We start from the raw sequence: 69,579 nt of genomic DNA, 5'->3' as shown, positions 1-69,579 counted from the left end.
TCTTCTTCTTCTTCTTCTTCTTCTTCTTCTTCTTCTTCTTCTTCTTCCTCTTCTTCCTATTATTATTATTATTATTATTATTATGGATTTTAAATAAATGAATAATTAAATACTTAATAAATTTCCATAACTTGTGTGTAAGTTCCCATCATGCTTGGTAGACCTATAGTTTTTGCTGAATTGAGAGGAAAAATGCATATGATTGTTGTGATTTATTAGAATTCTTCTGTTTATGTCTTAAGATGTTTGGATCTACTGTGTGATTCTAGCATTAAAGAGAACTTAAAAAGCTTTTCCACCCCCCCTCCCCGCCCCCCCCAGTGTAAGTGAGGGTTACATGGGGAGTTTATCATGCTGATTTACCCTTGTACAACTAGAAATACAATCTGGTCCACAGTAGGTGAGTCATGTAAGGCATAAGATGGTAAACTGAATTGGAAGAACAAAATAATATTTTAAATTGTGTCTTCTGTAGTTGGGAAGAAGCCTGAGTCAACTTAAGCTAGACGATATGAAGACTGCTGAGAACTGTGGATCTACACTGCTTGAAAGCAGAGGTACTTCTTGTATTAATTGTGAATTTCCCATAAATACATATGGATTTTTTGTTTGTTTTGTGTTTTTGTTATTGTTGTTGTTATTTATTTTTTATTTTATTTTTTCTAAATAACAGGCCTTCATGCTTGGCACCTGAATGACTCTTTGTTTCCAGCAGAGAAACTGTGGGTTTATGGCCTGAGAATAACAATAGGAATGTGTTTATTGCTAGGGTCACAGCTGGAGATGATTACTGCTTTTTCTTTGTCAAAAGGAAATGCTACAGGGAGCTAAATGTGCTTTCAAACTGATTTAAGAGAGCATTCCTGGAAAACAAAGTCCTCTCACTCTGTTTTATTTTCCTGACTGAGATCTAGGTTTACTTTACCACAGGAAGGATGAAGGTCTGCATTATTTTTGTTGTGACAGGAAACCTTGCAAAGTTTTTCATGATTTGTTTCATTCAGAGACTGGGGAGAAATCAAGGATAAGAGTTCTCAGAATTGGGAATTCTTATCCTCTGCAAATTTACCCTTGTGCCAGCATATAGCAAAGGGTAGTCAGACAGTCTGTCTATGCCGCACATCACAGCTTCTCTCTCTATAGGCTGCTAAATCTAGAAAGTGCTGGAAAGGTCTGTTAGCATTGAGCTCCTGTGCTAGCTCAGGTAAAGTCAGGTTGGTGGTAACTGCACAGCACAGTGCAGACGTGTTGTAAATGCCAATCCAAAGCTTTCTGTAGGAAAATAAGATGAAATTTCTCTAAAGAAGACATTCCAATATTGAAGCCCAGTGGCAGAAATTACTCTCTGCAAACAAAGCCCCAAGGATAGTGTTTAACACATTTTAAAGACACCTCATCTTCCAATCTCAGTAGCTGGCTCAGTCAATGGTAATCTCAGCAGAAGGCTGGTATCAATCAGCCTTTTTATAGACATGAATGCATGCCTAAACATCATCTTTTGTAATTAATACAGTCCATTCTTCCATTCTCCCATTGACTTTGGTAGCTGAGATGTAATCTAATTTCATTTCTGTAACATAATCTTGTTTGTTCTTGTACTTCCCCCTGCTAATATTAAAATCCTATTCATTTAGTTGTATGCACTGTTGGATAGATGTGCATCTGTGGGTGGACTGTAAACATGCAAGAGCTGATATATAAAGAAATGTTTTTAGTAGGATGAAATTACTTAGGGTTGAAAAAACATCCAGAAAGCTCAATGTTTGATGAGCTTTTGATTTCATAAATATAGGCATAATATTCATAAGACAGAGGTGGCAGTGGTTCTCCAGAAGCATGTGACAATCTGTTCAAAGCCTTTGCAGAATAGAGGGTATCTTTAAGAATATCCTTTACTTAACTACAGACAGTGCAGTTTACATTTTATTCTAATTTCAGAGGATTAAGTTTAAGAATCAGGAAGTCTCATGTTCCAGACCGATTCATCTGGTGAACATTCAAATTATAAATATAGACTGGTGCCTGGCCCGTTACAGACATGTGCAGTGTAGACATCTTCAGCTAGGCTGGTCATTTCAGATTCTTCTCAGTGTCAGAAAAAAAAAAGTGGAATTTCTGAAGATCAGATCATCTTATCAGAAAATAGACTTTTAAAATGTATCAGAAGAGCCATTCATAAAGACGTCTATATCTCTCCAATTGCAAGGCAACTGGTTCATGAATATTTGCACTGTAGGTGCTGAAAGCTGGCAAGGAATTGCACCCGGAAAATCCCCCATGGATGCAAAGGTGGATTTTGATGACCAGTAGGACTTAAATTGAGAGGACAACATAGTGTGTTTCAAACATTTTTGACTTGGAGTTTTCTCACCACTAAGAGAATTATAAGCAGTTATGTCTCACTATGGATCATGTAGGGAGGTGTAGTCTGCAAGCCTTAGACATTGAAGGAGAACAAATCCACCTGAAGTGTCCTAGAAGAAACTCCAAATAGAATCTTAACTTCCTCCAATGGTTAGCCTCTTTGGTGCTTAACAGATCCTAGGTACTTACACTAGAATTTCATATCTAAATACCTGTGAGAACTGGAGAATTACCACAGCATGCAGTCACAAACTGGTATTTATATATCAGTAGCATATAAATATTTCCACTCAATTGGAAACAAACATCATTTTAAGTATTACCTAAATATCCTACTTTCAGCATTAAAATATCTGAAATGAGATGACAAGATAAAGGATGCCAGAGATGAAAAGAGCTGTAACCTTAAATTATGAAACAGGTTGAGGGTAAACCAGCACAGCCATCAGACTTCTGGAGCTTTACTATTCCATGAGGTCATGTTGCTTTCCCACTCTGTGAATTCTCTAAGTAAATAAATACCAGCTATGGATAATGAACTCCATTACTCTAATTAAAAACAGAGCCTGCTCCCACTGCCTGCCCCTTGAGGAAATGCCTGGACTTTATTCCCATGGCATTGTTTGAATACATTAGAATGGCGTGGTATATATGCTATTAAACTCCTGATTAACTGAGACAGAGGCAGAGACACAGATAACACACTGAGATTAGGGATGCTGTATTGTGTTTGAGAAAAATTATAGATTTGAGTCATAGTACATCTGTTTACAGTTTGAAAGCTTTAAACCTGGGTTTATATGCAGATTAGCTCAGGTCCTGAAATCTGCTGATTCTTTGAAGAACAGGACGAGGACAGTTCAGCCTTGGGACTATATGCAATGTAAAAACACGTATATAAATTATAAATTAACTAAAGATTATTATGCATAAAATCTCTTAGTTCTCACCTTCTCAAGGCTAGGCACCAGATAGCAAGAACTAACAGTTTATTTATTTATTTTCTATTAAAGTCTAAAAGAATTGGTAATTTTTATTCCTATAAGCATGCTCTGACTGAAGTCACTTACTTTGGCTTCATCAGTTTCCTACTGGTTATTATAAACAAACAATAATTATAAACAAGAAACAAAAAACTTATTCTTTTAGTGCATAAATCAGTGATGCTGCTTATACTGCTCAATTCCCAATGAGCATTTTGTCTTAGAAGGGATTCTTAAACTTAAAATAGCCAATGAAAGCCTTTTCCCTGAACTAAAAGTACCTTAACTGTTTTCTGTGCCAACAGACTGAACAGTAAGCATAAATGCAGCTGTTACATCAGTTACATATCAGCCTGACAGGCCTAAGTATAGCTAGTTCTGCTTGTCTTGCGATTAATCTCAAGTAAAAGTAGGTGACAGTAATTGCTGTTGTTGGGAAATGAGTTCTCCTGAGAAGAGAGCAGTTCTGTGAATGCATAAAAATATGGCATAACATGTATTGAGAGCTTACTCTGTCAAGGCAAAATTCCACATTCAGAACTAGGGAGTGAAATTATGCATCTAATGAAATATACATCTGAGGAATCCCTTTAAAATATTCAGCCAGAGTCAACCCTAGAATATGTCTGGCAGAGGAATTGTGCCTGGTATTAAGCCCATTATATATATCTAAGGGTTGTATTCTATATTTTTGATTATGTGATTTTATCTGAAATTAAGGCTAAGTGAAATAAGACCATCATTAAAAATGGTCTATATAAATAACTTCTGTTGAACTTAATGGCATTGTCTTAAATTCATTACCTCTCACCATAAAATATGCAGAGTAAGAAATCAGTATGTGGGCATCCTTGTGAAGGTCTGTAGGCAAGCCAGGCTGCTGTGTTTCTGTTATAGTCAATGGAAAACTACTCTTTGCTCTCTGTGGAGTTCATAAAGAGATTCAGCTCAGCATATGTAGGTGCATCTTTTGTTGGAGGTGAGCACAGGTCTTCCTCACAAGCAACTTGATCCAGTCATCTTTACATAGACTTCTAGTGGCATTTGAGATGCTTGAAAGTAAGCAGGTCATAGAATCATAGAACCATAAAATCATAAAATGGCTCTGGTTGGAAGGGATATTAAAGATCATCTATTTACAACCCCCTGCCATGGACAGGGATGCCACCCACTAGATCACGTTGCCCAGGGCCTCATCTAAGCTGGCCTTGAACAACTCCAGGGATGGGGCATCCCCAGCTTCTCTGGGCAACCTGTTCCAGTGCCTCACCACCCTCTTAGTGAAGAATTTCCTCCTGAACTCTATGCTAAATCTCCCCTCTTTTAGTTTAAAGCCATTCCCCCTTGTCCTGTCATTATCTGCTTGAGCAAGGAGTCGCTCTCCATCTTTTTTATAATCCCCTTTAAGTAATGAAAAGCTGCAAGATATCCATGTAGGGCTAACAGGTGACACAAGTTTTAAGAGAGAGCCATGCCACAAGATAGAAGATGGAGGCCAGACAATTCTCTGAAATGGCCACAGAGAAATACATATTTTATACTCTCTATATAGTACTAAATGTGTGATTCAGCAGCTTGTGCAGTGCCTCTTGAAGATTCTCTAGGTCTGGCTTTTAGCTGTCACTCATGAAGGGCTTGGACCTTCTTTGTACTCTGTGCCATGTCTGCGAGACCATGTCGCTATCTCTGATGCTGCAGACAGCAGTAGGTGCCAGTGGTTAGGAGGTGGATACGTATGATAGGAGAATGAGGAAAACAGGCTATGTCAAAGAGATACTGATTTGGAGATTCTGGGGTCACAGCTGGGAAATGGGAATGTGGAGAATTACAAGTGGTGAGAAGCTGCTGAAGAGATGCTGAGAGGGATTTAACTCTCAAAGAGAAAACAGAAAAATTGTTGTTGTTGTTGTTTTTAGAATGAGGGCTTCACTTCACATTTTTGAGGGGAATATATGTTCTGTACTTGTCCTCTGAGAAATAAAATAACCACACAACATAAATTAAGGTAAAATAGATGAGTTGTAACCATTTCATAGTGCTGGTCCAATTCCCTCACCTTTTCCAAAGCTGAAGATAAGACATATAGTATTAGCTGTATAGTCTGACAACACTTTAAAGAAATAAAAAAAAAATAATTAAAAATATAAAAAAATAATTAAAAAATAATAAATAGATTTAAAAAGAAAAAAGAAAAAAAGAAAAGAAAAAAAGCAACTCAGAGAATTACTTCTTGTACATGTTGCTTATAAAACCCACTCCAAGAGAGTATTTTAGATTTGTCTTGACAATATAGAAGAAATATCTAAGGTTAATGGGTCTGATAGATGAAGGTTTGTGGGGATCGCCTGCTATTAGTTGGGACACACAGTGAAATTGGGGAAGAGCTGTACAGAAGTAGTCCTACCCAGGTAATGTGTCTCACAGTGGGACCTTCAAGTTTGTTCTGCAGCTTACTACTGCATAAAAAGTGTTCAGGAGCATTAACAGAAGAAATCTGAATAGAAGTCATGAGACTTGGCTATAAATATGTAAGATGGCTGAGATTCTGGGAGGACCTCTGTTAAAATAGGCTATATTTAAAATCATTTTGTGTTTGAAAAAGTATTTTAAGGTCACTATGTTCATAACAAATTTCCAGAATGAGAGTAATGTTAAATAGAAATGAACTGACATTTAGTGGAAGAAGAAATATTCTAAAATGTATGTAAATTAATATGAAAATCAGAAGGCAAAGCTTAAAAGGGTAGTGTATAAGAATATTACTTTAGCGTTTTGTTGAGAATATATCTCTCAAATCTGTTTGTCAAATGTTCTGCCTGGCCAAGAAAGATATATGAAAAGGAAGATGAACTTCTAAAATGTTTTATCTTCTCTTTCTAAAAATACTTTGGCTTTTTAGTCATAAAGACTGTAACTGATACTTTTTGATTTCTGCCAAAGTCTGCAGTCATGTCTGTAATTTTAGTGTGACTGCTGAGGGTTGGAGGTGGAAACATTTAAAAATGCTAACTGAGGCTTCTCCAATTTTAATATAATCATAGATTGAATGGATTTGATAGGACTGAATGAAACAAGATATTATTTGAGCTTTATTAAACAACTCTATTAACAAAAAATACCACTTCTATCCAATGTACTGCTGATCAAGACAAATGTTTAAAAAGTATGCATGAAGTATTTCTAAGTGAATCAATCAGTTGCTTCAAATATATTTTGTAGACAAGAAAACACAAATTGCTAAGAATGTCTTTCCTTGTATCACCACAATTATGCACAAAAGTGCCAGATCCCCAGTACAGCTCCTGATATGCAGACGAGACTAACTCAATCAGGCAGCACTATTTCCTGTGCTACATAGGATTGCTATGAAATTCTCCATCTGGACAAAACAGAGAAAGAAATCAAACAGAGGAAAAAATAAATAAATAAATAAATAAAAAGACATTTTCTTGCTTCTCCAAGTGCTTCCCTTTTATTTTGGAGTGAAACAGAAAACTGAAAGGTAACATATCTACATATAAAGTACAGAAGAAGTGAAAATAAAGCTACACTTTAGAAATATAAAGAGAGGATGCAATTTAATAGTGTAGATCAGTAATCTGTAAATTCCACATATTTTCGTGCAAGGTACTCATTATAATTAGTTGTTACAGTAGCAATTTTATGGGTATATATGAACATAGTACTACTGATAATTTTCAATCCTCTATCTTGTATTTAAGGACAGGAAGTACATCCTGAAATAGGACTGCGCTATGCATAATCTACCTCCTGTAGGGGTTCTGCTAGAGCTACCCTGAAGAATTTGTAAGAGGGACAATGATGCAAAAACCTATGTAGGGACAATGATGTAAAAACCTATAAATACAAACACATGAGAATACAAGCAAAAGCAATGAACATAATGTTCTTACAGATACATCTCAGCTTTACCTCTGCTTCTTGCATTTTGGATAAATATTGCATCCCTGAGGATGCAGCTCATCCTTACAACACAAAAGAATTATCCTCTTTCCAGAGAGATACAAAGTGGGTATTTGTAATTTGGGAAGAGTCTCTGCTTCTGACATCTCCAACAGTACAGCTGAAGTGGATGTATCATCCTGAAGGGAATCTTCATCAGAGCAGAGTGTTCTCTGAGGAGATGAGGAGCATGAGGCTCAGAAACACCAGCCTGACCTTTACTGCATGCTCTTGTTTACTCACACTGGCTCAGCTTAGGAAATTATATGGATGAAGATCCTCAGTGTCACAACTTAAAGTGAAAGAATGGACCTGAAAAGATAGCTGTAGAAGTGAAAATATAAAATTTGAAAAGGAAACAGAATTGTTTAAATGCTGAGGCAAATATGAGATGCTAGACTTGAAAGAGACACAGGGTAGAACTAGATCATGAAATACCATGTATCGAATGTCAATATGAAAATATCAAATTTAAGAAGCCAATGTAATATAGCCATACCAGCATTACAGCTGAATTGTGAAGCAGTATGGAGTACAGATATTCACTTTCACCTGAAGCTTAGACACATTTGTTAGTGTCTGAATTCTGCTTTTGCTTGTTAGCTTGAAAACTGTTTTCTTACCCAGTGGGACAACTGCCAAGTATTTAGGTGTATGTACTTTGCTGATAGCTTATTGTAGATCTGCCCAACTTTCTGATTTTTTTTTTTTTTATTTTTTTTCCCCAAAATGAAACCCAGTATTGATTGAGAACCTTCTCTCTCTCTCCTTCTATTTTATTTTTCTTTTTTTTTTCTTCTTAAAGAGATTTAGGTCTAAGGTTTTGGTTTTATATCACTGATGTTATGTATTAACCATTTCTTTTTTCTCTGAAACACTGCTTTAGGCTTACAGAAATCTTACAGGAATCTTACAGGAGATCACTATCTATGACTCTTAAAATAATAAAAAAGCAATAGTAAGAGACAGAAGTGGAACATGATGAAAATATTATATGGAATTACATTTATAAGAAAATAAATATATGTGAACTTCACATAACAATGCCTGCTGTTTGGAAAATGTATTGATTTCTGAAGGATGGAAGTGGAGAGTCATATTTCAGCAAATACACCATGCTCTTTTATCCTGGGACTTCAATGAGTTTCTGGATTTTCTTCCAGAACTATATTCAAGCTATCTCAGCCTGGGAAGATGTTGTCATTCAAGATCGTCAACTCCACAAAGCAGTTTCCCAATTTTCTCTTTTTCTTTAGGAAATAAGTAGGATAAGTTCCTATCTTCCTGGAGACAGGACTGAGTGAAATGAGAAATTCATGAGAAATAGGTAGATCCTCTGACAGTGTACTTATTTTTAAGGCCCTGAGCACAAAAGCAGAAGGATCTTAGGCGAAGCATAAATTTTTGTGTTTGGTGCTCCACAGGAGTCTAGATGAGGGACTGGGTTGCTCACTAAGGAAGATTTTTTCCTGAAATCACATGAAATCACATGAAATGCTTTGCTTTAGCTTTTGATAAACCTAACAACTCCACAATATGAATTGAGCCACTGATATTAAGAGGTTATGGTCACAGCCATACTAATAACTACAAAGCAGCAGGTGTGGTTTTCTGGTCCTGAGATACACATTATATGTGTCCATGCTGCTAAACTCTCCAGAGTTTCTCTCCAGAGAAATCCCCGCAGGTAGCATGAATGTTTCCATTTTAGCCTGGATTTCTTTATCTGATATTTCTGAGAGGATGCTGAAAACCCCTAACAATAGCTAAGTTGTCATAACTTCACAGCTAAACGACACAGCATGAGCTGAGATACTGTTCTTGCTGCTACACAACACCTATTTATCACCTGAGTACACAAGAATCAGGGAGCTGTGCAGAGCCGTCTTTGAGTATGCTTCTTCCTCAGGGCAGCTGCACAAGATTCATTATTCCCCTGGTAGCCTGGGAAAACCACTTTTCTTGGCAGTACAAGACTGTAAGTCCCATCATGCTGCACTGCTTAATCAGGACATCAAGGCTGAGATTCATCACACCTTACTATAGGTATCCACTCTCTAAATGCTTCCAAGAGGAGTGCTCCTATTTCCAACCTGGGCTCCTATTAATGCGTTAGTAAAACAGGAACTTAGATTATGATTAACCTGACTTTATATGCTTATTATAAAATGGGATGACTGATACCATAAGTATCACTTAAATATCACATAGATCACCACTGACCACAAATTCTTGTTCATGTGAAAAGGCCACGTGGAAGGCCACATTTTCCTCGAGTGGAAAATGACTACATTTATTGAGATAAATCCCACATTTTCTCATTTGCTCCTTTCTCACTACTGAGTTAGTTTAAAATGCTATTGCCAAGAAAATGATTGTCCCCATCTTTTCCTGGAAGGTTCTGCCACTGTAGCATGCTTAGCAGAAGAAAGGATTATTATTATTTTTCACTTCATCTGTTCTAGTCCAAAAATCAGTCTTCCAAGATTAAATTGCTGATGAGGTAGGCTTGAGCTAAGACATCAAGATTTGCACTGGAGCAACAGGGGAGCTGTTCTCTCTGATGATTCTGCTATGGATAAGCAACTTCTGGCACAGATATAATAACAACTGTTTCTAGATTGGTAGCTTTTTCTGCAGCACTACCTATAGGAAAGAGCATGAGACTGTGCTCCTTGCACTGTTCAGCTAGTAGAACCACAGTGATTTAAAACATCTGAGATTTTTCTTATTTCTTGTTTCAGTTCTTCATATTTTCTTTCATATGTATTTATTTATTTATTTTCCCAGATACCCATAAGAGGAATTTTCTCCACCCATTTGTTAAAGAAAATGACTACACTGACACTCTACATGGGCATAGAATATTTGGTGTAATATATAAATTGCTAGAAAACAAGCAAAAAAAAAGCAAGACCTGTATTAATCACGAAAGAATAGCAGAATGAGCACTATGCTTCAGAGAGATTCCTAATCACAACTAGGAAACGTATTTCTCTCTGTAATGTGATTCATTCAGCAATTGTGATCCTTTCTTTTGAAAGTCCTCAGATATTTTCTTTTGTTTTGATAATCTGTTTTTAGGAATTTTCATCTGGAGTCTAATTTTTTTGATAAGTAGACTCTCACAGCAGTACATGCAGACTTTTTCCGTAAAGTATTTCCTTTTTATTACATTAATAATTTTTCAAATTTGCCATATAAGGAAAAACAGACACTCCTGAATGGATGAAAAACATTTGGGGTATTATATACTTATTTATATAGAGACATTTCAAAGCTTACCCTACTTATTTAGCCTGTCCCATTGCACAAATCATTCTATATGATTGAATTCTTTGTTAAGACATTGTTATTAACATAATTTTGATAACATTCTGTTGACCTATGCAATCGAGATCACTATTTTGCAGTCAATGAATACACATATTGTGTTTTAAAATCTACTTCAAATTAATTCTACAAAATGCATTAGTAGGCTATGTTCTATTTCTAAATCAGAGCTCACAGTCTCACGGAGTGGTTTAGGTTGGAAGGGACCCCTTGATCAGATAGCTCTGCCACTGTATTCTCACACTCAGTGCATCATATGGAGCTTTTTTCCCTTTCTGTTTTCCTGTTAATGGTTTCCTAACAATTTATTCTGCTCTCTGACAGCTCTTCATTTTTATTTTTATGAGCTGTAGGGTAGAAGAAGTTAGTTCTGTATTTCTTGCTTTAATCCAATTAATTTCTTGCAATTCTTTTTTTCCCATGCTCCACTCTGTTATGGATTTTGCTCTTCCAGATTCAGCATCTGCAGCTAGAAGAAATAACAGTTTTCAAATAGAAAGTGCTTTATTGTGTGGGGTTCTAACCCTTCAGTAAGAGTTTTAGGCATAGGGGCTTCATTTCTAGAAGACAAATAGATACATTACTGCAAAACTGTATTAGCCTTTCATCTTTGGAAGGCCTGTTGAGAATAGTAAGAATCACTGGCATTTTAACAGACAGGGAGGAAAATGAATGTACAGAAACAAAGGAGAAGACTGTATTTGCTGCATTAGACAGGGAATCAGATGGGTCTGGGCTCAAATTTAAAATACTGCAATGTATCTATGCAACACAGAGTGGTTTTTGAACTGAAGAGATCTGCAAGGAGAAGTAACCTGGACATGTCAACTTGGTGCTGACTAGAATAACTGACCCACCAATAAACCTCATAAACCTAAACCCTTTTTCTTCTTGATCTCCTTTTTAAAATATATATATATATATATATTGGTTTGTAGTTCTTGATGCAGTTCTTGCTGATCAAGATGTCTTCCTTGCTTTAAATTGTGAATTCTTTTGATGAACTGTTTATTCATGATTAACATTAATCCTCTGAAGTCCATTTCTTATAGTCCCTGATCATCTAAATATTGTAGGGCTTGATGAAGAGCAGGTCGTATTTACATTCTCTGAAAATGTAGCGAATACTGAGACTTGATTTCTCAATGGATGAGAAATTGGCTACCCCAAATACCACTCCTCTTCCAGAAACCTTGTAGCTCACAGCCCATGGCTTCATTTGTGTGACCCCAGGCCCAGTTTGGTGCAGTTCAGCTCTGTGATCTTGGCTCTGTTTTGCTGAGAAAATCACTTTCATCTGTGAGGAAAACTGTACGCTAACGTCATCAAGAAAAGTGTATGGTACCCCTGCCCCTCTCCCTGGTCCCATGGCAGTGGGGTGGAGTTAGATGATCTTTAAGGTCCCTTCCAACCCTCAGAATTTTGTGTTTCTATGAAAAGTAAAAGTACAGGCATCAGTAAAATTACTGAGATAAAGGTAATTAACCATTCAGGGACTGAAAAGTATTAACATGATAGGTTACAAAAGCCTTAGAAAGAAGAACAGAGAATTGGAAGATATCAACTCAACAAGATGGAGAAACAGCCTGCACATGTAGCAAAGAAGGTTGGACAGCTGAGATAACCTGGATATCGCATTTAGGATCATGTCCATATTAAATTTTCACTTAGTAGAGCATGGATCCCTGCTCTCCATGTTATCAGTCATTAAATATTTAGTATGTACTTTTAACTTCTTGATGTTCTACTTTCAGAGTGTATTTGTACATAGTTGAAAATGCCTAAATAAACATGACCTCCTGAGATAGGATTTGAGGGAAGCTCATATTAAACGTCAGTATCTAGTTTCATACAAGTTGATGAATTCAAAATTTCAAAGCACAGAATTAATTTTTTTTGTTCTTCATAATAATTCTACTTACCTGTTAGCCAAGGTGTCTTTAAATTAGTGGATGCAGCATCTGCTCCATTTTGTACACTTCTTGCAGGCCACGAATCAAGCCATGCATTCTTACTTTTTAAACTGCTACCAGACAACTTCTGCCATAGTCCTCATGGCGCATAGCAACCTAAGGAAATGTTTCTTCAATTTCAAATCAGCATGTTGCACATCTGTTTGAATGTGATTGGCATCTTCCCCAACCCATCATTTACAGTGATTTTTTTGTAGTTGTTGCACTGAATGCACAGTTTTTTTGGGAAACTTATACAACATTTTGAGAACATCTGTCTTGGAGCAGCAAGCATCCAGGTGAAGGGAGACATCAGCTGGCAAGGCATTGATATACTAGCATAAAAGGAAAATCTGAAAGACCCAAAGTTCAAACACCTCAATATGTTTTTCCAGATAGAAAAAGATCAGCCCCTTTCTGTCTAAAACTGGAACAAGGCCATACCTCTCTATATTCCACTTCATATGTTGGTATGGCCTTTTATTGTTTTTTTATTATTATTATTATTATTTATTTATTTATTTATTTATTTATTTATCAAAAAAATTTAGGTCTGTAGGAATGGTTGAATCAGTCAAGGGGCTTTCTCTTGCAAGGAAGTTCCTTTCAGTTAAAAGTTTAATTGATACTTTTTAATCTTCAATGGCATTCACCAATACTGCAAATCTGTGCCCTCCTTGAGAAAAATGAAGTTCATTTGGCAGAACAGACGATGTTCTTCATGCATATGATGAGTCACATGTGCTGTCCAAATAAAGAGATATTTTGCTTTGTGCTTTTGATCAAAAAGTCATGTCATGCTGCAGATTTTTAGAACATACCTTATAAAATCCATCATAAATTTTTTCTGCTTCACTGTGATAAAATGTCTTTGACAATTGACTATAGAAAGACCATCTGTTACTTTGGAAAAACTGTATTTTCAGTGGAAAAAAAAAAAAAAAAAAAAAAAAAAAAAAAAACTGCCCCTTTTACCCCAGTAGGGAAGAAAAAACCTAGAGAACTCTTCCCATATATAAAAAATAACACATAGGCCTTCAATCTGTCTTCTCCTTGGTAGATCCCAAAGCATAATAGATAATCTCTATCATGCACATTATTAGAACTGGGAAGCTGAAGTACATGGAGATAAAGTTAGTGATAAGCATCAAGTAAAAGACCTTTACCTGAGCCAGGAGAAGGGCCTGTGTCTCTTAACATCAGTCCAGTGTGCCAGGAAAAATTGTTCACAATGGCAAAAAAAAAACCACTCACAGCCAGGAGCAGACTATTATAAGTGATTACAACTTCTTTTGCTTTTCTGGAAGGAAGTTTATTACGTTTCTAGCTAGTATTTAACTTACATTAATGGAACTGAAAAATGGGATCGAGTCATGGCTGAGGCTCCAAACATTCTCAAATTGCTGCAAACTATAAAAGTGTTGATTCTTTCCATTACAGGAAAGAAAAATGGAAATGAAAAATAGGAAAAACAAAAATGAAATCAAAAAATAAGTCTTGGGGATTTCTGGGCTTTCCAACTAACTGCTCATTTTGAATTAGTCTAATCAGTATAAATTACGGTATAAAATTCTAAGATCATCAGTGTATGTAGATCCAGTCAGATAACCGAATGTAGATCCAGTCAGATAACCGATCAAGTCTGAAGAATTATTAATTTTACCCTGAAGTGTACATCCAAAACAGACCAGATAATCAAACCCCAGAAATGTTGACTGTAAAGAGAGGTCAGCATAACTAGCTTAGAAGCAGACATCCACTGAAGATGTCTAAAGCCAGATGAGAAGCATCCCCTCATTTATTAATACAAACACAATATCAGAATAGCAAAGGACCAACAAAGGCAGCCACACAAAAGCTCTTCTTAATGTTGATAGGCAGTAAAAATGCCAATGATAAATTAAGCTGCACATGAAACAAGTTGAAAATTATTAAACTGGAGTATGTTGTCTTTCATGTGAATTGACAGAGCAACATCAAATGGAATGTATACTCAGTTCTGTTGGTTTGAGGGGAAAAACAAATGTATTGCCAGAACTGAAGAAATTCCACATAGGTGCTATGAGATAAGGGGAAACCTGGACAATCTGCCACATGAAGGATTCAGGAGGCTGGGATTGTTCACCTTTGGGAGGAGACAAAAGAACAAAACAATAAAAACTGGGTTCACCATGTCTGCATTCTTGTTTTGTCACACATGTTCAGGGTGCAAGCTACCTTAACATTGTCATCAATAAGTTTGGTGTTCAGTCTGAGATAGTCACCCTGAGATTCATTTAAAGCTGATGAAGAGACACAGGAAACTCCAGAGTAATTCATTTGAAAAGAAAGCTAATAGGGATTCTGAGCACAGTGAGACCTGCAACATAGTTTGGAAAGTGAGTTACCATTACTTTCCAGAAAACTTTCTGTCTGAATGACACATTAGAGATGGTTTATAATATCTCAAAAAATCTCTAGAATGGATACAGTGTAAAAGCAAATCCATCCAAAAGCATGTGGCAATGTAACTACAGATTGCTGACTTTATGGGTTAAGAAGAACAATAAATGCCATTGCCAATATTTTTAAAAGCAACAGCTAGAGGTGCAGATTTTAGACTAGCTGGAAAACAATTTTCAGAAAATCACAGACTCACAGAATCACAAAATGGTTGATGATGGAAGGGAGTTCTGGAGATCAGCTATTCCAACCCCCTGCCAAGCAGGGTCACCTACAGCACATTGCACAGGAAAAAATTGCTTTGAGATTTCATGTAATTTCCTTGTGGCTGAACACTGTGTGGGATCAGCAAATTCATTTTACATTGTGGTGAACCTTAGAACAGAAGATTTAAAGACAACGTCTGTAAGCTTTTTCCTAAAAAGTATATTTTGATGTCCTGTTTTATTAAAAGCTCAATTCCAGGAAGTCTAAATAGTCATTGTGTTTTTATATTGTGTTGTTTTAAACACACAAACAAATCTTTCATCCATAAGCACTGCTATTCTTGTCCTTATCCTGTACCTCTTGACAAGCTTGCTCTCTTGTTATGTTTTTTTAAGTTAAATTTTTCTATGAACACTTGTTTACTTTTCTCGGCAATTAGCAAAGATCATACATCAACGAGGACCAGGTCTCAGAAAAACAAACAAACAAAACAAACAAACAAACAAACAAAAACTTTATCTCATCTTGCAGGGCTTGGAAATTCTGTGATGCATCTCAGATGCAGTTGTTAGAAGGAGTAAAGCTAGCTGGGAGATGTACCACCTCCAGAAATTACATTGATTAGGCACCCATGCTCCACAGTGCATAAATGTCCTGTTTGTTAAGCCATCCTTATATATTCATGCACAGTCTTGTAAGACCATGAGGGTGGCCACAACAGTTCAAACAGAAAGCTAACCTAGTTCGGTATCCAAACTGCTCTTTTATGGAAGAGTTTAGAAGCAGGTCAGTCATATAGTGATAGTACCCTGACATATTCTTCTAGCTTCTAGTGATCTGTAATTTACAGCCTTCTTGAAACAAAATTATGTCTTTATATTAATAACCCCCAATAGACTTTGCCCTTCTAAATTTCTTAAGAGATTTCCGTACCCAAAAAACTTTAGCCTCTGGAACACCCCTTGGCAAAGTGTTCCAGTTAAATATATGTTATATGAAGAAAGATACCCTTTGGTTTCTTCTATGTGAAACACACACACACACACACACACACACACAAAAATCACTTCTGCCTAACAGTCTTTTACAATCTCTATTATTCTCGTAGTTTAGGTCAATATCCTACCACTGTACCTGCAGAAACTCACAGAAATCTACATGAACACCATATACTATATACCAATACCATACCATGAATAATTAAATCTTTTCATCTCCAAAATAAATTCCCATAAATTTAAAAATATTAAATCAAATCAGTAAATATGTTCTTATATTATTGTTTGCTCTTAATTTTCAAATTTCCTTCTGTTCTGCTGATCTTCTCTGTCATCCCTACCCTTACCTGTACATCATCTTTCACTGTCTGTACAATGCATAAGACCATAAATAAGTGGTAGTGGGAATTTTTCACCTCTAGAGATTCATATCCAAGCAGGGAAAAGTGTTTTTTCCCTAGTGCTCAATTGGGATTCAGGAGACTTTGCTGCCCTTAGTGGAGCTGCCTCCATTTATATTAGCCAAGAAGCTCGGCTACCAAGCATAATGACTGTTGAGTGAATTGCTTCTTGATGTGAAGTATTCTTTAAACTGGGAAAGCCCATTTTGTGTTGCTCCTAACAGTTTCTCTCTCATGCAGCTGACACTGTTCTCAGCTTCCTCACAAATGACAAGAAAAGAGACTCCTCGAGTACAAAGTATGAGCAGAATAAAATAGAAATATGTCTGTGACGTTACCATAGCAATCAAAGTTCATGCCTGATGCCAAAGTAGTACAACTATAATCACTGATCAAAGAAAAGTGTCCAGTTGTCATGGAAACTTTGAAGGGCTTGTACTTCAATTTTGGTATCTGCACAATTCAAAGTAAATAAATAAATAAATGGGATTTCTAATTATCAAAATAATTAGAGCTTGTGTATTTTTAGTATTATCTTATGGTCATGACATGTTGAAGCCAAACAACTAGCTAAACCCCATCAATAAATCCCACAGCTTTGTCAGTAGCCCACAAACACTCCATAGACACATTGGTTACTGTTAATTCCTTTTTCCTGACACATTTAAATGTTTCATGGCCTGATGCCTGCTGGCACGTGTGTTAAGGCATCCTATTACGTGTCATGGGGGTTGCTTTGATGTTAGAAAACAGAGTCTGAGAATATGCTACCCAAAGACTCAGGTTTCAGTAGTGATGAAACGAACTGAGTGAAAATAAGCCTTTGTAACACAGGCAAATCTTGGTGGAGGAAATCTGAAAATTACTATGCTATTTTTCTCAAAGCAAAAGTATGATTTCTACATATATGCTGTATGTGTGGGTGTGAAATGTAGCCTGAATAATTGTTAACCAGGACCTAAAAATATCTCAAGTCCAGTGAGGAGAAGAACAAACTCTTTCAATATAAAGTACACATAATTGGCAGAATGCTATTGAAGAGCTGGATTCTTGCCTAGACATAAGTCAGTCTTTGTCACATCATATGCACCAATGACTATGTTTCTGCCACCAGCATTTCAATATTGAGAGAGCAGAAAACCAAAGTGAAAAAAGTTATAATTCTAAATATTATGGGAAAATAAATAAATAAAAAGATATATAGATTGATAGATAAATGGAAATCTCTTGATCTCTCCCCTTCTCTCTTCTGTTTCTGCACTAGGAAAAAAATAAATGCCTTGGTACATTTTTGTTTGTTTGTTTGTTTGTACAAATCCAAACTGGAATGAAGTAGCAAAAAACACAATGCATTTTCAAGCACCTTCAAAATGTTTCTAACATTTCTCCTGTACACTTTTTCCCTATAATGACAAGTTATAAAAATATGTCTAGGGAGATGAGGTTTTGATGTATCTCACTAATATTCAATTATGTAGAAACCACACATATTCTAATGAAGCAGGACACAGAAAAAAATGGTAAATTATGCTATACTCCACCCCCCTCCTTCCCCCCCCCTCCCCCTCCCCCATCCTCCCGTATGAGGGTCTGTCATTTCTTTTTCTTCCTTTTTGGAACAGGATACATTTGTGTTTTGAGTGCACAATGCTCTATGTGTGAATTTAAATGATAGCTCCAGCCTGAGGAATTAATACTATTTAAATTGCAGAACAAACTGCCAGGGAATTGCCTGTAAACCTCGTTTTCTCAGTGCCCTCCTTGCTTTAAAGAATGGTCTTTGACTTTGATTACACTAAAAATTTTGGTAGCAAAATTAGCGTGGATAATTTCAATGACCTGATAGTCTCAGTGACTCTGTATATATGATACAGTACCTTTTTCATTGTTTAAACCATTTGAAAGTTTCTAAGAAATGTCCAAACATTTAGAAAGGTACAGTGCTGGTAAAGGAATGACATTAGTTCAAAACCAAAATATTAAACTGTTTTCCCAAAATATTCAAACCATTCATCCATCACTTTTCAAAAATTATTCATTTAATAAAAATAAAGAGTTTTGGAAGACCAAAGCTTTGAACCCTGAAGTATCAACCTTTCTCAAGGTGCCTGGTATTTTGTGGAACCTTTGTAATACCACCTTTGATTTTATTCTTGTTGACTAAGGCAATTGGATATAGTGTTAATGAGAGAAAACTTGGTACACCAGTAAGTCATTTTTGGATATTATATTCAGGTGCTTCCAATCCTCTATTTCTTGCTGGGAATGGTGCCAAAAATCGCAACAGATAACATTTGGAAAAGACATTTTGTGTGTTAGGCTTTTTTCTCCTTAAGCAAGTGACAGTTTAATACAAGATGACATGTGTAATCCATTTTACAAAACTGAAAAGATAAAATTGCTTGTAAATTCTTCATTATCTATGATGAAGGAAATGACAAGTAATTTACTATTATTTTATAAACATGTATTTATTAAAACTAACTTTTTCACAAACTTATGCATTAAAGTAGATATATATAATTTTACACATTTTATTTGCTCCAAGAAAGTCATAAATCATTTCCATTCCTTACAAAGTTATTAAAGTATTTGCTTATTATTATGACAATCCATACATTTTCTTTCCTTAAACCATGAACAGCTATGAAACAAAATTACTTTTTTTTTTTTTTTTTTTTCCCCAGTATTTTTTGTTGATCTGCCATCATTGCTAATCTGTTAAAAATCTGTTTCTTCTTCATCTTGGTCAAGGCTGAAAACTATTGGGAACATAAAAGCAAATCTACTGAGTTGATGGCACCATATGTCAATCATAGAATCCTAGAATCATTATAGAATGGTTTGATTTGGAAGGGACCTCTAAAGATTCCAACTCACCCAGACATGGATAGGAACAGGTTCCACTAGATCAAGTTGATCAAAGCCTTATTCTACCTGGCCTTGAAAACTTACAGAGACTGGAACACAACCACTTCCTTCCTTCACAATCCAGACTAATACAATCTCTCCCACAGTGGCCAAAATTTCATGTCCACACAAGAGTAATAGAACAGAGCAAGCATAAGGGCACTGAATACTGGTTGCACTATTCACTCCTTCACTATTCACAGACTCATACTATTTCAAGATCATGAATGATTAGTGTGAATGATTAGAATGATCCTTTGTTTTCATTTTTTTTGTGAACTTTCCAGTTTGGCCTTGGGCACATTAAAACTTTTAGTACTTGAAATATCCTTGGTGAGGAGTTTGATAACTTATTTCTTACTGTTTTACTTGGCATGGAGAATTGTCTTTTTATTTTTTAAATTTTATTATTAAAATCTTTTCTGAAGATTCTACTCTTATCTTCAGTTAATGTCTCAATGAACCTTCACAGGCTTCTTATGATTTTGATTTTATGGACTTCTACTACATCTTTCAGTAATCACCTATTTCCTGAACTAAAGAATCCTTGCTTACCTAGTCATTATTTCCACAAATGCAGTTCAGAATCTCTGAATACCTTTTATTTACTTCTCTGTATTTTTCTCAATCTCTGTACATTTTGGAGATGGACAATTAGAACCTTACACGTTACTTTTATTGTCTTGCCCTGTAAATCCAGGGATTTACACAGCAGTATGTTGACAATTTCAGGTTTGTTCTCTATCATTTTCCTAATAAGCCTCAAGATTAGATTTTTAGGTTATTTTTCTATACTTTTATCATCTACTCTATCAAAAGTCATTCATTACCATAACATCCTTTTACAAATTCTTATAGTCCTTTGTCATTACTATTCCAAATTCCAACATCAGCAAAATGTCCATTCATCCTTTATAAAAAAAAAAAAAAAAAAAAAAAAAAAAAAGTTACAGATATTTTGAACATCTTAGCTTGGCATAGTACTCACAAGAGGAATCCCATTGCCAGCCTTGTCCATTGGGAGATATGGTTGTTTATTCCTATCTTCTGTTCTCTACTTTTATATAATTAGTTACCCACATGAAGTCCTTCTCTTTTATTCAACAACCATTAGTTTCTCTGACAGTTTATTTAATAGTTGTTTGGCCCAAGCTGTCAATATGAAAGGATCCATACTGAAAAGACAATAAAAGGTAATATTTTTCCTGAAGCAGTAATAATTATTTGATTTGTACTGTATAATGAAAATACATTAGTTTTCCTGGGAAGGATCCATAAAAAAAATGTCGTGATACCATTCACACTGCCCTCAGATGAAGACTTTATATGAATAAAAATTGTTGCTTGAGAAAGCTCTAAACTGATGATCCAGAGTTTTAGACAGATACACATCTTTCCTTAAAAAGCATTATAGAAGAAAAGTCTTCTTTTCAGGTCTTGTGTCAACATTTCTGCATCCATTGTGAAGGAAAGTCTTCTTACCTTTAAGTAGAAGTACTGATTTACCACTCCTCCTACCTTTACAGTCAGTGCCAAGTATTTGTTTATTCACAATATTTAATTTCTGTAATTTCTGTATATTATATATTTTTCTATTAATTTGATACAATTATACATTTTATTACTTAAAATTGTTAGATATTATATGCATAAGGTTTGTAACTCACATGGTTCCTGATCATTTACACATTTATGTCATGGTTCTACTTAAGAAGAATTTGATGAGAGGCAACTGAATACCGGATCAATGACCTCATAAGGCAAATACCAAATACCTCAATACCAGCCATGACATCAGAAGGCAAAAAACGCAACTCATACAGGCTCACTTCAAATTCATTCCAAAGATAAAGGAAAAGGAAAACTAGAAAGATGACAGCACAATATGTCCCGATACTCTTCATGTCAAATCAAGTATCATTTGTACCCTTCAACAGATATAAGTTCGTCTTTAAGAAAGCAGTTACTTATACTAAATCCTTTTATTATTATTATTATGAACTCAGAAGAAATGCAAGTGTACAGTCACACTTGGATCATATTAAATGTGTTTTCATGTGTGATTCAGTAGTGTATAAATCTTGCATGATGGGCAATGCAACCACTGCCTGACTTATAGAGTACTTCACTCCAAAAGAAGTCTTCTTGGTTTCAAAGTTGTTGTGATTAGATTAAGCCAATGACTGAGTACTCATTTACATTTCATTTTTGATTACAAGATTAGGTGGATTAGCTTGAAAATCTTAGGAAATGGCTTATTTTATCATAATACTTGCAGAAGCGATGATTGTCACCCAATGCATTGTACCCTGCCCTCCAAACCAGAATGGCATAGCTACTCCTTACAACATAAAATGGAGAATGGGCATGAATCTAATCCTTCATCAAAGCAATAGTTTTTTCCCTATTTTCCATTTCACTGGTCTTGATGATACCCACACTGAGTCATACACTGAAGTATCACAAGAGGTGAGTAATTAAAGCTTTGCTGAGCGTTGAAAGATTCTCTATAGTGGAAACAAGATGTCTTTGCACTTTTATAATGGCTGAAATGCATCATTCATTAAAGGGTATAGCTTTCATTCAGAAATGACAGCTTTCAACAGAGATTTCAGCTGGTGCTGCATTTTAGTAGAGCTCAGTATGTGATTCATGTAGAGAGTCAAATGTGAATACACTTATTTATGTGTATATGTGTGTGTGTGTTGCAGATGATTCAGGCTTTTTTTTTTTTTTTTTTTTTTTCCCAGGTGGATGCTGCAACTTAACTTTTCTGAAGCAATGAGAAGATCAGTTATATAATTTGTTGCATAACAAGTTTTCCTGCAACTACCTTTTTAAATAATTAGTTAAGCATTAAGAGTGAGCTAAAAATGGGTGCATCAAACCTCAGGGTGAGCACTTGTGAAAGGACAACCTTTTTTGCGGTTTTAGTGTCAAATCTATTCTATTGAATGAAATCTGATCATATAAGTCAATAAAAGACATCTGTGAGTCCTGAGCTGTAAAGGAAACAAGGAAAAACAATGGAAGCAAAATCTGAAAGAACAGCTCTACAGATTAATGAGTTTCTTGCAACTTTTTAAATGTCTGTCATCTCACTCTTGTGTCTGTCCTTTTTGCTTCGTGTACAAACTTACTAGACTAGAAACTTGAAAAAAAGTTAATTTATGAACAATTAAAATGCTTACTGGTTTAAGAAGCATTATGCCAACTTAGAAAGTAGTTGTAGAAGGTTAGAAGCATATACCTCATTCTTACCCCTGTCCTGGTGAATACTATATTTATAGAAATGAAACCCTAAATGGGCTGAATTGTCAAGACCATACAAACAATGCCCATGAATCTCCAAATTGTCAGGAAAGGAAATGATGATGAGAACAAGACCTGCTGCCACATTTTATTATCTTAAGTACAAGGAAAACTAAGAAAAGGAACAGAAGAGAAATAAGACTTTCTAAGTGGGGAACAAAACAGGCTGAAAAAGGATTTGTGGAGTCATACATGGCTGTTTTTAACAGGAAATACATCTTCATTTTGAGAAAATTCCCATTTCTTTTTTTCTATATACAGGCTAGTAAACAATTTCACAATTTATTTAAAGCAATAAAACTGCAAGTTGTCCCTGATGTAAATGTTCTTGACCTATTCTTTATGTGGTGTAAACCAGCATATATTCAGCTTATTTACTGCATTTTCATAATTATATACCTTATGCAAACACACAACAGCATTTTTAAAATCTTCACCACTGAGCAACAGCATGGGCTGCCATAAGCTGTTGAACAGGTATGTTAGTTAGGCTGTTATATATAACAATCTTTATTCCATTTGAGAGGGAAATTGTATTTCGGTCCTTGACTAAACTGTCCAAAGATTCAGAAAAGGCAAGGAGCAGAAAAAGTGAAGGTAAAAGCTGTAACCCTTAACAAACAGAATGTGCCTTCACCTCGCCTACCTTTTGCCTACAGAAAGTGCCTGACCCCAACTGCTAAACTGAACCGAATGAATACAGACAACCTGAGAAGAGAGGACCCCCATGAATTCAGGAGCAATTACTCAGCTCAGCTGAAAACATCAATAGCACATGATAGAATGGAATCCTGGAGCCGTGGATAATAGAAAATATGCACCCTTTGGCTGAGCGCTGAACTGAAGATCTGTTGGGAGATTTCCACTGTTTTATGGCTGGGGCTGTTGTCAGCTTTTCACTGGAAAAGCTGTACCTGAATAAAAGAAACTATTTTAAAGGGTTAGTCGAAGTTGATTTTAGCAAGTACTTTGACACCCTGGCAGTGATTTAACTTTTTTATTATTTATTTATTTATTTATTTATTTATTTTAATAAATTATGTTTAATCTCCACCTTGTGCCAGGTATAACTGTATAACTGGGGTGTTTGAAAAGATTATTTCTGGAAGTGGTAGCTTCCTTCAGAGATGGCATTTTCCCAGGAGAACTAAAGTGAACAGAGATTCTTCATTACATTGATTGATATGGAATGAAAATCTGCAACTGACACCCAAGGTTGAGAATTATGGCTCTGATTAATTACCAAAACAAACCTGTGACCTCCAGATCCATACTAGACCAAAGGCATATTCAAAATGAGTCTTGATCAAGTGTTCTTATTATATTTTCTAAAAATGCTAATTTACCAAATTTTAGCTCCATTTACCAAATAGCTCCATACACAGTTCCTCTGAACTCTCCTAAAAAAGTCTTGCTCTCAAAGAACATCTCAGACTGTTTAGGTTTTTACCAATAACACAGACATGGTCAGTTACTGAAAGTTAGTTATGCTACGCCTTTATATACAATGACAAAATTTTAAGGAAGTAAAATTAACATTGCTTTATTTTGGAGAGGTCATGATCAGCGATCTATTGCATTTCTGTTAGCATTTTCAATAGTAGAATACAATCCATGTAAGTACTATGTGATCTTTGCAGTGTTTGTCTGTTTCATCTTTTGCTCTATGCAGTCTCACACATAATGTTTTACACGTCTGAAATTCTGCATGTGGACATTTTTGTCCCTTCTTAAAATATGCTTCTCCCATGAAGCATGACATAAATGTCTTGCCAAAGCAGGCACTAATTTCTTTTTCCATCTGCTGTAACTTTTTCCCCATTTGGACATAAGTACCTAATTTTAGATATATCCTACCAAACTCCAGGCATTCAGCTGAAGCCTAAGTTAGAAGCCTCATCATCAAATTGTCTTTCTACTATAGAAAAAGGAGAACAGCATGTCTCTTTCTTTCTCTCTTTATTTCCCTCTTTCTCCATACACTGGTTTCTGAGGGGTCCTGCAGTGCTTGCCTGGCTACCAGCTGTTTCTTTAGGAGAGATGAAATGAATAGAAGCTCAACTGTTTTACTTTTTGATTTGCTTTCCTTAGTAGACTTACCTTTATACATTATATTAAATAGTAATATATTTTTATTAGTATATAAAGAGTACTGAAATCCATTTTTTTTTTCTTAAAAAGAAAAAAAGAATTTCTGTCAGAGATTGGATTTCAGAGAGTTATCATATGCATTTTCAGTAAAATAGTGCATGAGATAAACTGCAAATTAAATGAAAAATAATTCAGTAACTCTACTTATATGGTATTGATATCATGAAGAATTCCAGGTTATTTCAACCCCTAGTGAATTTTCATCTTATTTCATATTTTTGTGCAAAACCACATTTTTTTATTTTTTTTTTCAAACACCAACCCTCTCTACAATTCTTTGAATCTCCCATAATTCCATGCTCTTGTCACTTTCCAATGAAAGAAAAACACTGTGGGGTGTCTCTGCTTCCTACGTGAAGCTGTAGTATGTAATTTTGTTCCCTTCTCAGTTTAAAGTCTTTCCTACTTTGGCTAAAACTGCTGTCACTTAGGAAAGTATCTGTATTTAAGACCTTATTTTAGATAAATCATAGCATTAACTAGAAGCTATACATATATTAACAGGTATATGACAGAAACAAACTCCTACTATCTTATTTCCCTCCACCCCAGAAATGAGTATTTATATAGATTTCCATATGACCAATTCCAGTGTTTTTATCCCACGTTATATTAATCCTCATGCCTCCATTATTTTCAGGTGTAGACAGATTTGAGCTTGAAATAAGATGAAATCAAGATAGAGCTACTTGGGTGAAGATTTGTAGTGTAACTGAAAATCCCCCCCCCCCCCCGTTTTTTTTCTTGTTTTCTTTGTTTTCTTCATTTCCCGCTCTCCCCCCTTATTTTTTTTTTATCCCCTCTCCCCTCAGCCATCTTTTTTTTTTTTTTTTTCTTAATCACTCTGCATTTTTTTTGCTGTTGTTAAATGCTAGACAAGCCTTCTACTAATGCACCCATCACATGAAACGTGCTCTCTGCATGTGAACAATGCTTGAGCTTAAAGGAAAACCTTTTAAAACTGTCAGGAAACCATTGGTTACCAAATGGCTAATCAAATAGAAGATACAGGCACACAGGAACTGTCTCTAAAGGGATTTATTAATAATGGATGTTACTCACTTGTGGTGCAATGGGACAGATAAAAAGGAGAGGGAATAAAACTGATACTGAGTACTGCATAACCGAGACTTTTTTAAAGGTATCCATTCCTTTTTAAAAATCTTATTGTTCATTCTAAATGTGTAAAAAGCCTTAAATGATTACTTAAGGCAGAGTTGCTTAGAACAGCAAGTAACACAGTTACCAAGCTCTGAAGACATGGATTAATAAATAAATAAATAATTTTTTTTTTTTTTTAAAAAAAAAAAAAAAGAGAGAGAAAGAAGCTGAGTTTTAGTGAAGGGAGTCACTTTGTTATGAAAGAAAATTAATAAATTTAGGATTATTATCTGGTCATTCCCCTCCACATGAGCTCTGCAAAACCTTCCTCATGAAGTCCTTATTGGTAGGAGTGTGTCCTTGTATCTGCCTGGTCCAAATGCTGGGCATTTCTACAGTGCCTTGTAGAACATGATTTCAAAGCATGGCATAAAGACAAGGAGCTTCTTGCCGGATACTGGGATTATTGAGTCATAGAATGGCTTGGGCTGTAAGCGACCTTAAAGATCATCCAATCCCCCTGTCATGGGCAGGGTTGCCACACACTAGATCAGGTTAGCCAAGGCCCCAGCCATCCTGGCCTTGAACACCTCTAGGGACGGGGCATCCACAGCTTCTCTGGGCAACCTGTGCCAGTGCCTCACTACCCTTACAGTGAAGAATTTCCACCTAATGTCTAACCTAAATCTTGGACTTGTTGAACCTCATTCGGATCTCTTTCAGCTTAAGACCATTCCCTCTTTGTCCTATCATTACCTACCTGAGGAAAGAATCCTTCTCCATCTTTTTTATAAGCCCCTTTTAAGTACTGAAAGGCCACAATGAGGTCTCCACAGAGCCTTCTCTATTCCAGGCTGAACATCTCCAGCTCTCTCAGCCTTTCTCCATAGGAAAGGTGCTTCAGCCCCCTCCTCATCCTTGTGTCCCTCCTCTGGACTTGCTTTAACAGATCCATATCCTTCTTGTGCTGGGGTCCCCAAACCTGGATGCAGTACTCTATGTGGGACTTCAGAAGGGAAGAGTAGGGGGGGACATTCACCTCTCTCCACATGCTAGCCACTCCTCTGTTGATGCAACCCATTATGCAGTTGGTTTTCTGGGCTGCAGACACGCACTGCTGGCTCATGTTGAGCCTTACTTCCACCAGAATCCCCAAGTCCTTTTCTGCAGGGCCGCTCTCAATGAGTTCTTCTCCCACTCTGTACTCGTGTCTGGGATTGTCCCAACCCAGGACCAGCACCTTACACTTGGACTTGTTGAACCTTATTTGGATCTCATGGTCCCACTTCTGCACCAGAAGTCTCCATTGCCATAAAGTCCCATTGAACAATCTAGGTTCAAGCACCACATAGGCTCCTGGAAAACAGAAGAGTAATAACCCTCAAAATAGGCTTGGGTGACCTAAAACATTGGCTGAGGTGCTGTGGTAGTCTCAGCTGCAAGTGGTAATCTGAGCTTGCATCAGATGCCTAATTTTTCCCTCGCTGGATATGACCATCCGCTTAACAGATACCATATGGGAATCCATGCTTGCATTTCTGTTGCCAGTGTGTCATATTACAGCTTATACAATTAAAAATCTGCTTTAGTGCTTACCTGGCATACTCTAAGTTAGCTTTCTTTTTCCTCTCTAAGCTTGGTAAACTGGTTCATAGGCAGAGAAATCAGCCATCATATCATACAGTTTAAGAAGTGTGAAAAGTACATTAAAAAAATTGTGGCAGGAGAGGAGATAGATCTGTTTGGGCATACTGTAAAATACGTATGTGTTGCATTTTATAAGTGGAAGATGTGAAACTCTGTTTCTGATAACTTTAACTTAGGTATCTCAAATACCAACCATGACAATGTTAGAGCAAATAGAACTGTGTTTGCTCAGCGGGGAACTTGATAATTATTTGGATTTCTAACTTGCAAGCTGCATTTGCCCTGCTAATACTACTTTTTGTAGCTGTGACCTTCACACATCTCAGTCACACTTCTTGATAACCTCAGAGATGGACTCTTCACCGCAGGCTTTCTTTCCTCACTTAGAGACTGAGATTCACCATGAAGTTTGTTGCTGACTTTTAACTGGGTCTGGAGGAGTCCTGGCTTGTTTTACATTATGTTTGACACAGACATGGCTTTATCTTCAGTAAAGCTTTGGCTCAAGTGGCTCTGTTTTTGATGCCAAAAATGCTAAACAAAGTACAGGATGCAGAAATAAATATTAAGAATGAGAACAGTGGTGTTGGTGGGAGGATGACAGAAAACAGGCATGAGTAGAAGCAAGAAAAGTTCAGACTGAATAAAGAGAAACTTTTTACCCATGAGGACAGTCAAACAGCATAAAAGACTGCCCAGAGAAGCTGTGAAATCTCAGGCTCTGCTCTCTCCATCCTGGGAGGTTTTCAAGACCCAGACGCGTAAGAACCTGAGCAACTTGTTCTGACTTCAGAGCTGACCTAGCTTTAAGCAAGAGATTGGAATAGAGTCCTTCTGACATCCTTTTCAACTGGAGCTATCCTGCAATTGCATTATAATAACAGTAAACAAACTGGGAAATGTCAGAAATTATCTGGAAATGTTTGAGAAAGGGCACCTGGATATGATTTGAGTTCTGTTGTGCTTTTCAGATCTAAATACATGTTACCTTCAGATTATGAGTAAATCTAGAAGATTTTTTTTTCTCTATTTTTCTATTTTTTCTTGATTTTCTTTTCCTTTCCTGCTTTGCATTAGCCAAAAAGGGCTAAATTTTGTTTCTGTGCTAGAGATTTTACAAAACTATACATGCACAGAAAATTATTTTGTGTTGTTTTAATTTTTCTTTATTTTCACATATAATTCTGTAAGCAATAAATTCCCATCTTTGTGGGTCTGTGTTTTTTATCTCCCTGGTTTAAACACTCATTTTTAGTGACCACCATCCTCTTCCCAATAAGGAGAAGAGACTGCATCATCCCCAGGGGCAGATGATTGACATTACCTTGGCAAAGAAAAGGGAGCATGGGACACAGTTGTTTCTCTTTGGTCATCTGTGCTTTCTCTTGTGGTGCTGATCATGTTTGATTAGTCTGGTTAATGAAGAACATCTTGTTAAAATTAAAGTTCTGTAGTATTTAGCATGTCCTTGCCAACTGCTAATTAGCTTATTGACAGAAGAATGCTTAGGATTTTGCTTTTCAGATGCATCCTCTCCCTTCCCCTGTTCCCTGCTGCCAGAAAAAGATCTTTGCAGTCACAACATGTTTGAGAGCCATCTGACATGTCTGTGAGGGCTGCCTTGGAGCCCTGCTGCACAGCAAAGATACATGTGTTATTAGCCACAGCCAGTGTGGAACCTGAAAACACAGGAGGTGCAAAACTAGGGAATCTTTTGCATTACAAATTCATCATGTAGATATGATTTCATGTCCTTTACTCTCACTTTGTATGGTTGGAGCAGGTTTCAATGTTCATTCCAGTTTTTGAACACAAGCCCATTGGTACATAAGATGCATACATAATCTCTAGTTCAGGAGCAAGCATTTTGCTTGCCTTCAATGTGTTCATTGACATGCTTACAAACTGATCTTTAGCCTCCCCTAGGGCATCTTTGGGATTTTTATGGGGTTTCATGCATTCATATCTTCTGTACTGCTGATTTGCAGTGAAGAGAAAGAGGCACCATTCATAGCAGATTAGACCTAAATTGCTAACGGCTGTGCACTACACCACTGTTACTGTAATACTGGGTGCATGGATTGATGTCAAAGGGTGTTGGAGCCCTCTTAAGCCCTCTTCAACCACCAATAAATCTGTCCCAGCTGCACCAACCCTAATCCAACACTTATCTTCTACTAGCTGTGGTCCAACTCATCCTTTACAGCATTTAACCCTGACTCATCAGAAAACTAGTTCTGAGATGGAAAGATGATCTTTAAGTTTTGTGTTTCAGTGAGTTTAGTTTTAGTTTCAGCACAGCAGAGACTGTAACAAGTGATGAATATGGTATTAAGGAGGTGCTGAGATTATACATACAAGAGAAAGACAAGGAGTGAAGGACCTTTTTTTTAGCAAAGGACTGTAAGGTAGGGTTAGGTCAGAATTACTGCCATGTTATATAAATCAGACAGGGGCAAAGTTTTTCATTTGTCTTTGGAGATGGTTACCTTTGATTCATACCCTTGACTATGAAAGGTTCTTCAGTTTTTAATAAGAGAACTAAAGTGCCTGAAATTAAATAACTGAGTAGGTCTTCTATCAGCTACCTGCTGGTGGGGATTATAATGTCCAAGAGAGATCTTAAAACTGCTTGCAAATCAGTCTTCTCTTCAATCAGTTAGCAAGCCCCTTTATGAACAAACAGCTGCATCAAAAAGACAGTATCTTGTTACACTCTATAATTTTTATGTCTTTGTCCAGTACACAACTAAAATATAATGGTCACGACTTTTAATAGTTCTATTAATGTAAAATTGGACCCTGGCTCATTAAATTCTGCTCAACAGTTAGGATTTTAATAGCTCACTGATTGATATTTAAAGACATTAACTTCCATTCAGTTTGATCACCTGCAGGTGGGAGCCTGTACCGAGCTCCTCAGTTAGTTTCTGCCAGGGTAAACTGGATTAGTGTGTGTTCTCCAACATGACATATAAAAAACAAGCCTTCAGCCATTGGTTGGATGTTTGAGGGAATTTTACTAAAATACCATGTGGAAAAACAAACAAACAAACAAACAACAACAAAAAAAAACAGTGAAACTTCAAGCTAAAAAGTTTATATTCTGGAAATAGGATATTTTTAAGGACAAAACTCAATAGCATCTGAGGTCTTGAAAGACATATTGAACATTACTTTTTGTGTTTATTTGCTCATGGACTGTGTAGCAGGTAGCTAGATAAATTAGGTTTGTTATTCACAAATTATTACATTTTTTGAGTGTTTCATCAAATGATAAGGGTTCGGAACTTCTACAGAAGAGTGATATTGCATGGCAGTGTTCAGCGTGTCCTGGGATATCGAGAAATGACTGCCTTTATGGACACACTCATCTTTCACTCTCATTTCCCTTCTTTTTTAAAGTCTGCACACTGCTAAACAGGTAACACCTAGAGGTGTAAGGGTCTGGTCCTTAGTAAAGCCAGGGACTGTTCCCTCATATACCATCTGCTTGGGACCCTATGTGAAATTATGCTGTAGAGCATGCAGGAAATATAAATCCAGTGCAAAACTGCTCCTAGTACTTCTGTGTCTATGTGTCAGTGTTTCTTCTGGGTTGCCAAGAAAGTTACTAGTTGATCCCCTAGGTAATTTTGCTGTGATTCCTCATGAGTGAAGTGAGAGGCACATTATGTCCTTTGTGCTTCATTCATCTCAAAGAACGTAAGCAACAGTAACAGCAGAAACATTATCCTCACATGAAAAAAAAAATAATAATCTTGAAAAATCAGAGTGACTAAGAGAAAATAACTTGGTAGTAATCTCTATGAAAAATAAAACCAACCTCAGAAGAAAACTGGGAAATTGACCTCCTGTATACTTAAATGATTTTCTTTGCAGGCTTTTTGGTATAATTCTTCACTAAGAATGTAATTCTGCGTGAACTTTAATAAGAGGATTTAAACCAAGAAAATCGAACCAGCCAGACCAATTTTAGAAAAGCTCTTGTTTTCAGCACTGCACAGGACTCAGTAAAAAGCCAGTAAACTTGTGCATGATATGCATTCTGTTCCCTCAGAAATTAGCTTTGGAATAGGAGCTGTTAAGCATTGTGGCCTGATCTATGATTGCATCCAAAAATATCACAACATCTGGTTCTTACACTTTTTCTTTTTAGCTCTATTGATGCATGAGCCTTTCTAGCTTTTTGAACAGCAATAAAAACAAGGAGTGAGTGTTCAGCCCTTCTTCCATTCCTGATTTCATGCAAAACCAAATCTTTCACTCTTGATTTACATGTTTATTAATGAGCTTGATTGATAGGTTTAACTTGCTTCATCACCTCTCCTTCCCTCTCTGGCTCTGAACTGGCATTGTACAGGCTACATGGAGAGACAAGAAGGAGCACAGAAAGGCAGCTAAAGACAAGCTTTGGCAGGAGGAGTAAATGAGGTGATAGGAGTGAGGCAATTTCTTCTGGACACCATCCAGTGCCCCTCTATGAAAAAACTTTGCCATCAATTCTTGCTTGTATCTCAGATGTACAGCAAAATGTCTTGCAGATTCACAGGGTGCCTGGGGGAAAAGAAAGAGAGGATTGAAATCTCTGTTACAAATGCATAATATTTGCTCTGGGTTTGTCATCCTCTTTCTTTAGGTGGCTTGTTTTTATCCTCTTATGTGGAAAAAAAAATCTTTTATCTTCCATGCTGATATAATTCTGCCTTCAGAACTTGAACTCCTTTTTTTTTTTTTTTGCCAAGCTGAAGTGCTGTATTTTGGGTTTTAGTGTTATTACCTCCCTTTGTAGGTGTATTCACTGCTACAGTCAGAATCTAGACTGGCCAGAGATCAAATTGCATGTATATTTGTGTGAGTCTGTGTTCTCTTCCTCCCCATTACTTTAAAAGAGACACTTGGCATACAGATTCCTGTCTGTTAAAAAGGATATTCAAATATGAAGCTATTAATATAAGGTATAAAAGCTGGCTGTTTTTAACTATATCCCCAAACAATGCAACATTGGAAATAAAGAAGAAAAAGGAAACCACAGAAAGAAAGTAGGAAGGGTACTTGACTGCAAGTCAGGACTCCTGAAAATAATAGTTTGTCATCTCATAGTCTGCTCCGCATCTGACATGTTACAGGATCACGAATGAATCTTCTGACAATTTTGTACCTCAGTTTTCCACTCTCTAACAAATGTTTACAAATGTTTTGATGTCTGTGGAAATTTGTTGTGTTGGAAACCTAAGGGTTAAAGTGTAAAGAAGGGGAAAGAAAAAAAAAAATAATCAGGGAAGCCTTTTTTTCAGTGTTCAGAGCTTAATATTTTTAATTGTTTCTTCAAACCATTATCTATGTTGCAGAGTGTTATAGGTAATAGCACAGTAAAGTGTTTGCATAAAGTACAGAGATGGTTTATCTCAAAAGAAACAGCTGCTACCTGTGGATTTACATGCTTATTTATTATCAGTAGATTTCTCATTGGGCTCAGGCACTGTCTGCACACTTGTCTAAATACATGGGCATTACAGGACCTAGGCACATAGGCACTATTTGCTCTGAAACCTCTGCCTTTTCTACAATGTATTATCCAGGAATTCTTCTGTGTATAAGGGTTAAATCTTTTGTGCCAACTAGGCAGCCAGCTCTTTCCTTCCCCTGGATATGAAGCAAGTGGAAAATTTCTGTGTTGAAATTTGGTGAGTGTGTATAGCATCAGGTTTTTCTAGAGACATACTGAGCATGAAGAAGACATTGGCTAGGTTTTCTTATAAATTCAAAATATTTCAAGTGAGGAAATAATAGACAATTTAGTCTGTGTCCCTACACAAGCTTGCCATGAAAATTGTTTATGCTGGCTGCGTCTTACTCTTCAACTCTTGTTAACAAATTCCAGGCTGGGAGCTGAGATATAATCCTCTGAAAGGCATGTCATTTGTGAGAGGAGAATCTGAAAAACACCTGCTTGCAGTGTATGTTGCAGACTCACTCAGGTCATAGAGTTTTTCCTTTCTGTAAAATCTTTCTCCTGCATTTGTTCAAATGGACCACAGGCTAGAGTTGAAAAGCACAAGTTGCCCAAAGAAAAAGATCACACAGCTTATTTTGTGAAATCAAGTGAAGAGGTTCCTTGTATTTAAGGTCTCATCCAAATGCAGTCTAAATCATTCCCCGATCTTTACACAAACACTGTAAATGCCGCGTCTCGTTGATATTTGTGAGTGACATGCTGAGAGCTGATGGAAGGTGTTTTTTTTTTTTTTTTTTTTTTTTTTTTTTTTTTTTTCCCTTCAGCTTAGCAACATGCAGTGACTGGCAAATTCCTCTGCTTTTCAAAATCAATGCCACTTTTCTGGATCATTTCCTCATCTTCACAATCATCTGTCAGAACAGTAAATTTACAATATGTTCCCAGGGACAGTGTAGAGGCTGCTGCAGGCTTTGATAGTTAGAGAATGAACTTAGCCTTTTCAAAGTCAAATATATTAATGTTTTGGATCCTGTATAAGCACTGGTTTGCTTTTGACATGATCAATCTGAATGCCTTTTATACTCCAACCAGCTTTTTACTTTGCATGCAAAATATCACTGTGAGAACACGTACTGGTTGATTCATACACCAGTAATACGTTTATTATTTTTACTATTATTATAGTGCCTCTCAGCCTTTATCATGGATTGTGATTCTGCTGTGCAGCCCAGAACAAAAAATAGACTATCTCCCAGGGAAATGATAATAAAAAACATAGCAGATAGAGAATGGACACTGGTGGGCGGGTGAGCACAGGGCAAAGAGGGAAATAACTGGTTGTCATTACAAGCAGAAGACTTTTGACAGTAATATCATGGGATTTATTATTATTATTATTATTATTAGTGGGAATTAGATGGAAAAGAGCTATGTCTACAGGTATTTATGAAGAACTTCTGGAAAGCCAAAATGGCCACTGTTCTTGCTTGTGACCATCTCCAGCAATAGGGATTCAGGAGACAGTTGGAAGCTAGAGCTGAACTTTGAAAATCCTCTTTGCCAGCTCAAAATGCCAGTTGATACTCCACAATTTTAAAAGTTCATTAAATATAATAAGATGAAGGATTTTCAAGTAGTACCACCTCGCTCCAGAGAAATTAGTTGTAAGGTAGAGCTAGAAGGCTGTATCTCAAGAAAGGTTCCTCCTTCTGTAACAGAATTCTCAAGGGAGCTCCATGGCTGCTGCCTGAGCTTGGACTGGAGAACATCTGCTTCTACAACTCAATTCCCTGGCTTTTGTTTTGCTGCCAAGGTATGAATTCAAGTTTTTCATCTTTTTTTTTTCCCCCTTTTTTTTTTTTTTTTTATTTATTTAAGTACTTATTACTGCCAACCCCTACAAATTGCTTCCCACTTAAAGTATTCTTGTCTGCTTCCCATTTCCTTTGCTACTTTTTAGAGTGGGAGACAAGACAAATGACTGATATTTGACAGAAAAAGAAACAGCCCACAGAGAAATGACAAAATGGTGTCAGTCTGGATAACGCAGTAGATTAGGAGGAAAAGGTAGTGATGTTTCTGATCACAGTGAACAATGTAAGGCTTGGCTTAGCCAGAGAGGAATTTTTTGAAGTTAGTGGGATAAAAAAGAAGGAAGCTGAACTATGGTTTTTCCCTGTGCAAATGAAATAAATAAATAAATAAATAAATAAATAAAAAGTGGAAATATTAGAGATGTTATGTAGAAAAAGGCAACCAAACTAAAATGGTCTGGAATTGAAAAAGAAGCCATGCTTCAGATGGAAGGATGGTGATGTTCAAGTAACAGCTGGAAGTGACTGAAGAAAAGCAGTTTAGAAGAGTGGATTAAAGTAGTTTTAAGTTCACTAGGCTTCCCATCAAGACCAGGTATCCCTATTCATTACATTTCATAGACAGTGTGTCTTGAGCAAGTCTATGTGACTAATGACCCAGTCAGGTATGTCCTGGATGAAAAGGTGGGGTATAGGCAATTGCTCATTACAGATTTGTGTTAAACACATGAACTCCCTCTTTTTTTTTTTTTTTTTTTTTTTTTGGGGGGGGGGGGGGGGGTGTTCAGATCCTGGTTGTGTTGCAAAATTATAATGGCTTGTTTCTGGAATTTTGCATTATTTCAGCTTCAAATATCTACATTGTGACTGGTTAAGAGATTTTTAGCAGTACTGCTGAGTTTGATGACTATGTTATCTGCTGCTAATTGCTCTTGCAAATTATGGTTGATACCTTTCAGTCCCACTGGGTAGGTTTGTCACCAGTCGCGTCTGTTTGTTACACTTAGTGCCAATCACACCTGCTGTCTGTGTCTGCCGCTTTCCTTCTTTAAGCTGACTCTGCTTTTCTAGTCTTTGTCTTCTTTGGATGTATGGGATTCTTTTCACAGAAGCCCTTGACAAGAAGCAATATACTGCTTAACAGGAGTCCTTTCCAGAGAAGGGAGACTTCCTGAAGAAGGCTCTTCCTTTTCCTAGGTAACTCTCCCAGAACAACTTTTGTTAGAATTTACTCACTGTCTAATCTGGAGGCTGCAGTGTTTAGGTAGTGTGACTTTCTTACACTGATGAATTTAGCCAGCAACTACTATCTGAACATTTACTTAAATTACTGCAGTGAGACTCAACATGCCCTTAAATATTTCAAAAGATGTACGTAAAATTTTAGATAGATGTGCAGACAGAACTGGAAAGAAGGTGTCTTCATAGACTGTCTAGATGTTGGGCATCTGAGCTACTGCAGCATGTGACTTTGAATTTTTTTTATGCAGCTATTGTAATCAGAGAAAACACCAGTGTCATCACCAGGTCACCCAGGTATTCCAGATCTCAGGGAACCTCATACTTCTGTCAGGTTTCCTGGTCCTTGAATGGCCCAGAGTTGGAGATCACAAGACAAACTCATTGATCCATAGGAAGAAGAAGGATAGTTAAAAGTTTTGTTCAGACTGTTCTGTCACTCTGGAGAACCCTTTTTTTTTTTTTTTAAGGGGTAAAGAGTATTTCATAAATGTAAATGTAACTTTATAAATCAAATGTCACTTGTATGAATATGAGGAGGCAGAATTTGTGCTTCTTGTATTGTGGAAAAATATTTCAGGAACTATAATTATTGTGTCATTTCAATGAAGGTACAAAAAAGTCTATAGTACTTGGGTCACCCTAAAGCAGCAGTATGTGATAAAATGTTGGTCTTCATTAGAAAGGTCTACTGATTTCCTTGAGTTGGAATATAAAACAATTAACTGAGAAACTTAATCTTATACCAAGTTTCCATTCAGAGAATAAAATATTGAATATTCTGTTACTCTGCTATATTTTTCTGCTTTGTGTCCTAACTGCAAAGGAAGAAGACCAATGCCCTCTGTTTTCAGCCCAAGATTTGCCTTTTCTTGGACAGCACAAAGTTGCAGGAATGTCCTCTTTGGGTCAAAGTCATTCATGATGATTTTTATCAAATGACCGGTCCACAATCAAAAACAAAACAAAACAAACAAACAAACAACAAAAAAAAACAAGCACTTAAACCTTAAACTTAAGGAAGAAGAAAAAAAAAATAGAAGTATTTCTACAATTTATTTTATTATTTTCAGAGGGAGTATTTCAGAAGAACTGAGCTGAATTCTTGCTCTATGTGTAATAGATAAGTGATCGCATTCAGCTGTGAGTGGGGAGGGCCATAAATGGAAGCCATTTGTTACTTTTGAATACATTAAGTAAATTTGCAGCTACAACTCTTTACACTTTCTAGGCCTTATAACAACCCCCATGCCTCATGTGGCAACTGATAGCATGACTCTACTGCCCACCTTCACAAACAAACCCCAGATCTTTTAATGTGTGACCTGCCTCTTCGAAGACATTATGACACTTGTAGATAAGGGTATTTCAAATAGTTAGGTCATCTAACCCGCTTTGTATTAAAAAGTGGGAGAAAACTTGTTCAGAAAGATTCAGCTGTTAAAACACCTGTCTGAATCATATCAGTCATATGGATGATAAATGGGAGGTATGCCTTTAGCAGGCTGGAAAACATCAAGAGGAAAGAAATTGAAATACATTGCATATACAGTGTTGACTACAAAGTGTAAAATCTTTAAAGAAAATTACTCAGCTCTTAACAGCCTGAAAAACTGACATTGTGCTGTGGCTTGTCTCCAAAAGAAAGCAGGTATTGATTAGATATGGCCTTACTAACTAGTTTGATTCTTACCTGAGGTGCTTAAATAACTTAAATGATCTTATTGACCTTCATCATCACTTATAGTATTGGAAAAAAATCACAAGGTTATTTTTTTAGTATGTTTTTCACTCAAATTTATTGTCTCTCCATGAAAATCAGGCAAATTACTCTGAAAATGATAGCTGCAGGATAAGGTTTCTCTACTCCATTTTGTAAGAAAGTCACATTAATGTGGATTGTGAGTCTTCAGCAACTTCGTGTTTGCAGCATATTTCACTCTAGCCCTCTCCATGGTCCTGTCTAATCTTATGGTATTACTGATCTCTGAAAGTCAAACTGTACTTTTGAACAACCAAAAAGACAGATCTAATTGTAATTACTGCTTCAGTTTCAAGATCAGGACAAACTGAGAAGAGGAGGCTGCTTTGTGCCATGTCAAGAAGCAATGGGCACAAATTGACGTACGAAAATCATACATTCATAAAATATCCGAGTTGGAAGGGATCCATAAGGATCATGGAGTCCAACTCCTAGGTTCCAAAAGGACCACACAAAACAAAACAATAACAACAACACAAAAAAAAAAAAAAGAAAAAAAAAATCAGATCACGTGTCTGAGAGTGTTGTCCAAATGCTTCTTGATCTCTGGTAAGCTCAGTACCATGGCCACTTCTTGGGGAACCTGTTCAAGTGCCCGAACACCCTCTTGCTGAAAAACTTTTTCCTGATATCCAGCCTGAATATCTGAGAGGTTCTGATACGGGTTTTCCAGAGAGGCTGTAGAGTCTTTCTCTTTGGAGATCTTCAAAGATGCTTGGACATGGTCCTGAGAAGCCTGCTCCAGGTATCCCTTCTTGAGCAAGGGATTGGACCAGATGACCTCTAGTGGTCCCTTCCCACCTCAGCCATTCTCTTATTCACAGAAAATAAAATTCTGATTTTAGCAGAGTGATTAAAAAGAGAGAAAGAGAGAGAGAGAGAGAGAATGTTGTAAACTACTGAGATATGGCAGAATTGTGATTAGAAATAGAGTGGAAATGTTTACAGCTCAAAAGTTTTATGTTCCTTAGCTTCACACAATAGGTATTCATGGTCACGGCTTCTGTGCTATAGGATACTTGATAAGCAAGTGTCAGTGCTAAGCAGGTAACTGTGTTGTGTTTTATGCTTTGCAGAGCTTGTAATTATTCAAATTGTATGTCAATTTAATTTAAATTTTCAGTTTAACACGATGACTTAATCTGGCTTAGTAAACAATGTTTTACTAGAGGAAGGAAAGGAAGAGTGGGAAAGGAATATAATGATATTTACAGATTTAACTATTCACCAAAGAGAAACAACTGCTTTCCTTCATTCACATGGACATTTAGGCTTTGTTGTTCCTTACAAGGGGCACTTTGGGGATGAGGCAGTTTCCACACTCCCTTAGATTTCAGGCCTGCAGACTTTGGGTATATTTGCTTTCTTGACGTAAATCTATTTGTGAATGTTTACATTAGTGTTTTCAAAGATTTTTCTTTCTATTTAAGATATTTGAATTGCAAAGTATATTTGGATTTTAATGTATTTTAAACATCTAAGTCCTATCTGCCAGCTCATCCTTTTCTCCCACAGAAGTTGCAATGGATTCTACAAGGCTTTGTAACATCTGTTAGGACCAGTACAGATAATCCTATCTCTCTACACTTATATTAGTGTACTGAGTGCAAGCTGGGGCACTGATATTGTTGAACACAAGAGTGTGTTAACTTGGAAGCTAGGAGTCTGAAGGAAGCTGTTTTTCTTTTTAGAATCTGTCCATAATTAAAATCTTACTGAGTAATTGCTAACCCTCCTTATTCTCAGTTCTGGTAAGTGGGAAATATCCTGAGTACACTTGTCTGTAGTTATCTGTAAAATATTAATTCATTATTAATTCCTCTCTTTCTTTTCTTTAAATTAGTTTTTACCCTCTGTCTGCTGGAGCTTCTACGTGTGTTAAGATTTATTATTATTTTACTTTTTGTCTCCAGAATTTGTGTGTCTCCAGGCCAGGTCGCTGTGAATCTACAGTATATGTCTGGGAAGATACGCTGTGTTCAGTAAGCTGCCACTAATGGCAGTCAGGATCTTCAAAGACAGAGTGAGATCAAAGGCTAGTAAAGTCTATCTATCCCTGTCAGACATTTGTCTCTCATCCTCTTTAATGAGGACAGCTAACCAAGAGAAACAATGTCCTTCACAAGTGGTCCCTGATCTGAGAGCCTTCTCCTTTGGTCTGATGGAGGGGAAGGTAGATAATACCTCTTCTCCAGAAACTTTAGAGCAATTATCTCCAGTAACTTGGTGCTTGAGTGTCCTTCCTTCACATAAAGGCTGGTGTGATGCACAACAAACTGCATCTAGCCCAGAAGTTTCATTTATTAACTTTTGGACTGAATTCTGTAATTAAATCATGTTGAGCTGTTAATGCCTGCAGAAGTACTTGGCGCAGAGGATGTTGGAGAAAGGGAATGTGAGCTTCAGGGTGGAAGCCTATCAATGAGACATGCCTATGAATATGCTAAAAAGTAGGCGTCGGGCTTGAATGAGCCCTTGTCTTTGCTCAAATTTGGTAATATGTTCAAGATGATTTTTTATTTTTTATTTATTTATTTTTCAACTAGAGTGAAAGACTTCAAGTTTTTCCTCTTTTATCTTTCAAAGAAGCCAAATGGGAGTAACTTGGTCAGAGAAAGAGGTGTTTTACTTACCACTGTGCTTCTTGTAGGTTTTCAAATATCTGCTGAAGCAGAAGCAAATCAGGATCTTTATCTTTTCTGTTCCATTTAAACATCTGTAACATTTAAAGTTAGCTTTGGGGACTAAAATAAAAGGCAGATATACTATTTTTCAGATGTGTGCTCCAGTTATCTGAATTGTATTTATTGTCCAGTGATTATGGTGAAATTTGTGGCTTCAGTCAAAATAGTGAAATACTGAAATATTTAATGACAGATGTTTTAAGGTGAATTTTAATTACAGTATTTTCTCAGAATTCAAGATATTTTAATTTCCATGCTATCCAGCTATTTTTAACTGTCACGAAGAGCATAAGAACCAATAACAATGTTTGTTAACGTATGGGTGGCTGATGGCTGATGCATTATTCCTCTTTCTGTCAGTAAAACAGGATGTTCTCTGTTATTGCAGTGTAAGGATGTTTGTGCAAAGTAGTTTTTTTTGTTTGTTTGTTTGTTTGTTTGTTTGGTGTTTTGCACATGGTCTTAAACACTGAAGTTGACTGAGCATATGGTGCTTCTCAAAAGGGATTCATCTGGAGGCAGATACGTAGTGTAACTTGGTCTGCCCTGAGAGGCATCATGTTATCTGAAACATGCTACTGCCGGTTGCTCTTGATAGGGTAGTATCCCTATCTTGAGCATAACCCTTAATGAAAATATGTGGCCCAAGGGCTAATCTGCTGCTGCTCTGAGGCCACAATAAGACGATTCTGTATACATTTTGCAAATCCCACAGGATTCTGTTGAACATTGTGTCTTCCAGCGATTTGTGAATGAGCAGAAGAATTATCTTTCTAAATCCTGAAATGATTGCAGTAGCAGATGCAGCCTTTGAGGTGTAATAGCAAATTTGTGTGATGCAAGCTCCTCTGATTTGGTCTGACAGTATGCTGGCAGTCTGCTTGTTATCTTACACTTCCTATACTGGAGTAAAACAGCAGTAAGTATTGGAAAGAACAAAAGTTTTCAAATATATGACTTACTGTTTTCAAAGTAATTGAATGTCAGAAAGTTTGGAGGTTTTAGGTATTACATATATATATTCATACATATATTTTTTCGTATATGTATAAATAGGAAAAGGTGAAAAAGATTCAGGTGAAATTGCCTGCATTTGCTATCGTTGTTAATTTAACATTTGGAAAGCTTTGCAATCAATATTCTTAATGAATGTAGTAGCATAAAACTTTAAGCACTATTGTATAGACACAGAAACAACAAGAAGATTTTGTTTAGCATAAAGTATAAACTTAGCTCAGAGGGATATGCAAATCTCCAGATATTTTACCATATTTCTCTTGTCCTATGGTCTCTTCTGCCAACTATTTTCTGCCAGGACAAGGAGACGAGGAAAATTCTAACTATACAACATACTCTAACTATACAACATACTACTGCAGTGCTCTGTCTTTCTAGATTTTCAGAAAGTTTTGCTGAAATGTTACAGCTACTATCACTAAATTTCTGAATAAGGAAAGGTTTGTGTAGGCTGTGTTTCTTAGGAGAAGAAACATGCTTTACTTTTCAAGACATGCACATCTTCTTGCCTGCTCTAAGGCAGGGAGGTTGGACCCGATGATCTTTCGAGGTCCCTTCCAACCCCTTCAATTCTGTGATTCTGTGATTCTGTACCTTGGTACCTTCTTCTGAAACTGGGAGAAAGGCTGCCTCTGTGTGGCATAACTCAGCAAACCTTGATATAGAGAGTAGGCCAGGCTAGCTGGTGTTAGGAGAGATATTAGATATTGTCACTGCCACAAAGATAGCCTTAGCTCTAAATATATCTTGAACAAACAGTTCTGGGCAGAAAGATCATCTAAGACCCTAAGAAAGACTTTTGAAGGGTCTGGAGGAAAGACTTAATGTATTTCTGAACAGAGATACAAACCTGGCCCAAGGATCTGGTGTCACAGATGGTTTAAAACCAAAACCAAAACCAAAACCAAAACAAGCAAACAAACAAACAAAAAACTAGCTTCTCTTCTCTCCTTTGTGTGCGGTTCCCAGTGTTAAAAACTGAGTTTCTGGACAATGGTGTGAACATTCCCATCCTGGAGCTTGTGAAAGAAATGGACTACACAATGCTTTGGAGCCTCACAGCAGCTGTGGAATGAACAATGAGTGAGATAGATTTGGTGTTTGAACCAGTTCTGCATGATGGGAAGATTTTATTCAACTATCTTGCTCATCTTGTGAAAATGAACAGAACAAGGATAATTTCTCTTTCTCCCAAGCACTGGAAAAAATGTGACACAGTACAGTTTGAAAAAGTATGTTTCAATATCTGTGTTCCTAATGTTTTTTGTTTGTTTGTTTTCTCCCCCAAAAGGTAAGAAACAAAAATGACATTAATATGGTAATTAACTCATATTAGAAAGATATTCTAAGTCCTTGCTGTGGTAGCTCTGTATTTGCTTTTCTGCCTGAACATGACTTACCCTCATCTCTTAGCAATCTTTTAGGCATCTAGGAGATGTGAGAGAAACAAAAGATAGGTCCTGAATTCATTGATGGGATACCTGTACAGAAGTGCAGAGAAGCTGTGCAGCCAGTATAAGAAACACTTCATAATAGAGTTCTCCTTTTCATTGTCTCTGACTTTGTCATAGGAAATACAATGTTCTTGTCCCATTTTTTCTTCTAATGGGATGGATGAGTAGGTGAATACAATTTGGGTGTAAAAGTCTGAGACAGTTAATGCTGACTACTAATTCTTACTTTTAGTAGAAATATAAAAATTACTAGTGACTCCTGCCATAATTACCCATGTCTGTCAGAATATGAAATAAGTGACAGTTTCTCTTCGAGTACTCAGAGACCATAATGATGCTGCTTTCTGCTTTCTAATGCTAACAAATCCAAACCCATTAGCTTCTGTCTTTCTTTTATCATTGTCCTTTGCTTAAGAGATATATACCCTATATTGTTAGCAGAATTCCTCAAGATACTACATCTTAGCTGCCCTAATACTGTTCTTGTTCACTCTGTTGCACATAGTCACAGCTAAAACAGTTTTACCCTTGAGCTTACTTCACAACTTTTAATACTCAGACATTTCTTGCACCTGAAGACAGTAGTTGTGCACAGAAAAATAATCTCTGTTAGGTTTAGACATTGGCAGCTTAGAGGATTGTGCTACTCACAACGGTATTTACATCTGTTTCCCTGCCATATCTCACAAGATGCTTCTCATCTGCTTGCAGAAATAGCTTCAAAATTTGTTTCAGGCTTGATCTAAAAATTGTTCCCTTTAATTCCCATGCTTTCCCTACATATTCGTACTGGGAAATAACAAATTCCAGTTTTGGTTTTGTGATGTTATTATGGATAAATACTCAAAGCAAAATGTAAACTGACAGCAGAAAGGGTCTGTAGATTGAATCTTTTTCTTGAATAATTATAATTTCTGTGCAATACTTCATCTCTGAAAATAATCATAAAACATCTTAACTTAAAAAATAAAAAAACTCATATTTTTATAAAATGTAATTCTTGTATTCTTTTTTTTTTTTTTTTTTTTTTTTTTTTAAATATCAGAGAATCATTGTAGAATGGCTTGGGTTGGAAGGGACCTTAAAGAACATTTAGTTCAACCCCCCATGCCATGGGCAGGGATGCCACCCACTATATCAGGTTGCTCAGGGCCTCATCCAGCCTGGTCTTGAACACCTCCATCCACAACCTCTCTGGGCAACGTGTTCCAGTGCTTCACCACCCTCTGAAGAATTTCCTCCTAACTGCTAAGCTAAATCTCCCCTCTTTTAATTTAAAGTCATCCACTTGTCCTGTCGTTATCTGACTGAGCAAAAAGTTGCTCTCTATCCCTTTTACTACATCCTTTTAATTACTGAAAAACCACAATGAGGTCAACCCAGAGCCTTCTCTTTAGGCTGAGCAGCCCCAGGTCTCTCAGCTTTATCATGTCATTATTATTTAATTGAAGTAATACAAAAATAATATCAGACCCTCTAAGTTGTGAAATACATTAAAAAGTGCATGAAGTAGGTATTATTACAGCTTTCCAAAGGAAATGGTACCCAGTAGGTTGTTGTCAGCCAGTTTGTGCAAAGCAAAACCTTACACCTGTGTCTCTGAACATACTGCACAGAGGGGAAGCCCAGAGATATGATGAATTGGATGTTTAAACAAATGATTGAATAGGAGAGCCATTTATGAGAAATCTGGAGTCACTGAAGGGTCAGATGTAGGAAGACAATACATAAAACATTAAATCTTGTTGATCTTGGGAATGCCCCTTCACAAACCTATTTATTTTGATCATCACAGCTGAAAGTATTTCAGCCTTGCTGTATATCCATTCTTTATGGAAAATGAAGTCCTTGCCTTTGCTGCTTCTCTATACCATGCATGCCTTTTAACCCACTTAAACTGCATACATATATAAACCCTGCTTAACCCTCTTAGAATTGTTGACACTTCTTGGTAATTATTATTTTCTAGCTGACTTTTATCCAGAGATGGAACATTATCTGCATATTTAGAAATAGTGCCTTCAAGCATGGTATAGTACAAAAACAACAACACCATCTGAATGAACATTTTCTTATGTTCATTTCCCTGATCAGTATACCTTTGTATCTGAGGCTAATGAAAAGGGCAGGGGGTTTCATGTCTAAGACAGTATTCACCATCCATTATGGTCACTGCTGCTTGTTTTCTCTTGCCAGTCCAAGAAAGCTCTCTCAACGTGTATGAAAACTCAAGGATCCTTATGGAAAACAAATATTTATATTCTGAATTTAACACCAAAACCAACCTTCCTTAACACCTTAACACCACCTTCTCTGAACAGTGAGTTTTGTACAGGTATGGTAATTCAGAATATTCTAGATTTTGGTAACAAAGGGAAGTGTTGGTATGGCAAACTTCCATCTACCACTTCCCGAATTAGGAAAATAAGCTTCCATCAGATGTTTCCATGTCCTTTTATACCTTTCTTCTGGTCTTAATTTTTCACTTTTTCTTTTCAATTTTCCTATTCTTTTCCTTTTTTTTTTTTTTAAAATTAAAAAATTTTTTTTTTTTTTTTTTTTTTTTTTTTTTTTTTCCCTTGCCCCTTTCTAATAACAAGTTTTAATCCATGTTTGTTCTTATTAAAATTTCTTTAGAAGACTCAATATCAGTTAAGCTTTATTTATACCCAAAGAGAGGGGAGAACAGATGTGAATGGGGCATGCCACAGTTCACTGATGTTAAGAGGTTGTTAAACTTTCCTCTCCTCTGCTGTACATACTCAGTTTCCTTCAGTGTAAAAAATATTTCTGAGGACTACGTGCTATTATGAATTGTGTTTTCTTATAATTGTTCAACTCCTGGTTCATGTATTTTAGGCTTGAAAGACTACCTGATTCAAAATTCACTTTAAAAATTCGCTGTAAAACCCAAATATATTAACAGAATTCCTGACAATCTTTTGAAGGATAAGGGAATTTTCTTGCCTGTTTTTCTGCTGCTGTTTGGAACAGTAATTTTCATACTGTGAAATTATTCATCTGGACTCTCTAGATATTTAATTAATACCTGTAATATAATATCTAATCTATATATATATTAGACAGAATTTTTAAATGAGAAGTAAGGAAAAAGAAACCTGTCAAAAAATGAAGGATCCTTAGAAAGAAGTCAGGAAGTCAGACAAAAAAACAGGGAAATTTTGAAGAAGTCATACTGGGAACAAGGAAATGTAAAAGGAAGTTACAAATGTAATTATTATGCTCTTCAGTTTCAGCCTCAATCTATGAACATTCTGGCCACAAGGAAAATGCTACTTTAATGTCATAAATACTTACAGTTTTCTTCAACATAACAAACATTAAACACCATCATATTTTCATTGTCAACACTTCATGCTGAAATCCTGAATCTTCATGCTGAATTGTTGAGTATCTTTCCGGATGTTCATAAGGGAGGACATAGGGAATTACTGGATATTATGCACTTCCTGATTCACAACGTCACCTTGGAATTTTGTCTCAACTTTGTTAATTTCAGTCAAACACATGCAGAGTTTATCTGTAACATATTGTTTTGGGGGTCATATTGTTACCTCCTTAGTTCTTTATCAGTGTGTGAAAGCTCTCTCTTTTTTTTTTTTTTTTGTTTTGTTTTTTTTTTTTTTTTTTTTCCCAGCAATAAGCATGCTCATTTCCAATGAAAACATTCAAGTTCTGCAGCCCCCACTCTTGCTGCATTTTGGGGCACTATCATCATGTTTATTTTTTCTGTTCTGTTCATTTCCTCTTACCTGTTTGAATAGCTCGGGAAAAAGAGGTTTTCCATCCTGTACCTCCACAAACAGAGCTTCTATCATCCATTCTGTTGAAAAATTATCATTGAAGTCCTAAGGCTACTTCCTTTCATTTAGAATAAATACTTCTTATCAAGGTCCTTCTTTTTCTGTTGCTCACAGCGACATTGCCAACAAGGGTACAAATTGTACAGAACATGGAAAAGGGGGAGGCTTTTCCTTTGTTCCACACATGTTTAGAACTTATTTCACAGGGAATTGCTAAAGCTGAGAAGAGGGAGACAAATATTTCTTTGATGCTGTGGTGCCTGTAAAAAGCAATTAACCTTACTGGCCATGGTTGTATTGCTATCTCTGAGGGATGAAAATAGATTTTTAGTTTGAGAAGAAATCTGAGGGAGTCTGAAGCTGTGAATGGAAAGCCCATGGGTTTTTCTGACAGTAAAGTACCAACATGAAGGGTTAAGGGAAAGCAAATGGAATGTAAGAATCAAGAAGGTATATGAGTCTAAAGCCAGGACAGTGTTATTTCAGTTATCTTGTCAGGTGAATGAACAAACACAAAGACATCATACAATTTAAGTTGTCACTGAAATATCAATAATATCTGTGAGCATTACCTTTTGCTCCAGAATTCTCAGGGTAGCAGAGAACATCCAGGGAGGACTCCTGGGCATGGATTTCCCTTTCTCTCAAGTACTGATGCACCTTCACCCTTTCACCTGTGGATATAGCTTCATTCTTTTTATATGTAGAAAAATATGCATATGTGCTAAACGTCCCCGTAGCTGATATTATACTTGCTGTTCCTAATTCTTCAGCTAGACTGATAAAATTACAGGACATTTTATAGGTATTAGACTCATTCCTTCATTTTCTGAAGTCATCATAGCCTGCTGCCTACAGCTTTTTCCAACATTTTAAGCAGTAAGAGTCATAAGATTGGCCAAGGATCCTATTAATTAATTTTGCTTTGTTTTAAAATTGTATAATTTTTTCATATTTGTGAAAGTTTATCAAAATTACTGGTTATTTTCAAGACATATTAAAAACACAGAATATGATCTTGATTTTTCTATTAACTTCAACTACATGCTTCTTGGTTTCATGGCCTAGGAAATGTTTCACTTACCTTTCATTGCTCCTACTCTTGATATGTATTCTTGTCAGTTACTGTAAAAATGGATTCTTAAGCTGTCTTTAGTATAATGAGATCTCTCAGACTCAAATTTCTAAATGGGTATTTATTTCAGCACTGAATCTTCTTGCATTAGCAAGAAAGGGATGTATATATTTGTCCTCCGGTTTCCAATGTTGAGTAGTAAATGAAGAGAAAGTAAGAACAGTCCTTCCGCTAATGAATAGATATCAATATTGCAAAACTCACATTAGTGTCCTGCCAGTTTATTAGGCTGACCTTTTATACATTTTAAAGGTGACAACAATAGCAATAACAGAATCCATCTGGTGTGAAACACATCCATTTCAGTACAAATGTCTGAAAGACAGATGTTTTTTAAGTAAAATGATCATGTACATGAAAATGTACTTTGAATTCTTAACAACACTGGAAATAAAAACCTGGCAGATTGAATCTTGATTACGTTTTGTGCAATACATAAATGTATCATGTCAGCTTTTATTGTTAACAGATGTCTGCATCTGGGTCTTTTTTTTTTTTTCTTTTTATTTTTTTTTTTTTTTCCTTAAGCTGTTCTAGTAATTTCACAGAACTACAATATGCTCTAAAACTCTAAGCAGTACACAGTACTGATTCTTGATTTCTGTGCTATACATATTGGGTCTAACCTTTCCTGTTGCTTTCAATCCTCCTCCTCAAGAAGATCCTCCTCGATGCTATGGTTTGTTAAAACTGGGTAATTTCCAAAGCCCCAGCTATGTTGGGGGTCTGTCTAGTTACAATATGACTTCAGTGGGACATGTGTGAGCTCTGAAGAATGCTGCTCATAACGAACTACCAGTTAGGCTTTGAACTATTGAGGGCTTACTTTTCAGCCTTCTGATGGGACCAGATTTTCAGCCACTTGGTAGTCTCTCCAGTCCATAACTCCCCATTTGGCTAGAAGGACATTGGGGAAGAACATAAATAAATAAGAAAAGAGGTACTCAGCTCATGCATGCAAGTAGATCATCTCTGTGCTGGTACTTATTTAAGCTAACTGTTGTTTCCTGTGCATCTTAATCTGGAAGGGTAGGAAAGGAAAGGGGCTAAATTTCTTTAGATTTGTGCATTTTATTCTTGGGAACCAATGTTCTTCCACTAGAAATTACTTGCCAAAAAAAAATGTGGAGTTTCTCTTTTCAGACTGGAGGTTCCAGCAATAGAGACATTGCTCCAAGGGCAAGGAGTTGTCAGCAAATAAGTCCTCCTTCATGCTTTTATGCCAGCAGTGCAGCAGTATGGTGTTAATTAATAAACCTCCGTCCAGCTTTGTGGGAGGTTGTGCTCATGCTTCATAGGCTTAGGCTATAAAAGATGTTATCAAAGCTAATTTACAGGAAAAAACTTCGCTGACAGCAGCCACTCTCTTTCCCCTTGTGTCTTTCTTGCTGTATTAACCAGCACATTAGATAAAAGTCTTTTCAAGGTTGGGTTGTTGGTGTTGCTAGGCTACCAGCCTGCTGCAGAGCTTTACATGCATATTCGCTTTAGTTTTTCCTCCCCCCAAAATATAAATTTCTTATAAAACAGGAAGTTCTGCAGTGATTGCCACTGTATTTTCTTCTGATTGTGATGTGAATGATGCCATGAAAATTCTAGAGCATAATATGAGATGTTTTCCTTCACCCTAGTAGTGACACAGGCTGCAGTATCTTGTGTCCGAAAAACATGCATACGACTGCCTTGTACAGCAGCCAGGCTGCTGGAGGACAGAAGTCACAAAAGACAGCAGTTCTCCTATGTTAACACTGGACAGGAAGAAACTCTGGAAAATAAAACATTTTTTATTTGTTATTTGTCCTTGAGGTGTACATGTGCAGTAGAAAAAATAAATAGTGGTGGCAAACAAGCACAATTGGGCAGTAATCCATACTATAAAATTTTTATCATGATCCCAGATATGATTTAGGCTGTGTTGACTAGAACTCCTCCAGAAAATGACTAGGCACAATTTGGTGCTTGTTCAGGCAAGGTCTATTCTGATCAGGCAGATTGGCTGTGTGGCCACCCAGTTTGGGGTAGGAGGGGAGTTTAACACTATGAAGTCAAACTGTGCTGCTCCACTTGGCCAGAAAGGAGTCCTTAGGGAAGTACAGGCATAGTAAAAGAATATGTATATTGTAACAGTTGGCTAACTGGTAACCTTCCAAAAAAATTTATTACTTATACACTGTGGATTTTGAATTATGTATTTCCCTCTATATACATGCATGAGAAATTTTACAGTTCTTTATGACCTCCCAGAAAATTAATGTTTACAATATAAAAGCAATTATTCTTAATGGTCCCTAAAATCCAGAGGTCTTCTCCCTGTAATAGTCTTTGGGGATCTAGTCATGTTCAAGGTGGTCACCTCAGCTTTCAGCAGAAAGCAACTGGAGGGATACTGTTGTAAAGCATAATGGTTCACACAAGGGATCATCATATTTCTGAAGTTTGAGGAGTAACTTGGCCCAATAATATTTTAAGGGCAAATCTTTCTGACTTGAGGAACATTAAACTTTCTGACTCTGACAGAGTTCTGTTTTTTTTTTTTTTTTCTAAGCATCTGCTATCAAATCTGCAAGCCACAGACTTCAGTGACTCCTCTGTCCTTTACTCATTAGATATATATAGACTCGCTGTATATTCAAAGCAGTGGCAATGAGTCAGAGACATGAAGGAAATCTCTTTTCAGTTCTTGGACTGCTTGAAAAGGTACCTCCTCTTTGCTTCTGTACAAATGTGTGTAATATTCATCATCTTACAAGAAAATTCCTGAGTGCTGTTATTACATATGGGCACCTTATGCTACATGTGTTGCATATTACTATGTCAGTATTTAGCATTTGTAGTTTATATTTGTATTATATGTATTTTTCACTCCTGCTAATACATGGCCTATGGTTTAACTACAGCTGTCACTTCAGTTATAACTTACAGTGACATTTTCACTTTCTTTCCTGCAGGGAATGAAATTGTGGTCCACAGACAAAATCTTTTCCATCCAAGTACACAGTAAAATGTTTTTTGTCTTTGTCATGTCTGGCTATGGCTGTATATAACTGTCTTTTCTGTTAATGCTTTTAGGCAGTGTCAGCTTTTTTCCACATGCCAGACCCTCCTAACAGGATCATGTCTCCAGAGGTGAGGTAAATAGCAGATCATGGAAACAAAGAAACTTTCACACAGAAGATTAGTTTCCTGATGAAACATTGTGCATTCTTATTTAAGGTATCAAAGTTCATAACAAAAATATCAAAATCATCTTACATAGTTGTCTAAATCAGACTTGGTCCACAGTTATTGTTCTCAGAATGGATCAAGCTTATCTAAAGATACGTGCTTTTGAGAGATTTTATAAAGATTGAATAATAGTAGTACTGACTGAGCTGGATTATTGCCTGCTGTAGGCTGCAATAACCATTACTCATTTGTCTTAATACAGATGTTTACTTAAAAAGAAGATGCAATTGTTGATATAATTTTGAATATTGACTACAGGCCTGATTTCATTAGGCCAAAGACAAAATTATAAAGTATGTAATGGTTGCTATATTTAAAATGATTTATTTTCTCATTCTCAGCATTCATCTTTTGCCTTGATATTTCATGTCTTTAACAGAATATGGTAGCCATCCTCCTTCAAGAGTTTGTCACACAGCTTTACAGAATTATGCCTGTATCCCCTCATCAGGGTACACCAATTAGTACAGCTGGGTATTTCGTGCAAATGCCTGACACTACACAACCAGCATTGAGATGGCTTTTACAGAAAGAGGAACAGCACCCGTAGGTATTAACAGAAGAATGTAGTTTATTTATAAGTATTAATGTGTTGAGCTACACTCAATCTTGAGAGAGGAGACATTTTCAGAAGCAGAAGTGCTTAACTGTTAATCTTCACAAACAATGTTTGGTACTTGCAGCTGCGAGCCTGCCTTACAATTAGTAATATTGCCAACCTGGGGATCAAAGCCCTGGTCAACATAAACTCAGTGACAGTCAGAAGCGGAAATTAGAAGGCTCTTGCTCTGCTACAGAGGGTAGCTAATGAGTAAAATATTTTACAACACAAGCACTTTCCATAGGAACAGTACATATCATTTAAGAATATTGTTTGTTTGTTTGTTTCCTCAATATTGCATTGTTCTGAATAATTAGTGAGACCCAGAGTAAACTGCATGTTAATTGGAACTCATACTAATGAGGAAATGTAGGGAGAGATATTTAAGTGTGAAGACCTCTTTTTTTTAATATATATATATATATATATATATATATATATATAGGAAATATAGTGTCCACAGAAAAGGTAAAGGTTGAGTGACACCTGGAAAAGACAGAGAAAAGGGAATGAGTCTGCACACTGAGTTACAGATGGCTGCAGGAACTAGAATGGAACCATGCTGCATGTTCTTTGTATAGAGAGGACATCTTTTTGTGCTGCTCTTCAAGCCCTGATGTGCAAGTCCTGTCTATGCTGGGGTAGGTCTCCCAGAAAACAAAGGTGTTTCTTTCCCATGTCAGAACATCACAGACTAAAAATCAAGATATTCCCTCCTATTTTAAATTACTGTACATCTGGCATGGAAGTAAAACCTCCACATTGTAATAACTAGCCACTGATTTCCTTTCCCTATGTTTTTGATGGCTTTTTTTCTTACTGCTGTCATTCATACTTCTCTATTCTTTCTTTTTTATGAGCTGACTGCTGGGGCTGAAAATAAATATGAAATGGAATGGAAAATGCCACAAAAGCAAAGCTTCCAAGCATGAATGCTTTCATGAGATCAGTATCTGTCTTTTTTACTGGAGTATATGGGAAGAATTTTCCACCTGGCAGAAATGACAGAGAATGCTATTGAAGCTGTGGCCCTTGTTGTAATGACCTTTTGTGAGTGTGGGAACTGAGGAGCACATCTAGATGTTTCTGAAAGGCACACATGAAGGGACACCCTGTTCCTGGTATGTATGTTTCCGTTCTCTGCAGGATTTGTGAGTTTGCTTCTTCCTTTGCTTCTGCATTTCCCCCATGGATGGACAAAAATTGTCATTCCCACATGATCCTCTTCCTTGGCTTCAGCTAGTTCATAAATTCTTGTTCAGTTTCTTTCCCACAATACTGCCGGACCTACACAATGACTGATCCTCAATAAACATCAAACCCCATTTCTTTTACCAGAAACAAATGGCTATTCAGATGTAGCTTGTTATCTTGGCGGTGGTTGGTTCACCTGTCTATTGTAGTTTGCCAGAAATTGCACAGGCCAGATACAGGGCATTAAACAGAAATTGTTCCCTCTGTTTCCCCAGGATTTTTGAGAATGAAGGCACTGATGTGCCTTCTCAGTGTGTGTGTGTGTGTATGTATGTGTGTTTGTGGGGAGAATTGCTGGAAAGACATCTGTGATCTTGGGGAGAAAGTCGTGTCATCTCTTGTGTTTGAAGTATCAACAAGGATCCTCTCACAAAGAAAACATAATAGACTTTCATTCTGCCTTATATCCAGCTTGCCACAGGCTCTACCAAGTAGAAAGCTTCTTCATTTCTTTGAGAAACTCTGGCATTTTTTTCTTTTTCCTGCTGAGAGCAGTTTCATTATCAGCCCAAAGGTACTTCAAAGGTAGAATCGCAGCCCTAGGAGTCAACAGTGGCTCTTGAACATGCACTTTCCATTTGACATTAGCATTTCTTGGTTCCAGAACAATTCAGTTTGATTTTTTTTTAATTTATTTTGTTTATTGTTTCATTTTGTTCTTTTTTAAAAAATATTTTTTTTATTATTCATTTTTGTCTTTCGGTAAGCATCTTTTCCTTTTTTTTTTTTTTTTTTTTTACTTATTTTCTTTTCTTCCTCATTGAACCAGTGGAACAATGCTATAACCAGTACACTGTGACTGCCATTTCTCCAGATCAGCTTTGTTGGAACGTAGGTTATTACTGTGCAAACAGTTACTGGGTGCTTTGGCAAGCACCTGTATATATGTAGATACAACCTGAGAGAAAAAATGAGGAAGAACTGAGAGGTTGAGAGCAAGGTGGGTAGTAATGCTAATTCTAATTTTGACACTGACCCTTTCTATGTTCTGATTAATTTCCCACAGTTTATTCCTTTTCTCTAAAGAGAATGTAGAAGGAAAACTTCACAGACCTGCCAACATGAAGCAGCATATGCAGAGGAAAATCTGGCTGCAGAGTCTGCAACACTTGCTCTTTTTGGAGGCTTGTGTCTAGCAGCAGTGATTCTCAGATGTTTGTTGATGATCAGTCTCTGCAAAGTCCAAACTCTATTGCCATGCAGTTCTCAGTGAAAGAGATCATTTTTTAAGAAAAAATATTTATTTATTTATTTATTTTCCCTAGGGTCTAAATAAGCTTTTTTGCAATGTTTATTTCAGTCCTCTCTACAACTCACTTTAAATCTTCCCCATTTTCTTTTCTTCCCACTTCATGCTCATTTTTCATTATTTTCATCCCAGACTACTCTTGTTCAGTTTTTCTCTGATTCTCATTTAGCTTATCTTCTTCCCTGTCAGTTTATTTCATTTCCTATTTCCAAATCAAGAATCATTAACTTTCTCAGTTATAGGAGGATGACAAAGCCTGCACTAACCTTAACCTGTGAGCTTTTTCTTTGTCAGCATGTAATAACAAGGTTATTTTTTTTTTTTTTTTTTTTTTTTTTTTTTTCCCAAAGGCAATTCGGTTTTCCAGAACAACAGTAGGCTGTTGAATCAATATATGCAGTTAGATATTTTCAGTTTTAAAGTGTGGCTCCCAACAGAGTTGTGTTAACAGGGTCAGTAAACTTCAAATGCCTTGAATTCACAGGGGGAAGGAAGGGTGCAGAGTCTGAACATGAAGTAAAAGCATGTTGTTTTTCCTGTATTTTTGGTGAGAAATTTTGTATTACTGTCTTGTATTATTATTAATTAGTACTCTAAAAAAGCTATAAGAAATGACAGGGAGAATGAGTTAAATTTTAAAAGTGCTGTGAGTTTTTGTTATTAGATTGACTGTGCTATAAAACTGCATTGAACAATGAACCATGAAAGCCATTATAACACACTGAAAAGTTTAAAACAGAGTTTTAAAAAAATAAAATACTTGAAAAAAAAATGCAATGTAATTTTCCAGGAGATGGCTTCTCGGTTTAGCAGCCAGGGTGGTCAGGAAGGTTGCTCTAAAAGCCTTCTAACAAGTTAAGAAGAGGATATCATGAAGGAGAAAAGCCTCTGAAAACCATGTCTCAGCAGTGTATGGAGGCCAGAGAACCTGAAATGAATGTTCATGGGAGAATCATCCTCCTGCTGTTAAAAACCTAGTCTCTTTGGTTCACTGTCTCCTATATATAGTTGTATATATTTATGTATATATAGCACTCTAGGAAAAATAATTTTTTCTTTCACTGCTGTTACTTTACTTGCGAGAATAAATTGGTGTAATAATACATGGTCCTATTCTATTGCCATGTGGAAGGTGATATTCCTTATCTATTGAGATGTGAGCTTCCATGGCTGGAGGCTGTAGAACAGTAAAAAAAAAAAAAAAAAAAAAAAAAAAAAATCACTTTATTGTTAAAACTGAGAGAATAGCAGCTTGTAACTTGTTTTCAGTATCAAGGAATGTGAACGACGGGACCCATCACTCTCATATGCGGCCTCTGAAACAGCCATTTTGCTGAGAGACCAGGGAGAACACTGCTTCATTCATGGAGAATAGAATTATACTTACACCTTATAAGTAAATTATGTACTTATGCATATATGCCAGTTCTGGAAAAGACTTACAGGAGTTAAACATAAGGGTGCCTAGAAGAACAAAGATGTAGAATGAGGGAATTTGGAAGATGTATTTTGTCTCAGTACTGACTTTTTGCAGGGCCAGTGACAGTATATCCATAGTGGATAAAGACTTTGGTACTAGGGATTTGACAACAACATGCTGTGAAAAGGGCGTGTATTATGCCACTACCTAAAGATGATCTTTCAGAAGCAAGCTCTTTCCCAGACAAAGCCATGATGCTTACGTAAGGCACATCACATCATTTTACATGGAAATAGGAATTTTTACAAGGCTTTGAAAAATGAAACTCAGATTTCAAAATTATGAGGTAAAATATGCTTGTAAAAACATCTATGATATTTCTACTTATTACTTTAAGGAAATGAAAGTCTGCAAATGGACTGAACATACCAGTGGGTTTCTGAAGGATGAGGGAAGTGGCAGGTTTGGAAATGGAGTCTTTAGCTTTGAAAGATGAGAAAGTAGACTCTGAGAGGATTTTGTAATGTCTCTGACTCCTGTCTAATAACACACCAGACAGTCACAGAGGTAGGTGGAATGTACTTTTGCAAAGCACACCGCTGTTACAGTATGTACCATACTTTTCTACCTCTTTTCTTTCAGTGAACTGGAAATGGATGAAGTAAGAGGTGCATTTTACATAAAGTAGCTTAGAGTATTTGGCATCATTAGCTGAGAGGATCTGGATTCTCCTCTTGAAATGCATATGTTGGTATGACTAAAGTTCATGATGGAAGTGACTGAGGAATGGGAATGCTCTGTTAGGCATTGTTTGTGTCAAGGTGAAAAAGTCAAAAGAGGAAGGAAGGAAGGAAGGAAGGAAGGAAGGAAGGAAGGAAGGAAGGAAGGAAGGAAGGAGGGAGGGAAGCACTGCTTCTGACAGTATATTTCAGGGGTGTTTATTGTCTGGACATAAGCACACAGTTTCTGTAGGTGAAGGATGTGACAGTAAGTTTGCTTGGTAAAGCATCTGACTGCTGAACTGGTGGCACCTGTCATTGCACCCAGCTGCAGAAAAAACACAGGACTGGCCTAGTCAAAGAAGAGTGTTAATGAAATTAGGTTTACCTAAGGTACAATCTGTGCTGTCCTTGTCAAGCTGTGCTTGTCAGGAAAATACAAGATTCATAGACATTCTGTGTTGTGTTTTGCAGTGAAGAGGTCACAGAGTAATTCACATTGTACAGGGGCCTCCTTTTCTCCCAGCCCTTTTTCACCGTAAATCACACAAAAAAGAAGACCACTCAGGAAACATTAGATCTTGCATGACACAAGCATGACTGTTAGGTAGAATCAAAAATGAAGTAAGCCCTGTTTTCTAAGCAACAGAAATAAAATTGTCTGACTGGAATTGAGGCAAGGTTTAGCATAGGCAGATTGGACTGAATGTGGCCTACTAAGAGAACCCCCTGTACTTTGAAATGGCTTAGGGTAACCTGTGCACTTGCCCAAATCCCCTGTAGGTGGTAGAAGCTAGCTTGAACATCATATAATATCAAACTTTTAAACTCTTTCTATGCAAACCTACAGTTTTTTCTTAATGTATCTATTCTTTCTGTCTTTTTTTCCCCCTCTTTACACAGCTTGCCAGATTTTCACTTAAATAGCGGCTTCAATTCTGCAGTGATGACATCTCTGTGGTTTGTGTTATGGTTGAATTTCCCAAATTCCAGCTGGGTCCTTCTTGGATCCACAAAGTGGTTCTCCATTCTCTGTGAAGTCAAACTTTGTAAGAGGCATATGGGTATTTTTCTACAGCAAGACAAAATTATGTAAGATGGAAGATGTGGCATCCAAGTATTACCAGTACAATTTACAAGCAACAAATTGCAGATAAGGTGTGGTTTTTAATGGTTTGATTGTTTGTTTGTTTTTTCTCCTTTTTCTAATTTATAGGTGTTGAAGATGGGACACCAGGAATTATGGAATACCTGACTGAAAAAGCAATGCCTTTGAAACAAATAAATGAAACAATTCTGTGCTCATTGAACAGTGATATTGTGTCTGGTCTCCTAGTTTTGATGATCCTGTGTTTGTGTTAGAAACATTAAGTTAATTTTTGGAGTTGTTTCAGCTTTTGTCACATTTATGTGTGGATTCACCACCTTGGCACTCTGGGCTTTCAGATCATTAACACAGATTTTCCAGCTTAGCAGATATTTATCAGGGTACCTTCAGGTGGACAAATAGGATGAAATGCCTTTTTTTTTTTTTTTTTTTTTTTTTTTCCAGTATTTGTGATGATAGTTGTATTGTGGCACATCAGGGCTTGATGTGTCAAAACACCATGATTGAAGAGATGATTCCCAGGGGAATGTAGTCTGTGAAAAAGCTGCAGTCCTGAGAGTTTCCCTGAGAGTATGACAAAGGGATGGACTGTTCTGTAGTAAGACATGTCAGATCAGGCCACAGTCACATATCTACAATTAATTTGTTATACTATATACAGAAAAAAAAAAAAAAAAAAAAAAAAAAAGCTATCAGGCAGGGTGGGAAAATGACTTTTCTAAACAAGGAGGTGCTTCTGCCATCTGTCCTGCAGGAGCTGTTGTGGTGTGTGAGATACATGTTCAGAGCAAGTAAGCCCTGGGGATGTACAAGCTGAACAGGGTGCATTTGACCTGGTATTTTTTTTTTATTATTATTATTATTTTTGGGGGGGGGGGGGGGCAAAATCTGACTAGAATGAGGCACTGGATATTTATTAGAGTTACAATGTAAAGAAAGCTACAAAGTGGAGTGGGTCATTCAAACAAGTAGAGCCACTCCTTTGGTATTTCTCACCTTCACAAGAGCTCCTTTCTTTGTTGGTGCTGTGATCTTGGACTCTGCCAAGAGGAGGGACATCGGCCCTTGCTGATGCATCAATCCATGGCAGTTGGGAAGAGATGAGAGGAACCTAAGGGGAACATGCACATTCCAGTGGATATCTTGGAAGTAACTCATGTGGCACAAACTCTCACTGCTTTCAGGAACACCTGCAAAAATATCAAAAAGATATAATTAGATGTTCAATTATACAGTTCCTTGCCCACTCTTTTCCTTAGGTACTGGTGTCTGGACAGAGTGTGAAAGGTTGTGGTGACCTTCAAATGGAATATAACATTATGTGTCAAGCTCTTCCATCTTTTATTCTCAGCTACAGGGACATTTGCCCCTTGTTTTGGATGTTATACTGATATAAACTGCCACGTGCACGTTTTCCACATGGCTGAAACTACTGGAATAGGGCCTCTATTCTTTTTATAGTGTTATTAAAGTTGAGTCATTTGACAACAGATCATCATGGTCAGTAATAAGCTGCATGTCCTTCAGTGTGCAGAGCTCAATTACTGGCAGAATTAATGGACTGGCAATTCTCTCACCTCTGATTTGATAATAGCTTTCCTATACTGCAGGCTGAAAATTCTGTAACACAAGTAGAACACCGAACATGAATTCCTAGATTGTTTTCTTTGTGCTTTTTTTGTTGTTCTTTGTTTGTTTTTAAGATTTTTAGTAGGACTTCTGCAAGGACACACTCTTATTCTATACAATTTTGACAGCTAAAGAAACTTATGTTCTGTCTTGATTCAAGACACTTCTGTGAGATGTTCTCTGTGATAATACACCAAGTAAACGACAGTTCCCAGATTGCTGGGACAGCCACAGAACCACAGAATGCTTTGGGTTGGAACGGTCCTTAAATATCATCCACTTCCACCCCTCTTGCCATGGACAGTGACACCCCCCACTAGATCAGGTTGCTCAAAGCCCCATCCAGCCTGGCCTTGGGCTTTTCTGGGCAACTTCCACCAGTTCCTTACTACACTATGAGTAAAGAATTTCTTCCTTATAGCTAAACTAAATCTAACCTGTTTTAGTTTAAAGTCATTATTCCTTGTCCTAACACCACACTCCCTGACCAAGAGTCCCTCTCCAGCTCTCCTGCAGCCCCCTTTAGGCCCTGGCAGGCCACTGTAGGTTCTCCCTGGAGCCTTCTCTTCTCCAGGCTGAACAGCCCCAACTCCCTCAGCCTGATCCCACAGCAGAGGTTCTCCAGCCTCTGAGCAACCCGTGGCCTCCTCTGGACTCACTCCAACAGGTCCCTGTCCTTCTGATGCTGGGGCCCAGAGCTGAAGGCAGGCTCCAGGGTCTCATGAGAGCAGAGTAGAGGGGGACAATCCCCTCCCTGCCCTGCTGCCCACTCTGCTTTTCGTGCAGCCCAGGACATGTTTGGCTTTCTGGGCTGCAGGAGCACATTGCTTGCTCATATTGAGCTTCTGATCCACCAGAACCAGGTCCTTCTCATCCATTCCAGTCCACTCACAATCCATTCCAATCATATCATAACATCAAGACTTTGGTTACACTTGTAAGTCTGGAGGTATATTTCTTGCATTTCTATCTGAATCTGCCTAGCTGCAGAACTTCATTGACCCAACCTTGATGCAATGACATCCTGGACTTTTTTTCTGACAGTCTTATAAGCAAGTCAGTTGACCATTATTCTTCTGAGGATCTATATAGCAGGATGAGAGGTGAGATACCACATTAGTTATCACAGTACAAGCTGTCACCCTTCTGTTCATGGAAATGGAGGATGTTTGCATCTTGGGGTGCCTGATCAATGGTCTTGTTATCCCATCTGATGGTAAACAACTGTACCGCTTCCCTGACTGTAAAACTGACACATTCGTATATGTTAGCAGGGTCTGGTGACTAGCTTGTTCACCCTCTGACACCAACAGTTCAGCATGTCTGCTGCAGTTGCAGTTGTTGTCAGCTGCTTCTGGCTGGAAAATCGGAGTTTCAACTAGCACATCAGTCGAAAGGGCAAAACAAGGCACTAACCAGATTCTAAAATTCTTGCAGAAGTCCATTTGACAACTTCCCACTATTTGTCTCTCTTCACTTTGGAAAAGGAAAATCTTTAGGGCTCCTTTAACAAGAGGGTTTTTTTTTTTTGACCTGAATTTTCTTGTTCGTTTTCTTTCATGTTATAACAGTGCTACCTGTTCCAGTGTCTGCTGGACAGCTGAAATAGTTGCCAACTTTATGGCTGATTACAACCATGAAAAATGCCTTGTGTTAATGCTTTCTGTAGCAGGACAGTCATTGCTTTGTACTCACCATGTGATCTGATGTCACTATCTTGAGCAAGAACCTGCACAAATTCTCATAATTCGTTTGTACCTCCTCTGTGGAACTACAGCCCTGTTTCTTTGATCACCCATCAGTTTGTATGAATGATGTCTCCTTTGTATTAGGAAACCAGAGGAATTACTGCTTTAGATAACGAATATGTATATATGTGCTTATAACCATACTCCACACCTAAGTGGCTTGCCATAGAAAACTATGCTATAAATCTTGGGAATTGTCCATTTTACAGGAAAATGTACTCTGTCAATAAAACTATTTTTTATGAACTCATCAAGAAAGAAAACAAACATGACAAACAAGGGCTCAGAACCCTTTGTACAGACTATTTTAATGTAAATATACTAATGTAAATTTTTAATGTAAGTATACTAATTATACTAAAAAAAAATAATGTAAATATACTAATTCATCACTTAACGAGGTTTCTAACTCACATTTTCTAATTCTTAACTCAAAATTTTTGCAATTTTGCAACTTTTACATCTTTGAACAAAAATATTCTCTAGCCAACAGTGAGAGCGTTCATTCTCCCTTCTCCATCATAGTGCAGGCATCCCTGGTATCATACTGGGAAGTATGAAAGCCTCAATAGTTTGGCTGCTGTTGGATCCACTTCAAAACCTTTTGGCTAAACTGACATATTTATACCTTCCAACTTGGAATTTTGGTCTATACAATTTCTATAAATCAGTGGATCTTAAAGAAAAAGCCAGACAATCAATATGCACGAATTATGGCTCCAAGAGATAGAGGCTTCATAATGGCCTAGAGCTTTCCTGTCCATCATGTCAAGCCTATGTGTTGCTCTCACATTGGCCTAATGGTACTGCTCCAAGCATGCACCAGGCCTTAGCAAGAGCTGTGCATTAGCCAAAATCTGAGCAAGAGTTGAATGAACTGTCACAGCAATGAGCTGGAAAACTTCTAGAAAACAGACAAGATATGTCAGTGAGTAGCTAATAGGAAGTTTTTCAAATGGTCTGTCATCTGCATGACATAAAATTGCATAAAAACTTCTGGCATTGCCTTTCTGCCCTGCCCTATGTGCTATGCTTTTACCTTTTTTTAGACCTGGTAAGACTGTATAAAACTGTCAGGATAAACCAAGCCTTGTATTTTGAAGAATAAATGTCTGAGGTATATTGCATGTAAGTGCTTTGTGTTTTGGGGTACCATTCACAGAAGAATGCAGGGGACTTATTTTCCAAATATTTCTGAGATTGATGAGGTTATATTTGTTTTTCCACTCTGAGTGAAAGGAGACAGCATTTTATCTGTGATTTCTAGGTATGTGCCAGACACTGGCTCTCTTGTTTACAGAATTACCCTGTGCGAGCAGATGCATCAATTCCAGACCCCAAATGCCCTTGAAAGGTGTTTTCTCAGAACAGGGATTTTGAATACAAATAGCCATATAAACAAATGCTGAAATCTGTGAACCAGTTTAAAACACAGCTCACTGCCTGGAAAATTTCACAGCTGCCTTCCTACTGGTCTTATAGGCCCACCCAAAGGCTGAAGAACAAGAACCCAGGTTCTTGGTGTCTGCAGAAGCAGCATTGTGCCATAACACAGACGTTTTCTCACCTAGTGCAAACAGAGCTTCTAATGCTGTGTGTGTAGAAAGCAACATTAGCCACCAGAGCTGACACTACTGTTCAATAAATGCCAGCAGGATAAGGAGAGGTGGGGGATTCTTTGGAGGAGGTATCGATGTTTCCTAGGCAATGCTGACAAAAGCATACCGCTCCTAATTGGCTCCACTACAAATATTTACAGCTGTGAAAAGGAGTTTGCTGATCCCATGATGGTAGCCATGGTTGCCTATCTTTTTAGCTGCTGTTGTGCTGGTGAGAAACATGAATAGGTTGCAAGAATCCCCAGCTGACTTGGCTTTGCAGCAAGAACATTTGCTGACCCAAATGTAGAAGCCAATTAAGCTCTAAAGCTTCTGTGTGTTTTTCTGGTAAGTCTTGCCATTTATCTTATTCAGTAGCAAAAACAAAACAAAAAGTGAAAAACAAAACAAAACAAAACCCATGGTGAGGGGTTACAACAATTCCAGGGCTGGCTCATCCAATCCAAGGCTTGTTACCATTTATATTGACTTTGTGTATACAAATATTATGCATCAATACAACATCGATGTATTACTGTATGAATTCCAATTCCCATGATGGCAGTGCCTGTTCACAGACCTACATATTCAATCAACCCCTTGAAGTAGAAGAAGTGTACAGCATGTTTTAATATTTGTTCTGAAATTGCCTACTCATTTGGAAGTGTACTCACTCCTGATGGGAGGAAGGAAAGAAGTTGCCAGGCTTTTCTTAGTGGTGTCCAGTGAGGCACAATGGTCACAAACTGAAATACAGGAAACGTCTTTTAAATGTAGGAAAAGCTTTCTTTCTGTGAGGGTGGTCTAAAACTGGAGCACGTTGCACATACACGTTGAGGAGTCCCCATCCTTGGAGATATTCAAAAACCTACCAGACACATACCTGGACAACATGTTGTAGTTGACCCAGTTTACGCAGGGCAGTTGGACTAGATGAATTCTAGATGGCCTTTGTAATATTCAGGTTTGTCTGCCTGGTTATTTTATGAGTTAAACAGGAATCAAAATATGAGTTAAACAGGAATAAAAATATGCTTATGAGATTTTGCTTTTTAGAAAATGATGATAGCTAACCATGAAAAATTTAATCACACCATTGCTCATTTGTAGTTGTGTACTATCAAGGAAAAGGGTAGGAAAATGACTTGGTCTGTTTTCAGGACTGAAATAATGCCATATATTTTTGATAGGTGAATGTCCCCAGCAGCTGCTATTCCCTGCATGTTTAGGCTTCAGAAAAACATCATTTATTTTCAGTGAAAATCCAGGATGCAGAATTGCTTGGCAAACACAACAGCCTTGCTTGCTAGTCAAGGACCATTAGGCTGAGTTTTTGCATGAGCTTGTCATGGACACTGCAATAGGCAAGACTTCATGTTGACATTTCCTGCTGAATGTATTTCTTTTCAATCAAATAAAATGTGGGCTGCTGTATTATGCTGATATTTCTTTTTCATTTTCCAGCCAGTTCTTGAAAGTGGCTCAGGAACACAGAGTGAATTATTAACATCTGTTTACTTTCAATTTAGCTCTAGAAATTTCTCATGAGGTTTGTGCCTTCTTGCTTAATGTAGTATTTGGATGGGCCTTCTTATAGATACTGCTGTCGGCATTGAGTCTTGAGCTGAGACTGATGCTGCTGACTACTTGATATGTGGCATAATGTGGCCACTCAAGTGAGAGCTTTCTGTAAATATGCAATGTAGTATCAGCCAGTAAATTAAAGATTAAGCGTATGTGTTGTTTTTGTATGTCAGCAATTTGTCAGGAGAGAATTCCATAGTTGTTTAGTATGTGTGCACTTTTGGAAATTGTGAATCAGTCTTTAACTCTTGATGAGTTATCAAAAAGGTGCATGTGCAAGCAAAATAATTTTTGGTGGTGACTCAGAGCTCTGACAAATGAGATCATAAAGACAAATCTCATTGACAAATTAACAAATATGTACTGTATTTTTCTCTAAAGTTCTATTAAGCTGTTAGCCTGTCTAATAGTGTTGGAAGATTTGCTGTACATCACAGAACTGTGATTTTGCATCAACTAGGAACAAAGCACTGCATTTAATTGCAGGAGTTTGCACTTTCCTTTTTCTCCAGAGCTGTATACTCTGTGGGCACCAAACACAGAAGTGCAGGCTTCAGAAACATGAAAAAAAAAATAGTTTACTTATTTAATTTCTTCCTTTTTCTTGTGATTTTTTTTTTTTTCTCTAACTCTGCTCTGTGTTCTAGACTTTTAGTTCCTCTGCCTTTAATTTGTTCCATACCATTCCAAATTAATGCTTATGTGACATTCTTGGTTGTAAGAACTCCAGATGACTTTTACTGTTTGAATAAATCTATACTTCCTTTGTATTGTAAATGGAAATACAAACCAGTTTGACTGAAAGGGAGGACATGTTTTGACACAATCTTTGCTGGCCTTAAATTGGCTGTTGCATTTCCTGATGTAACGAGAAAGAGAGATTTCTTAGGTCTTTCTTAAGTGTGTATGGTTGCATGTGATTTGTGTGTTGAAAAGTGAGGACTGTCCCACCTGCCTGTGAAAGGCAAATATCTTTTTGGTCCCATTTTCTTTACTCTGTTTAGGCATTTAATTTATTTTCAGAAATTACTCCATTTTGCTGAAATATCTAACAGTATGGTCAAAGGATTCCGTAACTAGATGGCTACAAGATGTTTATGGCTATATATGCAGATTATATAAGCATACCGTCTTCAATTACTAACTTGTATTTCCTTTTCTCCTGACATTTGTGGCAACTTCCCTATGGTACTGCACCGGGCTCTACAGTCTGTTCCCTCAACATAGCAATATCTGCATATTTTCTGAACCTGTTTGACAGAAACACATAGAGTTTTTAACTTCAGTATTGTCATTTTACTTAGGTTGCCTTTCCACCAGACCAAGTCACTATTCGTTCCCTTTTGGAATGGAACTATGGAACTATGTTAAAGCTTTTTACCATCCATGGATACTATACTTGTATTTTACCCACAAAGAGGACAGGTCACTAGGGTCTGGCAAGACCAGCTGGACTCCAAGTGAAAAGCAATGCTGTGGGTGATAAATTCTTCAAGTTCCATGTCCACAGCTGACAATTCTGCAGCTCTGCAATTCTACAAAGCTGCAAATCTGCAATTCTAACTGTGCTGAATGAGCATGATACTAACCTGATGGATTTCTCTGACTGATTTAGTCAGAAAGCAAGATCAATCTTAGATTTTCTTTTAATATACTGTGACGATGCACTAATAAATCCAACCTGATACACTTCATCATCCAATTTCCTTCTCCTAAGACCCTTTCTCTAAGAAGGTGAGATTTTCCCTTTTGAAAAAGGCAGTCGTGGTTACCAGTTAACAATCTACATGTTTAAAATAAACCTCCTTGGGGATGTCTAGGCCCTTGTCCTAGGTCCTTGCTTGAGGACCTGTGAAGCTTTGTACCCTGCTGTTTGCTTGGAAATCAGCATTTATTGGAGATAGTTACCATACTGAAGAATAACTGTGCATGTGCTACTGTCATTTTCCCTGATGGAAGGCTTCGTTCTCTGGAAAGAGTTCACACTGCCATGTGGCAAAACACTGTGAGATAGAGAATGTTAATGACTTATTTCATGACGTGTATTTCCATACTGCCTATATAAATGACTGATGACTGATTCCCACCCCACTGCCACCCTCAGATTATCGTATACTGGTGTTGCTACCAGACCTGCTTCTATGTCAAAAACTGCTATCATAGGAGTATGGTTTTGTTTTGAGTTGTCTTAATATGAAGTTAGAGTGTTTAGGAGTAGATGTTTCTAGCTCTTTTTCCTTTGGTAACTGATAAGGGGAACAACTTTTTGTATTTTGAGTGACATTTTCATCTGTTTCTAGATCATCTTGAAAGGTATTTCAGAGTAGTGACAGCAGGGAAAGCTGAATAACGAACTACAGCTCAGATTTTTGATCATTTTGCTCCGATGTGTAAAGTGATTTCCAAGAAGTCCTATAGTCTTTTTTTTTTTTTTTTTTTTTTTTTTTTTTAATATCCTGCTTGATTGTAAGACCTACTCTAGAAGAAAGAAGACAGCTCCACATCTTATTTTTATAAGCAAATATGATCCACTTGAACACTTACCCTTTCATTAGATTTTATTTACTATTTAGGCATGTCTAAATAGAAAAACAAAACAAAACAAAACAAAAAACCAGAGACATTAAAGAAGTAAACATTAGCCAGTTGTCATGCTTTAGGGATATTGTCTCAAATCAGCTTGAAACATTTAAGATACAGATGGCTTCACGTCACAATTCCAGCTGTCATACATTGCTAAAAGACTATTCTGAATGTTATCTAAACACTGACCTTACTCAGTGCCAGTTAGCTAGTATCTAAGTGGCACGTAACATCTGGCTTCCTCACTGTCAAAGTATGAGAAATGTATAAGATTTATTTCAACTTAAATTCCCTGTTGCAATACAGAGTTAATTGTAAGAATCAATCTTTTCTTGGGATAGTACTTCTCCAAAGACAAAAACTATTAAGTACCAAACTTTTAGATATTCATATTCATGGCGTTTCTGTGTTTTAAGTGCTAAAATATGCATGGTGTTTGTGTGCATGGTGTTTAAGTGCCAAAACATGCACTCCAAAACTGTCTCTCTCTTGACTGATTGCCAAAAAAACATTGAGTTAAAAAACTAGAGTTTTAAATGGTTAAAATGTGGGGAGATTAACCCTATTCTTTATTCACCCAAACACTTATATTCGCAATAGAAGACCCATAATTGTGTCTTTAGACAGACAAAGATGTCTTGACTGTTGAAGGTGTGGCATATTCATATGCCTCCTAGTTTAGATGCGTGCATGGCCAGTTCTCATGCAGGTCATATCTGGCACCTGCTACACAATCTATTGTCATGACAGCTTGGATGGGTTTATGCTGCTTGGGGTAAAAATAAAACGTCTGGGGGCTGGGCCCAAAGAGTCGTGGTGAATGGAGCTAAATCTAGTTGGAGGCCTGTCACTAGGGGTGTCCTCCAGGACTCAGTACTGGGGCCAGTTCTCTTCAATCAATGATCTGGATGAGAGAATTGTGGGCCCCCTCAGTTAGTTTGCAGACAACATATACTTAGGCAGGAGTTTTCATCTTCTCTAGGGTAGTAAGGCTCTGCAGAGGGATCTGGATAGGCTGGATCAAGGGGATGAGACCAACTGCATGAGGTTCAGCAAGGCTAAGTGCCAGGTCCTGCACTTGGGGCACAACAACCCCATGCAATGCTACAGGCTGGGGTAAGAGTGGCTGGAAAGCTTCTCGGCAGAAAGGGACCTGGGAGTATTGGTTGACAGTTGGCTGAATATGAGCCAGCAGGGTGTCTAGGTGGCCAAGAAGGCCAACAACATCCTGGCTTGCATCAGAAATAGTGTGGCCAGCAGGAGTGGGGAAGTGATTGTCCCTGTGTAGTCAGCTCTGGTGAGGCTGCATCTCAAACACTGTATTTAGTTTTGGGCCTCTTAATACATGTAACACATCGAGCATGTCCAAAGAAGGGCAACAGAGCTGGTGAAGAGTCCAGAGAACAAGTTTTATGAGAAGCAGCTGAGGGAGCTGAGATTATTTAGCCTAGAGAAAAGGAGGCTCAACGGAGACCTTATTGCTCTCTACAACTACCTCAGGACAGGTTGTAGTAACATGGGGGTAAGCCTCTCCTCCCAGACAACAAGTGATAGAACAAAGATTGCACCAGAGGTTTATGTCAGATATTAGAAAAAAAAAAAAAAAAAAAAAAAATTGCACTGAAAGGGTTGTCAAGCATTGGAACATGCTGTGCTGAGAAGTGCTTGAGTCACCATCCCTGAAGGCATTTAAGAGACGTATATATGTTGGGCTTAGGGACATGGTTTAGTGTTGACTTGAGAGCAGGTTAATAGTTGGACTTGATGATCTTAGAGGTCTTTTCCAACCTAAATGATTCTATGGTTCTATCATTCTATGTCCTTCTTCATCAACAATCTTGATGAAGAACTTAATGACAAATAATGTTTTGGAACTCTGTTGATATCTTTTATTCTTCTAGCACTTTTTAAAAAATGGAGATTTGGTTCAGCATCTGACTAAAAGCCCTATACATATGGTTGTTGGGCCTTTTGTAGATCCTCAGATTCTTTGTAGTACCAGTGATAAATGGAAAAAGTAATGCAGCATCGTGATACAGATTTTCACATAATATAATATGATATTGCTGCTGAGGCTGAACTGAGATTTTACATTGAATTTAGTTGTGCTAGAAACCTCTAAAAGCTCACTGAGATAAGACCACATAGAGTGGTAGAGAAATTTAGTAGTGCATAAATGACCATAGAGGACAATTCTGAACAACTCTGAATTTGATGAAATCATCTCATCCAGTAACATCAGTGCTTCTCGGTCACTATTTACAAGCCAGTTGAATAAATGAACTTCAATATGCTTGGTTCTTATTGGCTTTTCAAGCGAGGTGATACTGATCTTGTTATCCTTTTTTTTTTTTTTTTTTTTTTTTTTTTTTTTTTCCTTTCTTTCTTTCTTTCCCTTTTATTTATTTATTCATTTATTTATTTTTGGAAGAGGTCACAAGTGTGTGATTGGAATTAAATTCCATTATGGAACTTCAGGAAGCAGAAAAAAAAAATGGTGGTAAGACAAAGTCAAGTGGAGACATTCTGAAACAACACAAAGAGGTCTTTGGAATAGGGTGTTGCTTCCTTCAGTGAAATATTCCTGGGAACTAGTGAAAAGAAACATGCTTTACAAGATGCAGGAGAGAAATCAATACAACAAGTGCCAGTGTGGAAAACCAACATTTTTTTTTTTTTTTTCTTACTGAGCTATCTAAGCAAAGTTAAC

General features: G+C 37.1%; 3 long non-coding RNA genes across 4 annotated transcripts; 2 read left to right on the top strand and 1 right to left on the bottom strand.

The window, feature by feature from the left end:
- Window positions 1-12,835: 12,835 nt before the first annotated feature.
- On the bottom strand, window positions 12,836-40,823 carry LOC118163078. Its single transcript, XR_004748828.1, has 4 exons — window positions 40,354-40,823; window positions 32,957-32,970; window positions 25,665-25,673; window positions 12,836-12,846 (listed from the first exon to the last, which is right to left on the bottom strand). It is a non-coding gene; the product is annotated as an uncharacterized LOC118163078 (long non-coding RNA).
- LOC118163076 lies at window positions 38,472-40,933 on the top strand. Its single transcript, XR_004748827.1, has 3 exons — window positions 38,472-39,084; window positions 39,951-40,060; window positions 40,814-40,933. It is a non-coding gene; the product is annotated as an uncharacterized LOC118163076 (long non-coding RNA).
- A 10,110-nt stretch (window positions 40,934-51,043) lies between these two features.
- LOC118163079 lies at window positions 51,044-57,629 on the top strand. Of its 2 annotated transcripts, none has more exons than XR_004748830.1 (3): window positions 51,044-51,277; window positions 52,892-53,098; window positions 57,523-57,629. It is a non-coding gene; the product is annotated as an uncharacterized LOC118163079 (long non-coding RNA). The 2 variants fall into 2 exon arrangements; XR_004748829.1 differs by lacking the exon at window positions 57,523-57,629 and adding an exon at window positions 53,447-53,827.
- Window positions 57,630-69,579: the final 11,950 nt, after the last annotated feature.

The sequence above is a fragment of the Oxyura jamaicensis genome, chromosome 2 (assembly GCF_011077185.1).
Source record: "Oxyura jamaicensis isolate SHBP4307 breed ruddy duck chromosome 2, BPBGC_Ojam_1.0, whole genome shotgun sequence".
Classification (NCBI taxonomy): domain Eukaryota; kingdom Metazoa; phylum Chordata; class Aves; order Anseriformes; family Anatidae; genus Oxyura; species Oxyura jamaicensis.
Note: the sequence above shows the minus strand (reverse complement) of the source record. Positions and strands in the feature narration are given on the sequence as shown.